The following is a 72,089-nucleotide window of genomic DNA, read 5'->3' on the forward strand; positions in this document are numbered from 1 at the left end:
CTCACACTGAAAGGGGGTGGCGGCAGTGGGACCCTCCGACAGACCTACGCAGATCCCTGGAGAGCCTTTCCCTGGTCTGCACATGCCTGGAGGTGCCGCATAGTAGCCAGGGATGGAGGGGCACATGGACAAACATGCCATTGAAACCCTGACCTGTGCTCCCTCTCCCTGCTCCCATACTCCTCAGTTGTCCTGGAGACAGCTGCTGCTGCAGGGGAGGCGAGTGAGGAAGAAAGAGGGTGGTCTCGTTCCTCGGCCCCCATCCACCCCCACACAGCCCCTTCCCCTTCTATCACACACCTTTCAGTGGTCATCAGGTTTCTAGTCCCAGCTCTGGTGCTGGACTTGTCCCAGTTTTCCCAGAACCATCACAGTTTAATGCCAAAAGTCCTGTGACCCAGGAAACTCCTCAGCCCTTGGTAAACCGGGATGGTTACTCACTCATCCTGGAGGGGAACATGGTTGAGTGTTCGATTGTGCGAGAAGTGACAGAATAATGGGTGCAGAGTCAGAGCAAGCCCTTGAAACCAATTCACAGTCCTCAATTGAAGATCAGAGAAATGAAGCCCAGGGAAGAAGAGCAACTTTCACAAGGTCAGGGCTTGATGTCCAGCCTAGCTCCAGCCCCCCAGATGTCAAAGTGATGTGGCTGATATTTTCCCAGAGGCAGAGGGACAGGTGAATTGAGCTTGCAGGCATCTTCCTGAACCATCAGTCCAGGCTCCCAGGGGAGGGGGCCACTATGTGCCAGGATGATGACTGTCTCACCCAGGCCCAGTATTGGCCCCTTGCAACGACTTTGCTTCCTCTTTTACCTCCAGCCCACCCCCACCTCGTATTACCATGCAAGACACTACTGCCCTAGTTTACAGCTGCCAAGTCTCCAGCATAGCAACCCTTATTCTTAGACGGAGCAAGTGAGCATTGCAAAAACCAAAATCTCTCCCCACCTGCCCGGCTTTTTAAGCATATAATAGGTCACCACTGCACCAAAAGGGCTATAATGTGAGCCACAAGCATGATTTTAAATTTTCTAAAAGCCATATTGAAAAACAATAAAAAGACACAGATGAAATTAATTTTGAAAATTTTTTCTTTAATGCAACATATATAAAATATTGTTGTGTCAAATGTAATCAATATAAAGCATTAGATGAGACACTTTACATTTCTTTTGTCATCCTAGGCATTTGAAATCCAATGTGTATTTGATATATTTACAGCACATCTTAATTCAGACTAACCTCAGGTAAAGTCCTCAGTAGTCACATGTGGCTGATGGCTCCCACGCTGGACGGCACATACTAGAGGCCCAGGAGGTGATGCAAACACTGCTGGCAGGTCACTGCTCACCTTTAATGATCCAACAACTCTCTCTGCTTGGAGGTCAGAGGGAACAGGGCCCATCGAAAATAGGTGATTGCAGCTCAGTGCCTGTGGCTCAAGTGGCTAAGGCGCCAGCCACATGCACCTGAGCTGGCGGGTTCGAATCCAGCCCAGGCCCGCCAAACAACAATGATGGCTGCAACAAAAAAATAGCTGGGCATGGTGGCAAGCGCCTTTAGTCCCAGCTACTTGGGAGGCAGAGGCAGAGACTTGCTTGAGCCCAGGAGTTGGAGGTTGCTGTGAGCTGTGATGCCTCTGCCCTCTACCCAGGGCAACAGCTTGAGGCTCTGTCTCAAAAAAAAAAAAAAAAAAAAGAAAGAAAGAAAAAGAAAAAAAATGTTATTGGTTATGTTTATAGCAAAGAAAAGTCAGGGCCAGGCCAAGAAAAGCAAGTCTCTGCCCCCTGACCCTGGGCTGGTGTCCCCCTCGCTGGCAGCTCACATTTGACCTGTGGCCTAAGGCAGCAGGCTAAGGGGCTACAAGGGGTACGCCCTGGATTGAGAGTCCCTCATGATCAGGAGTTTCCGAAGGAGGCACTGAGAAGGGATGTCACAGGCTATGCAGAGACATGAGGAGGGCCTCACACATGCCCCATCCCCACACAGCCACGGCTGCCCTGACTGACGTCACTGCTGGCCAGAAGTGCCCCTGGAGCACCTCTCTTACAGGGAACATTCCACAGCAGCCAAAGCGGAGATGTTCACTCATGCCAGGCCAGCCTTGTAAGCAAAATCTTTCAGAAGACTTCCAAATGACGGTTCCAGGAAAGGATCAGCAGTTTGGTTTTATTATTTTTTTTAGAGACAGAGTCTCACTTTGTCACCCTTGGTAGAGTGCCGTGGCGTCACAGCTCACAGCAACCTCCAGCTCTTGGACTTAAGCGATTCTCTTGCCTCAGTCTCCTGAGTAGCTGGGACTACAGGCACCTGCCCGGCTAGAAACAAAGAAAAGGAATCCTGGCTCGACTGGGCTATTTGTCATCGTGGGATGGAAGTGGCTTAATAGCTGCTGTGCTGAGTTTTCTAGCACTTTAAAATGCAGGTTTCTTGATAAGCAGTGTGTATTTGGAAGCATTTCTCTCTCTGCAGAAGCATTATTCAAACATACTTTGTACACACACACACACACACAAAAAAAAAAAAACATACACACAAATATATACTCGCCTAATCTTTGGAATCAGTGGTACCCAACGGTATCAAAGAAATCAAAGTAATATGCTTAAATTTAGTAAGAAATGACAGTCTGGTGGCAGGAGGAGGATGCACAGCAATCCTAATTGGCTATATGAATACAACTCATGCTTTTAAATTGTTCTAGAAAGGGCAGGGTAGCATGAGGTACTTGGAGTTCTTCAGGCAGCCTCTAAACCTGCTGTAACAGGCTATCAGCAGAGTTAATAACCCAGCAGCAGAGCCTGGAGACTGAGCTGAATAATGAATGTTCATGTAAGGGAGCCGACCCCCAGTGAAAGGGCTATGTTAAAAAGAATAAGGAAAATTACCAGCCCCTGGGGTGACTACATTCAGGACGGGAAGGAGAGGGTTCTGTTTTGAGGTGACCAGGGATTTCCACACCTCACCACACATCCCCAGCTGAAAACTCCACTTTGCCAAGCCCTGCCTTATGAGAAACCACTTGAGGTGTCTTTGCAAAACCCCACGTGGGATGTGAGATGGAGTTACACCACCCTGCAGGGCCAGACAAGAACTAAAAGGGGAAAGCAGAAGAGAGAACTAGAGGGGACAGGTTTCTCTGTTGTTTGTTTATTGCTTATTTATTTTTAATGATTGTTTTATGCCCATCCATGAAAAGTACTGATAATTGCTTTCATTCGGAGGTGTCCAAACTTTTTCTTTTTTTGCTACATTTTAGAAAAAGAAGAGTTGTCTTGGGCCACACAGTAAATATATAAACACCAAGGAAAACTGATGACCAAAAAGAAAAAAACAAACAACAACAACAAAAAAAAAAAGTCCCTGCCTGGGTGCAGTGGCTCAGGCCTGTAATCTTAGTGCTCTGGGAGGCTTGAGTTCTGGAGTTCTAGACCAGCCCGAGCAAGAGTGTGAATTCATCTCTACTAAAAACAGAAAAAATAGGCTTGGCACCCATAGCACAGTAGTTATTGAGCCAGCCACATACACCGAAGTGGGCAGGTTCGAACCCAGCCCGCGCCAACTAACCAACAATGACAACTGCAACAAAAAATAGCTGGGCATTATGGTGGGCACCTGGAGTCCCAGCTACTTGGGAGGCTGAGGCAAGAGAATTGCTTGAGTCCAAGAGTTTGAGGTTGCTGTGAGCTGTGACACCATGGCACTCTACCAAGGGAGATATAGTGAAACTCTGTCTCAAAAAAACAAACAACAAGAAAAAAAGAAAAAATAGCTGGATGTGGTGTTGCACACTTATAGTCCTAGCAACTTGGGGGACTGAGGCAAGAGGACTGCTCAAGCCCAACACTTTGAAGTTGCTGTGAACTATAATGTCATGGCACTCTACCCAGGGCAACATAGTGAAACTATGTCTCATAAAAAAGGTCCATGCATAATTCTTGTGATACCCTACATCACAGATAAATGAAACATAATCACACATGGCCTGCAGGCCAAAGGTTGGACACCCTTTAACGAACTGCTCTCTTATCAAAGGACTTTGAAAATAGAAGCAGCCCTAAAGCTCAACCCTCTGTCACAGCCTGACTGCCATTTGTTGCACCCTGGGCTTCAGCTCTAGAAGCATTTAGAAACATAGAGGGTAAGATTTGAGTGCTCCTTAGAGAAGGGATGACCCAACTGCACCCCCTCAGACTCCCCCCATCCTATGGCCTGAGAAATGAAGTCACACCACCAGTTGGGGACAGTCTTGCATCAATGCTGGGGAAACCAGAAGTTACAGACTTTGATTTCTCAGGCAGACCTTATTTACTGACATGTAAATCTAAATCAGATTTAATAAAAAGCCTGTGAAACCCAGATTGCTCGGCCAGTCATTACTATTCTAGGGAAAGGTAAGAATGAAGAGGTTAATCAATAATTAGGTATAAACACAGATCCAGGTAAGGCAAAGGCTCTTTGTTTTTCAGGATTGCAGGTGGTACATATGTTTTGTTTCTTGTATAAATTGTATATTTTGTTTCTTGTATAAATTGAGTCAAAATTATAAGTGTGCCCCCCACCCAGCCTGTGTGCACTGTACCCAATAGGGGTGAATTTATCCATCCGCCTAGCTTGATTTTCATTGAGATTTACTTCCAAATGTGCACTTCAGTGTTGGTCAGTCACTTCTAAACCTGGTATTGAGGACAGATGTTTGTTTCTCCACTCCTGCGCTGTTTCACTTAGAACAGTGATTTTCAACCCGTGTTCGACACACTGGTGCGCCATGAGAAGATCTTAGGTGTGCTGCGAAGATTTTTAAAGATCATTAACTAAATTATTTTCAAAAGAAGTTCAAAGCATGGTAAGTATATTCTTTTCTTTACTCTTTTTTTTGATCAACGTAATTTAAGTGTCCCACGGAAGTTTAGCTATAAGTTCAAGTGTGCCATGAGATAAACACTGACTTAGAAGAATGGTCTCCAGTTCCATCCACGTTGTCAAAAACCATAATTAGATCGCCATTTTTATTTATGAGGGCAAAGGTTTTTTAAGGTTAAACACATTTAACTGTACAAATTCCCTTACCTTCAAAATAAAATCCTCTCTCTTTGTTTACTGATAATTAATAGGAGAAACACAGATGTATAAATAAAAATAGTTTAACCAGGCAGTGCCCATAGCTCAGTGGATAGGGTGCCAGCCACAAATGCCAAGGCTGGTGGGTTCAAACCCAAGCCGGCTAAAACAACAATGAGAACTACAACCAAAAAAATAGTTGGGCGTTGTGGCGGGCACCTGTAGTCCCAGCTACTTGGGAGGATGAGCCAAGAGTATCGCTTAAGCCCAAGAGTTGGAGGTTGCTGTGAGCTGTGATGCCACAGCACTCTATCCAGAGTGACAAAGTTAGACTCTGTCTCAAAAAAAAAGAAAGAAAAATAGTTTAACTACCTAAATAAGCAAATTGTGTTCAATGCACAAAATTGTGTTTGTTTTCTTAAGTCATAACATTTTTACATACAAAATGGAATTTGCTCCCTTAAGTTGTAAAATGGGCTCACTAACTTTGAATTAATTTAATTCACAACTCGGCACAGATTTTCTGGCTAATCAGAAAATTACAGATCCATGGGTTTATTCTTTTGGGGTTTTTTTAGGAGCTAGTAAATATACCATCACTCTAACACACTTAAATACAAACATAATAACATTTTTATTTTTCCATAATGAAGCCATCAAGAGTTTTTGATTTAAACTTGATCCTAATACTAGAGTAATCTAAAAGAACACCAGGTTTTCCACAATTTCTGAATGTTACAACAAAGTCTGGGTATAACTGTATTACCCAAAACAAATAGGTGTTGAACTTGTAGATGGATTCCTATTTTACATGTAAAGAGCATCTGATATCTGGGAAAATACACTTATGTAAAATAACGTATCATATCTAATTTTACTATTTTATACTTTTAAGATTTCTTTACATATTAATTATTTATTGCTTTTCTTTTTCTTTCTTTTTTTTTGAGACAGAGTCTCACTTGTCACCTTCTGTAGAGGGCTATGATGTCACAGCTCACAGCAACCTCCAACTCTTGGGCTTAAGCGATTCTCTTGCTTCAGCCTCCCAAGTAGCTGGGACAACGGGTGCCCACCACAATGCCTGGCTATTTTTGTTGTTGTTGTTGTTGTTGTTGCAGTTGTCACTATTGTTTGGCGGGCCCCAGATTTGACTGGATTCGAATCTGCCAGCTCTGGGGTATGTGGCTGGCACCCTAGCCGCTGAGTTACAGGCACCAAGCCTATTTGTTGCTTTTCAATTTGGATCTGTGTTAAAATTCTATTTTTCTTTCCATCCTTTCCTGATCATATAAATAAAAACACTGAATTTGGGGGTAACATCTCAGAGTTTCCACAGACTGTCTCATTTGATCATCAGAGTATCTTATGTGGTAGGTTTGACCCCATTTTTCTGATGAAGAAACTGAGAGTCTAAAAGATTATGTGACTTGCTCGAGATAACCACCTAGTAAGTGGCAAAGTCAGAGTGTAAAGCCGGGTCTTCTGATCCAAATCCAGAGCCCTTCTAGCATGCAGACGTCTCTTTTGAGAACTGAGTTGCCCCTTTGCCTGGCAGGTGGTTGTGTCTGCCGCTGCTGCCAGGCAGGCTTTGGGTCTTCACATTTCGCTGTGGCAGAGGCATGTGCCTCTAGCAGTGTGGCTTAGGGTAGGACATGTCAACTCTCTGATCTACATGTCTGAAAAACATTTTCTTTTTGTGAGGAGACATTTGGGCCATTGCCTGGTCAACATTTGCAAGCTGGTGTAGGAAATTCATTAGCTTGAAAGGAGTATGATTACACCAGTCACACCCGGAAACAGAGGTGGCGCCTTAATTCTTAACAAAAGATTGCCTGAAAGATACTATACAGAATTGCTAACAGAGTTGTTGGGAATATTAGGGTGGAATGAACAGAGCCTATTGAAATCATCTCAAGGTCATAAAAAGGCAATGCTCCTGATCTGAGCACTCCCAGATCAGGTGGGCAGCTTCAAGGAAAAAGAAATAATATCTGGAGAGTTGGTTGAGAGCAGGGAACAAAGTAACTAACATTCCTGAGCAGCTTCTATGTGCCAAGCACTGTGCCAAGTGCTCAGTGTTACCTTATTGAATCTTTGGAGCTCAGCAACTCTGAGTTGGAGAATTATCTCCGTTTCACAGATCCGCGAGCTGAGGCCAGGTGTGCTGACTTGCCCACAGCCACATGGGTGAGCGGCAGAGCCAGCCTCATCCTCCCAGCTGCTCAGCTCTCCCTCTTAAGAGGGCATTTGGAATCATCCCAGGGAATGGTGGATATGAGCAAGGAACTGGAGTGCAAAGTGTTCCAGGCAGTAGAAATTGAGAAAGAGCCACAGGAAATTATAGGTTAGTGTCTATTATAAAAGAATCTTAAAAGTCTGGCTTGGGACTCTGTGCTTAACTTGGCCAGTAGGTGCCTTTGCATAGAAAATCATCTTTCCTTAGTAAATCTGGATGTGTTGAGTTTATCTAGAGCCCAAGGTTTTTCTAAGAACATTTAACACATACATATATACATACCTACTATGGTCAGACAAAATAATCTAAGTTCAGTAACATAAGTAAAGTAATAATCATAAGCCATCTTATTTGTCATCAACAGGTTAAAACAAAAATGTCGCAAAAGGACAAAGCTAAACACATACCACTGAGAGTGAACAATAACCATCCCACACTGTCCAAAGACTATCACTTACATGCATGGGCATTTTTTCTTTATTTCTTTTTTTGTTGTTGTTAAATCATAACACATTAATGTATTTATGACGTACAATGTGCCAATTTTATATATAATTTGGAATGCTTACATCAAACTGGTTAACATAGCCTTCACCTCTCTTACTTAATTGTTGCGTTATGACATTTATACTCTACTCTTTCTAGATTTGCCATGTACCCTTGTACAATTGCATAACACAAGGGTACATGTCAAATCTAGTAAGTGCCGGAGGGAGGGAGGGTGTACGCAAGGGTACATTGTTTTCACATTCTCAGCTTCCATAGAACCACCAAGTAATGTTTATAAAGTGGTAGGACAGAGTAAAAATGTTTCTTCATGATAGGTCTTGGATGGTTTCCACTCAAAATAACACAGATTGATGTTATTTGGATAAATGACTAGTGAGGTTCCCCTGCAGCAGGAAATTACCCCAACTACCACCAGGCTACAAAGCAGTCCTGATTCTGGCACATTTCCCCACCAGCTCTCCATTTACCCAGTCCTGTAGGTGAGAGAATGTTCCTTCTCCGTTTGGAGCCCTAATCCTGACATTCTGATACTGTTTTTGTTAATGCCACGTAGTTGATTTTGCACAACTGCAAGGCAATCATCCTCCCTCCATCCGGCCTCCCCGCACCCCTCCCCTCCCTCTCCTCTTCCTCCCTTCATTTTGGGCTATAGTTGTGTTTTATCATTCGTATGAAAGTGTGGGTGATTATATATTGGTTTCAAAATAGTACTGAGTACATTGGATACTTTTTCTTCCAATCTTTTACTTTACTAAGAAGAATATGTTCCAGCTCCATCCACGTAAACACAAAAGAAATAAAGTCTCCATCTTTTTATGTCTGCATAATATTCCATGGTATACAAATACCACAATTTATTAATCCATTCATGAGTCAATGGGCACTTGGGCTGCTTCCATGACTTGGCAATTATGAAGTGGGCTGTAATAAACATTCTAGTGCAAATATCTTTGTTGCAAAATGATTTTTGGTACATTTTATAGATACCTAATAGAGGAATTGCAGGATCAAACAGCAGGTCTAATTTTAGTTATCTAAGTGTTCTCCAAACTTCTTTCCAAAAGGAAAGTACTGGCTTGCATTCCCACCAGCAGTGCAGAAGTGTTCCCTTCTCTCCACATCCAAAGAATGATGGTTAGATGCCAGGAAGTAGGTGGCAATGCCTTAACCATATGCTGCATTGTCAGGCCCGAGGGCCTCTTCCATCCTTGTCAAGGAGAGTGCTAACCTTCTCTCCTTTCATACGCACCATTTTTTCATTTTTTTAAAAAAAGGTATTTTTGCATGTGTTTTATGATAATAGAAGTAATATATGCTCATTGAAGGAAACTTGAAAAATCCAGAAAAACACAAATATGTGTCTGCCTCATTTAAAACACTGATAGTAACCCTACTCAGCTGTTGTTTCTCTTTCTAAAATACGCTAGTGTTTTCTATAACGTGTGAAACATTCCCCTGACTAATTACTCTATTGACTGGAATTCCACAGGCTTCTGTTCACACTGCTTTGCAGAACTGGCCACACCTGTTAGACCCGCAGCCCTCCCCTTTGCCTGTCTCTTCCTGTCCTCTCTCCCCTCCCTTTAAGAAAGACCCATCTCTCAGGCGCACGCTGAAAGCAGGGGCCAAGTTTTATGTACACCTCTACCTTGAGCACTTAGCATGGTAGCATTTAAACATTCTTCTTTCTTTCCTTCAACTGTTCAATATTTAATGTTGAAAAGACATGTCAAAATATTACCTTTAGGGGTGGCACCTGTGGCTCAAGGAGTAGGGCACCAGCCCCATATACCGGAGGTGGTGGGTTCAAACCCAGCCCCGGACAAAAACTGCATATATATATATATATATATATATATATATAACCTTTAGGTTGGCATTCAAATTAACAGGCATCTTACGGGAAACGGGAAATACATATGTATAAAAGTAACCTACAGATCAGTTATAAGGAATGAAATGATAGCCCTCACTTTGTCAAAATGGGCTTCTCCATAAAAGGAGTAATAGCTTCAGATGACTTTCTGAAGGTGTGCTGACTTGCCCACCGCGACGTGGGTAAGTGGCATCTCTCACTTTCTCCCCGATCAATACTCACTCACTGAGCACCTTCTATGTGCCAAGCACTGTGCTGTGTGCTCAGTGTTACCTTATTGAATTTTTGGAGCTCAGCAACTCAATGCTTTGGATAATTATCTTTGTTACATAGATCAGCAACCTGAGGCCAGATGTGCTGACTTGCTCACTGCCACGTGGGTAAGTGGCACCTCTTACTTTTGAGATCACCTGAGAGAGACAACAATATACAAGATAGGGTCCTGCCTTCGCAGCTTCCATCTAACATGAAGAACAGACATAAGTGAAAAAATCGCAGACACAATCAGATATATTAAGTGGCATAAGACTGCTAGAATGTTTGGAGAATTCAGAGATCTCAAGTCTTCCCATTAACCTCGGCCTTAGAGTCCAGATAGGACCTGCACGTGAAATGTGTGGAGTGGGTGTGAATGTGCGTGGGATTCAAAGCCAACCAAATAGACTGAGCAAAGGTGAGGGAGTAGAAGAGACAGAGAAGTGTTGAGGGAACAGATAGAAGAAAACACTAGAAAGGAAGGGTGTGGCCTTACGGGTCATCAGGTATCCTGAACGGCAAACTTGACTTTGAACTTTATTCCTCCGACAATTGAAATCATTTAGTCATTAAGCAAACGATTCTTAATCATCTGGTGTGTGGCAGGCCCTGTGATAGGTATGGTGAGATACAAAAAGAAAAACATGGTCCTTTGCTCTCACCACTAAGTTTCATAATATAACTTCCTAGAAATATAATTTAAACTCAAAGAGAATGTATTAGGGCAAAACAAAATTGGCCAAAACAACAAAGTTAATAATAAGAAATCTCTTTTGTTCACTTACAACTGTAGGACAAACTACCCCAAAAGTTAATGACTAAAAACAATAAGAATTCCTTGTTCATGAGTCTACGATTGGGATAGGCTGGTTGGAGATGCTCTTTTCCACATGGTATCAGCTGGAGGAGCTTCAACAACTGGGGTCTGGCTAGAGGGACCAATTGGGTCATGCATCTGGGCCTCCAACTTTGCTGCGCATCAGGTTTCTCTGTTTTCCTCCACACTGAGGACTCTCAGCTATTCTCTTTATCATTTTTTTGTCTTCTGAGACTTGCTCTGTCACCCAGGCCTGAGTGCAGTGGTGTCATCGTAGCTCACTAAGCTCAGATGACTCTCCTGCCTCAGCCTCTCAAGTAACTGGGACTATAGGTGCTAACCACACACAGCTAATTTTTCTTTTCTTTCTTTCTTTTTATTTTCTTTGAGACAGTCTCCCTTTGTTGCCCTCAGTAGAGTGCGTGACGTCACAGCTCACAGCAACCTCAAACTCTTAGGCTAAGCGATTCTCTTGCCTCAGCCTCCCAAGTAGCTGGGACTACAGGTGCCCGCCACAGTGCCTGGCTAAGCTAATTTTTCATTTTTAGTACAGACGGGGTCTCATTCTTGCTCGGGCTGATCTTGAAATCCTGAGCTGAAGCCATCCTCCTGCCTTGACTTCTCAGACTACAGGTGTGAGCCTCTATGCCCGGCTAAGGCAAGGCAGAGCCTCTAGGTTCTTGGGAGCGTTGCAGGATAAAGACCGCCTACTCCAAGGTACTGCAACTGAGGAATCCTGGGAACTAAGCACGGAAGAGAAGTGTGGCCCTCACTCCAGTATCCACAGGATATTTATTGAATTTCAAACAAATAGGTACACAAAAAATGTTACAGAGAAAAAGTTACAAAACATGTACATTGTGCAGCCGAGAGTGTTTCTCTGGGCTGACTATCCAGCATGGGAAACACGTGCTTTGACACCTGCTGTTTATTGGTCTAACTAGTATCTGCCTTCTTGTTTCTGCCTAGCTAAGTGATTACTTTGTTGTGCATATGGTTGCAACTGTTGCTGCTGACACACATGCCTTATTTCTCACTGTGCATGTGACTACCACTTTGTCCCAGTTCACATGCCTGGCTAATGTCATAGGTTAGCAACTTTAGCTACTGCCCTGGACATCCTGTTTCCTATGCATCTCCTAAGATGTCTTTGTTCTGGGTTTCACACACCTATAATTTATGACGCAAGCCATCTTTACTACTTTGTTTCAATCACAGGTAGCAAGCACATAAGTATAAGGTTAAGCATATAAAGGGTTATAGTGCCTACACATTTCTCCACAATCATTAATTAACATTATTTCAGAAAGGATAACTGGAATTTTGTTGTCCCACACCTGGCCTCTCTTTCTTACTGGTAGTTCAACTTCTTTTGTGGCAGCTGGCACCCAGCATGCAAAAGAGGAAGCTTCCAGGGCTTCTAGAACTGGCAAAGTGCCACTTTCGTCTCAATCTAGTTGTTAAAGCAGGACAAAGGCCAGCCTAGATTCAAGGGGAAGGAACTACATAAGGACATAAATATCGGCAGGCATGATTCATCTGGGCCACCCAAATCAGACTACCACGGAATCTTAAAGTCAAATAATCCAACAGCAGCTTCCATGATGTTGAGCCACTAAGGGACACTAACTGCGCAGATTTTTTCTACTCTAGGCATATGACCCTACCTGCCTCACCCTATCCACCCCACCCCACCCCCACCTTTTTGAATACAAGCAAGACCCATTTGTTCCTCAGGTGGCTTACTCATCAAGTAAGGGAACCGCTTAGATTCTAAACCAACCCTGAAACAAAATTGCAAATAGGCCAACACAGCTCTGAACCTTCCATCTGCTGCTGAGCCTGGCCCTCCGGAGAGCTCCTGCTGCCCTGCTCCCCAGCTTCAAAATAGAAAGAAACCCATTTCCAGCCTGGCACCTGCTGTCCCCTCAGCCATCTCCCACATGTCCTGCCCAGGACATCCCTCAGCCCACATCTGTGTCGCACTCCCTGTCTCTGGAAGCGTCAGAAAACTGTGTTTCTGGATCTCAGAATGCCGTCTAAGATCCCTCTGTAACTTCTGACCCTTTTGTGTTTTCCATCTTGGTGACTTTCTATTTCCAAGACTGAATACAACACCCCAGGTGTGGACTGGATAACAAGTTCAGTGGGGTTATCAGTATTTCTATGGAAACTTGGGGACCCATCTGGCTGAAGGGAAGGGGGAGCTAAGAGATTGTTCTTGAAACATTTTTACGGGTGATATAACCCACCTCCCCCCCATAACAAGGATTGATCACCAAAAAATTGGCACAATAGCCAAAAGGTGATTAATAAAAATACACACTTAATTCACATAAGTTAAATTAATAAAAATATATAATGAGTACATATAAAGGCAAAAGTTAGTTGGGCTTAATAGAAGAACAGAAGCTGAAGAGTTGTTTTTGTTTGTTTTATTTTGCTTTGTACATTTCTAACCATCCATCAATTATTCCATGAAGAGGCAGGATTGCCTGGTTACAGAGAGTGAGCCCCATTAAGTCCCATTATAGGAGTCTGAATTCTGGCTCCACCATTTACTGAGTTATCTTGGGCAAGTTCCTGAATATCCTGGTACCTTGGTTTTCTCATGTATAAAACAAGGTTAATAACGGTTACCTATCTCATAAGGCTGTTGTAAGTATCGTCTAATACTTTCCAACGGTGCCCATTAACTTGTAAACACTCTCCATCAATGTTATTATTATTCCATAAATTACCTTTAGCCTAGGCGGTACCTGTGGCTCAAGGAGTAGGGCACCAGTCCCATATGCCAGAGGTGGCGGGTTCAAACCCAGCCCCGGCCAAAAACCACAAAAAAAAAAAAAAAATTACCTTTAGCCTGAGGATTTTCAACACATGCTTTATAGATTTTTTCTCTTTATTAATTCTTATTTAGGAGAACCTTAAAAGCAGTGACCGTTTAAAATTATGAGAAGCTAAAGAAACCCCTTCTTGGTATCTTGGCCAACTTTCAATAAGTCTTTGCAACAAGAGGTATCAATAGCAAACAGCAAAATATCCAAAGCAAATATGTTACAAAAAAAAGAAAAACTTGAGATACCAGTTACTTTCCTAAGCCTCAGAAATTAAATATTAAAAATAAAGGATGGGTGACAGAGATGACTTAAAAAGGAAAAGACCAAGACATAAAGCAATGAATCTACAAACACCTGAACTGTTTTAAAGAAAATGTGTATCTTCCCATCACATTTGTATGGGAGGAACATGAGATAAGTGAAAGCAGTTTAGAATTTTACTTTAGATATCATGCCATTCTATAGTTTTTTGTTTGTTTGTTCTTTTCCATTGATGGCTCTCCTAGCAGCCTCTTGTGCGCTCACAAGAAGCAAGCAGAAGAGACGTCCAGTGAGAGAAACCAGGGGAGCTCCAGGTCCTTGGCAATGTGCCCACATGGAACCTCTTCCCTGCTGCTCCCTGTTTACAGAATTTTATTTGCATAGAAGAACTGCAGGAGCTCTGGAGGATAATGGCTCTGAAAGAAAGCAGCAAAGACACGTATAAGGGAGGGATTCAGTAAATCTCCTTGAACACATACCCAGTAGTCAGTGGTCAGGGCAGATGATGAGGACAAGCAGCTGGGAGAGGCAGAGGCCTCATCGCCTGCCTTCTGCTTATGACCAGCACTGGGCCTGCCCGTGCAACCCTCTGTGCATTTTACCATGTACATTGTATGATGGGCCAATTACAATGGAAACATGATTGGTCTGACTCATTGTATGAGGGACAGGTAATTCCTTGGTGTGCTTGGCCATTTTCCAGAAGGGCAGAGACCCTAAGAGAATTCACTTCTGCCTTGGTTCACTCACCAGCTGCCAGGAGAGTTTGGGGTTCCTTTGATCATCTTCATTCTGGAAGCTGTATTCCTTCCTTAGTTTCAGATATGGAGAACAAGCTTGAAGAGTTGTTTTGCAAGCCTGAGGAAAATCATATTACCATCTTATTGTCCAAAATATTAGAGAGTTCTGTAACCCCAAGCAAGGAAGAACATCCCACAGGATCACACCCCATCTGTGGTCAGGGAGCCATTGAGAGTGTAAATGTAACTTCCAGGGGGGTTGAAAATTTGAACCATAAGGGACGTGTGCTTATAAAATGATGTTTTCATTTGGAGGCTGGTGGGAAAGGCATAGATTTTTAGCTGATCACAGCCCTTGTTACTGTCCCATCAAATTTAATATCTCTGTCTCTGTCAACTTAAGAGAAATGAATGGTTTGGTAGAAACCTTTGTTCCCAATGATTTTACACCATTCACCTAGTCCCATTCCAAAGTAGCCCTGAATGCGATCCAACCCTGTTAGACACATTTTCTCCAAAACTAAAATAAAAGTACCATAGGGAATTAAGCAGAGGTGTGGGAGATCCACACCAGCACAGTGACAAAATGGGCACACATCAATATCCTCGTTTTGTGTCGACTGAACACTGATTAAACTCGTACCTCTTTGTGCCCTGCCCCTCACCTGAGCTCATGTGGCCTGGACAGGTGCTGGGCTTGGCCAAGTTGAGCAGAAGCAAGTGGCAAGTCCAGAAAGAGAGCACAGTGAGGAGGCACCCTGTCCAGGACTCACGCAGATATGCTGCTCAGCACCCACAGCTACCCTGAAAGGGCTGCACCCCAACTCCTTTTATGAATAGTGTGGAGATTTCACACAGGTGATCTTACCTTAGCAACCTTGGGGTTTCTATCGTGTAAATGGGTCAGGAGAGTACCTCGGGTCTGCTTAACCTGACTGGTGAAAAATTTCTTCCATTTCCGCCCAGCAGAAGCAGCCAATTGCCCAAACAAAACAAAGGCTGAGTATCTCAGATTGTCATCTTCCTGTGGATCCCATCAACAAAATAACATCAAAGCCAGGTCATTCCCAAAGGCAACTACATCAGAACACATCCCAGCTGTCGCCCTTGAATGTCTATTACAGGGTAGGCCATCAGATCTGTCTAAAGCACCAGCTGAGCAAGTGAGGACAGAGTGGCGGGGGTCAAAGTCTTCAAGGAACCTCTTTTCTAGCAGCGAAGAGGATTAGCTTGGGGGATCACTAGTGCTACTCCCAGCTTCTCAGCTTTTTCACTCATTATTCATGTTTGAGAGAAAGAATACATTTACGTGGTTCAAATTTTTTAAAAAACCCAAAAGGGTCTCCTTCGTACTATTCTCCATCTGCCACTAAATTTTCCTCCCCACAAGGTAACAAAGTTATAAGTTTTGTGTATAGCCCTCCAGAAAATTTAGAAAAGAAAAATGCACATTGCATAGTCCTTTCCCCTTCCCTCTTTTTCGCATAAATGGAAGTGCACCGGGCCACTGTCATGAGGAACCTTGATTTTTCCATCAATCACTCTGGGAGATTTTTCCAGGTCAACATATAAGAGAGTTTTCATTTTTATTTCTTTTGTTTCCTTTTCTTTTTTTCTTTTCCACCTCAAAATTTACCTGACCAGTTCCCTGTTTGTTACTCTAAGCACTGTTGTCAGGTTTCTTCTCTTTACTTTTTTCCCAAGTTTCTGCCCTGGGTACTGGAACTGATAATCAGGGTTCTTCCCCCAACACCCTCCCAGCTCTCCCTGCTTTTAGTCCTATTGGTCAGTTTGTTCCTGAGTGGTGTCAGTGGGTTCAGCTCTCTCTTTCTCTCCAAAGTCAGCTGTTTGGTCTAAATATCCCTCTTTCCAGGTAAGACGACCGAGGCCCCAGGGCATTTCAGCAACTTGTCAGACAGCCTTGAGCCAGTATCATGACCTGATCTGCTGACTCTTGGTGCAGAGGCTTTTACGTCTACATTTTGTGATCCTGTCCAGCTCCAGGAACAGGGCTGGGTGGGCCTCCTCAGCAAGGCAAGAAGCAGCTAGAACTGGGGGTCAAAAAGACTCAGCAAGACTGAGGACCACTAATCATTTTGTGAAGTATTTTAAAATATTCTTTTAGCACATGTGACATATATAGACTTTGCTTCAGGGTTACATTTTTTTCACTGCTCTATCTGTGTGTGTGTGTGTGTGTGTGTGTGTATTTAATTCAATCCAACCAACATTATGGCTGAACACAGTAGCTCTTGCCTGTAATCCTAGCACTTTGGAGGCTGAAATAGAAGGATCACTTGAGGCCAGGGGTTTGAGACCAGCCTGGGCAACATAGGAAGCCCCATCTCTACAAAAATAATAAGAAAAATTAGCCAGGTATGGTGGTGCATGCCTGAAGTTCCAGCAACTTGGGAGGCTGAGACAGGAGGATCATTCCAGCCAGGAGTTTGAGGCTGTAGTGAGCTATAATCGCACCATTGCACTTCAGCCTGGGCAGACCCTGTCTCTTTAAAAAAAATTTTTTTAATTAAAAGAAAAACTAACATTTATGGAAAATTTGCTCCACCCAAAGCCCTACACTAATGTTATGAGATGTGTAGAGATTCATCTGTCCCCTCAGGAGTCTTGACAACCATCTAATGCGGAACACAGGCAAGCAGAGTGTAGGGCAGACAGTGAAGAAAGCGGTCTATAAGGGATGTCAACTGTCAGCAGACAGCTCTGTACAAGAACTTCCATATTCCACACAACGAGCTGTCTAATCAAAAGTCACAGAAGGTCTTGGCTTAAAGACAAGTTGAATGGCAAGCAGGTCCTGGATGTTCTCTCCAGAGAGATTTGGAACCATGAGACCACGAGACATTTGCTCACATTCTAGGGTGATGAAGTCCCTCTCCCCACCCCAGAGAGAACTGGCTCGCACTCTAGAGCAAAACTCTGTGTGTGTCTCTCTGAAGGCAGGAGGGACAATGTGCCAGCAGTTCCTGAATAAGCTCCATGTGTCCCGATGTCAAGGCTTCTCTTCCTCCCGGTGGTGCAACATCTGGCTCTATGTTGCTCCATGGAAAATGGGAGTCTGGGAATGAGTCAATGGGTGAGGAAGGGCTGTTCTTTGTTCCATAGGGCTTGTCCTTCAGAGGGCAAGCAACGGTGGCTGGCTAGATCATTAGCTTGTGAGTTGAGCCCCTCAGGCTCCTCATGGTTGAAGACTGAGCCATGTTCCAGGGCACTTCCTGTTAGCCTGTCTTACCTCCTGGTGTCATAGTGAAGAGTGCCGGCCCCACAGTCAGGGGACCTGGTTTCAAGTCCACCTACTGACTCTGTGAACCTTAGGCAGGTTCTAACCTCTCTGGGCCTTCATTGCCTCATCTATAAAGTGAAGATAAGTACAGTGCCTGCCTCGTTGGGGTTATTACAAAGATTATACAAGAAAGTCCATGTAAATTGCCCTCCACTGTGCCTGGCACACAGTAAGGGCTCGCTAAATGCTAACTGTTACTCTTGTTGCATTTATAGGAGAGCATCGACCATGAATTGGCGTCAGTCATCATTAGTGTACATGTATTCACTTCTCTATTGAGATGAAAACTCCTTGAGGGGTAGTGATGGAATCCTATACACCATATATGTCCTCCATAAGCCCTGGCACAGTACTGTTCTCTCAGTAAGATTCATTAATAAAGACGTGACTAACAGAGACCCAGTTCCCTGAGCGACACCCCACCCAGGGCTCACATTTCTGATCCCACTTTGATTCCAATAACCCAGAATTGTTCTGAGTGTCTCACTTACGTCATCTAATAAAGTCCGGGTCTGAAGGGTGATGTCTATGAAGAAGGACCCCAGATCTTTGCCCTGGATCTTGCCCAGAATAATGGTCAGAGTCTTCATACTCTCCTGGATGACTTCAGAACTCACAGGATCATACAGTCCATGCACCAGCAGGCCCAGGACAATTTTCTTATACTTTCTCACCTGTTTTCAAGGGTTGAAAAGCATTAATATCACAGGAATTGTTCCCCATGAGTTGAAAGGGAATTCCACTTTCAATTTACCCATAACCTAGGACTTGGACTAAGAGACCATAGCTTTCTGCAAGAACAGTCATAAAAATACAGATGTTTCCGCTAACTCAACCCAAGCACCTGGTCTTGGAAGAAGACGAGAAAGAGTGGTCTGGAGTGTGGCCATTGCGCAGGCAAGGCTGGTGAGGGCACTTCAAGGAGTGTGGAGGCCCTGCATAATGTAGGCCAGAGGTATTCAACCTTTTTTTAATCTGAGGCACACCGGAAGAAGAAGAGTTGTCTTGAGCCACATAATAAATACACAAACACTAACAAAAGCTTATTAGCAAAAAAAGGTCTGAGCATACTTTTTGTGATATCTAACACCACAAATAAGCAAAAAGGTTTCTCAAAAAATCAGCATGCAGCCCACAGCCCATAGGTTGGACACTCCTAATGTGGGCCCTAGACCAGTGATTTTAAACCGGTGTGCGTGAGAGGATCTCAGGTGTGCCACGAAACTTTTTAACAATAATTAAATTATTTTTAAAATAAGTTCAAAGCACAGTAAATATATATATTTTTTGGGGGGGGTCAACATAATTTAAATGTGTCAGGGAAGTTTAACTATAGGATCCAAGTGTGCTATGAGATTAAAAAAGGTTGAAAAACACTGCTCCAGACTCTAGGGGCTGGGAGTACTAGGCACTTTCACAGTGGGAGGAGAGAAATGGTCATTGAAGTTAGCAAATGCTAAAGGAGGAGGCGGGAACATTTACCAAACAAACATAAATTATTAGAAAATACTGACATTCACCAAGGAGGGTGGTGTCCACTGTGCGTAAACCCTACCTGCATCTCTGATTCCTGCGGCTGATAATGCCGAGGTGTGGTGACCCGCCCCCCCACCCCCATGCCATCACCTTCTCTCCATTGTGGAAGGCGGCTGCAACTTGCTTCTAGCCAGTAGGACAGATGCCATGAATGTGACAGGTGCCCCTCCTGTGGTTACTTTACATGACAGGAGACTGTCTTAGTAGATAGGAGTAGGTGACACTCTCCTGCTGGCCTTAAAGAAGGGAGCAGCTGTGTTGTGACAGGGGGCTGCTTGGTACTGAGACTGGGCTCCAATGCACAGCTGGCAAAGAAAACAGAAACCCTCGTCCTGCAGCTGGAAGGAACTGAATCCCACCAACAGCACATAAGGCTGGAAGAGGATCCTGAGCTTCAGAAAGGAACACAGCCTGGACGACACCTGACTGCAGCCTTGTGACAGCCTGAGCAGAGGACCCAGCTAAGTGTACCTGGACTCCTGACCCATGGAAACCATGACAGAATGAACGTGTGTTTCTGGAAGCTGCTAAGTCTGCAGTGATCCCGTCCCGCAGAAACAAAGAGACCACACCCCAGCCCTGGGGAAAGTCTGGAGGGCTGGCTGAGCCCTACCTTCCCCCCTACCTTGCTGGGGCCTTCACAAGCCATGGTTCCCAGGCCTCTCATTGCCATGTGACGCTTTTTAGCACTGGGGTTTTGGGCTCTTTCTGCCAAGATGAGAAACACATTCTTCAGAGGGTCCCTCTTCTGGAACCTCAGTTTCCAGAAGACCTGGATGATGGGTCAAAAATGGGTTCATTTGAGAGTGCTCAGAGTCACAGCCAACCCCAACCCAACTGTTCCGTCTAAAGAAAAGCCCGTGACTGCCCGGTCACTTTTACCCCTTCTTTCTCCATCTGAAGGATGCCTGCTTTTTGTTGGAAGACACAGAATACAGACATGCATGTGAGAGTTAGGGTCAAAGCAGTGAAAGACACAGACAAGATCAAAGACAAAAGCCAGGCCAGGTGTGGCGGCTCCTGCCTGTAATCCTAACACTCTGGGAAGCTGAGGCAAGAGGATCTCTTTGCGCTCAGGAGTTCAAGACCAGCTGGAGCAAGAGTGAGACCCCCATGTCTCCTAAAAATAGAAAACCTAGTTGGGTGTTGGGATGGGCACCTGTAATCCTAGCTGCTGGGGAAGCTGAGGCAGGAGGGTTGCTCAAACCCAAGAGTTTGAGGTTGCTTTGAGCTATGACGCCACAGCACTCTACCCAGGACAACAGAGTGAGACTCTATAGTGCTACTCAGGAGACTGAGGCAGGAGGATCACTTGAACCCAGGAATTCAAGGTTGCTGTGAGCTAGGCAGAGGCCACGGCACTCTAGCCTAAAACAAAAGAGTGAGACTCTGTCTCAAGACAAAAGCCATCTCCCTGCCCATTATCCTTGGAAAGGAAGATGGGAGGAGACTGGATCCAGATACAGCGTCTCCTTAGCACAATGAATGAAATTTGGCCATTTCCACGCCTCATTATTACTTCTGAACATTCACCACAATTCATTGTATACATTTATTATCACATTGGTAGCAAGTTAGATTCTTCTCAGCTCATCTTCTTGCCATCCTCTAAACATTCCTTTCGTATTATCAAAGAGCTGTCACCAAACTTTTCTAGAAGGAAGGAACCTGATGGAGCGGGCCTGACTAACTGCAGACCAGACAAGCACATATCCTACAGAGCAGACACTGGGAAGGGACATTTGTTCCTAACATTCTGTGTCAGACCTTGGAAAAGAAAGATGTTCTTTTCTTCTTGGGTGGGGAAGGCAGGATGGAGGGGCGCTGACCCAGGATTCTTCTCTGTATTTGGTCCATGAGCCTTAAAAAGAAAAACCATCGTGAGTCACAAACACTCATTATCGCCCAACACTGCTACACACAGACCCGCACCAGGTAAGAATAGAAAGTGACAACAACCCTAACGCCTGTCTCCAGGAGCCTTTCACCCTGGGGAGAAGAAAGAACCATTGCATGAAAAGATAAACAGCAATCTGAGCAGTGCATAAAGAACAGGAGCTTAGCAGCAAGCGGGGGAGCCCTGTGGTTCCCCACTGCATTCTTCAGACTTCTGTTGTCCCACCATCACCAAAGAAGTAACATACAGATTCTCAGGCCCCACCATAGAGTCCTCATGAACTGGAATAAAGAGTAGCCTCACATTTTGTGTTTTTTTAAAGCTCTCTGAGAATGTAAATTGGTAATAATTTTCAGAGGGGATTTTGGTACTATTATATCTTTTACCATTTTAAAAGACATATACTCTTTCACATAGCAATTTGTTAATCCTACAGACCTCATCTGTTCAAAGACATGCAGGAAGGACAGCCACCACAGCATTGTCATGAACAGCACAATGTTCTTCAACGGTTGTAATAAAAATAAATTACATGTATATTACAACTGTACAACCATAGGACTGTGCACATACTACACAGTGAGCAGATCAACATGTGTTAAAATGGCCTCTAGAATGAGTGTGAGGCCAACATGGACAACACAGTGAAACCCCATCTCAAAAAAAAATTGAAAAGAAAAATGGAGAGAAAGAAATGCATATATACATATATGTTCATACATGCACAAAACAGGGGAAATACTAAAACTATGAGAAACTGAGGTGGGAGAGAGACTGTTTTCACCCTTTTTACTCATATACAGCTTGTAATTTTACAATGTGTGTGTGTCACTCAAAGTACGTATTATAAATGAAGCTTGCCAAGTGATTCTGATCCAAGCCTGATCCGGGGCCACCAGTATAAACCTAATGTGCACATCTGAGGTCTGGTTCAAACACAGGCTCTGACTCGGTGGGTGTGAGGTGGGCCTCCAGAGTCTGCCTTTTTTCCAGCTCCCAGGGATGCCAGTGCTGCTGGCCCAGAGCTCACACTTGGACTGCTGAGGGCACAAAGAAGACTGTGGGCTGGAACCGCTGGTGGAGACCTCCCTGGGCACCTTGGTGAGCTTGGAAGCAGAGGCAGAGCATATATGGCCCAATGGGATTCCACACAGTTATCACCATGGTAGTAGTAGTAATAATGATTAAAATAGTAGGAGAGAGGTAGAAGATGGGCGGCAGGAGGTAGCCATAGGCCAGCTGTACAGGGCTTGGCTGCTAAAAAGCTTCATCGCAATTGTATTTCATTGATTTGAGTGAACTGTGGGTTTTTTTTGATTGCGGGGAAATCCATGCAACACTGGGTCACCCTGGGTAGAGTACTGTGGTGTCATAGCTCACAGCAACCTCAAACTTTTGGGCACAAGAGATCCTCTTGCCTCAGCCTCCCACATAGGGGATTTTAAAAGTCACATGGAGCCAAAAAACGTGCTTGGTTACTTCCTTCTAGGGCTTTTCTTCCCACAACCTTGTTTCAATAGAACCTGCGGCTTTCAGAATGCTCTGGATCAGAGTTGACAGGTATTTGACAATGGGTACAGGTAGCTTAAAAGAAGCAAAACTTGAGCTGAGGGCCTGCTCACCAAGCAGGGCACAGTCCTCATTATAAAACAGCTGGTGTGTTCCATTCCAAGACATAAGGAAATCAGGCCTGAAGCTTCTCTCCACTGGGAAGGAAAGCAAACCTTCTACCCTGTTCTTTCTGCTTGACTTCCCTTGGATTAGCCTTAGCCATCCAAGGCAGCTCCCCCAGCCTTCAGAAATCAAGCAGCCAGCCTGGTCTTCACAGGCATGAGTGGAATCTAAAGTCGTGGAAGTCTCTCAAGCAGGGCAAAGACAATGCAGGCTGAGTGGCTCTGCGTGGAAGATTCAGGATGTGGTTAGAGACACACACAGAGTTCCATCTCAAGCTCACCACATCTAGAAAACTTGTCCCTACCTCCCTATTACAAGGTAAAACTGGGATCTCACAAGTTTAATCTCACAAGTCGTCAGGGCTCCTCTTGATTTTTGATACAGGAGAGGCAACGTATTTCCCACAATGTTACCTGCACCTAAACATGAGAACCTCCTGGGGCACTTGTATTCAACACCAGCCCACCCTAGAATTACTGGATCTGAATCCCAGGCGGGGTGCATTTTGTGTACAGGCCGACCCAGTGATGCTACACGTACACTGCGATATAAGAAATTAAATAATCCCCAAATTGGCATCCGTGAAACCAGGTGTCAGGAGCTGGAGGGGTGAGGGAGGAAGAGATGGCAATGTCTGCAAACAAGGAATGGATGCCTTGTGTTTGTGAAGCATTTTGAATTTCACTTTCAAAAAAAAAAAAAATTTAATCATAGCAAACTATGTCTATGACTTCTGCACTTTTCTGGGATGCTTTAAATTTCTATTTTCTTCAAAGAAATGTGGTTTCTTTTAAAAAATAAAGCAAATTAGGAATTATATGTTACAGTGTTCCTCACCTGGAGCTTTGTGTCTTCAGCTTACGCTTCTTAAGGTACTCCCACCACCCAGGGGGCCTCCCTCCTGCCGGCAGGGCCTCCAACCCCCTTCCAATCAAAAGCAAAGGATCATTTCCACCTGCTGCAACACCTCCAGGAAGCAAACAAGCAGGTGGAAACTATCCACCCTTCAGTCCCAAATCTATATACTCTCCTCAGTCTCCACCCTCCAGAATTCCAGGTGTTCACCATCCTGGATCTAAAGGATGCCGCCTTCTCCATCTCGCTGGCCCCGACCAGCCAGCTGACCTTCGCCTTCGAGTGGACAGATCCTGAGACTGGAACGACTAGCCAACTCATGTGGACAAGACTTCCCCAGGGCTTTAAGAATTCCCTCACACTGTTCGAGGAGGCCCTGGGTAAAGACCTAATGATTTTCAAAGATAAGTATACGTACTATGTTCTCTTATAGCAACAACCAACTACTATGACTGTCTGGAGTGCACCCAAGACCTCCCGTGGTATCTCCAGGAACTGGGGTACTGGGTGTCAGCTAAGAAAGCTCAACTTTGCTTAACTGAAGTGACATACCTTGGGTACCACTTGTCAAGAGGTCAACATACCTTGACTAGTGAGAGAAAGTGAGCGATTCTCCAGATCCCAACCCCAAAATGCAAGTCTGGGAATTCCTGGGGGCAGCTGTTTATAGGTTCAGGGCTTTGCCGAGATTACAAAGTCCTTGTATGCTGCCATGGCCAGTGACGGGCCCTAATTTGGACTAACAGAAGATCAGTCTGTTAAAGACTTAAGGCAGGCTCTTGTCACAGCACCAGCACTAGGACTCCCAAATATCACAAAGCCATTCCACCTATTTGTTCATGATGTGAAAGGAACAGCTAAAGGAGTGCTGACCCAAACTCTGAGACCCTGGAAACATCCAGTAGCCTATTTGTCTAAAAGGCTAGACCCAGTGGCAGCTGGATGGCTAGGCCGTTTTCAGGCCATCGCTGCTACAGCCCTGCTGGTGTGAGAGGCAGACAAGCTGACCTGAGGGCAAGACTTGACTCTAACAGCCACACATGCTGTAGAAACTCTCCTCAGAGGACCCAGCAGCCAGTGGATGTGGACCACCAGACTCATGCAGTAGCAGAGCCTACTTTTAGACCAGCCATGCCTGAAGTTCAGCCCCACTCAGAGTCTGAATCCAACACTCTAATGCCAGATGATGACCCACAGAGCCCGTCCGTGACTGTGAAGATGTGCTATACCTCTGCCAAAAAGGGCACACAGACTAGCTGGACATCCCCTTCCCGAACAGTGATGCCACAGTGTACACCATGGAAGCAGCTACATCTGAGAAAGAATCCCACTGAGGGTGCCACTGTGACCACCCAAGATGAAGTAATCTGGGCACAGTCCCTGCCAGGTATAACTTCAATCTAAAGAGCCAAATTCATTACACTAACTCAAGCCCTCCGATAGAGAAAAGATAAAACAATCAACATATATACCAATAGCCTGTACACGTAAATGGAAAAATCTACAAAGCATGGGGATTCATCACCTCGGCAGGGAAAACCATCAAAAACCATCCTGAAATTCTGAATCTACTGCAAGCCCTCTGGCTTCCCAAGAAAGTGGCCTTTAGTCATTGCCCAGGGACAACAGAAGTTGGATACTCCAAAAGCAGGTGGCAACCACCTGGTGGACAAAACAGCCAGAGAGGTAGCTCGCCTCTCTGGCTGATTCTTAATACGGCCCCTTGACATCCTGTCCAATTCCCTGCCCCTAGTCTTGCCACTGCCCCCGTCTACTCAGAAAAAAGAAAACATACAAAAGATCTAGACGCAAAAAAAAAAACAGCAGGAGGGTGCTTGCAACTTCCAGATGGCCAGATCTGCTTATTAGACCCCATAAGACGAGAGTTATTACAACCACGACACTCAGCAACTCAGTTAGGAGGCAAGAAAATGCAAGAACTCTTGTGACCAAGGTACCTTTTTAAAGGTATGGCAGAAGCCACCCGGTCAACTGCTGCTCAGTGTGCAGCATGTGAGAAGGTGAATGCCAAAGCCGGATGGAGGCTTCCGCTAGACATCCGCCTCAGAGGACATATGCCAGGACAAAGTTGAGAAGTCGACTTCATTGAAATCCAGCCAGCCAGCAAAGAGTATGAATATCTTCTTGTGTCAGTAGACACATTCTCAGGCCTTCCCCACCAGAAATGAAACTGCTTTAACTAGTGCCAAAAAACTCTTAAATGAAATCATTCCCAGCTATGGATTGCCCCTTTCTTTTTTTTTTTTTTTTTTTGAGACAGAGCCTCAAGCTGTCGCCCTGGGTAGAGTGCAGAGGCATCACAGCTCTCAGCAACCTCCAACTCCTGGGCTTAAGCGATTCTCTTGCCTCAGCCTCCCAAGTAGCTGGGACTACAGGCACCCACCACAATGCCTGGCTATTTTTTTTTTTTCCTTTGGTTGCAGCCGTCATTGTTGTTTGGTGGGCCCAGGCTGGATTCGAACCTGCCAGCTCAGGTGTATGTGGCTCGTGCCTTAGCCGCTTGAGCCACAGGCATTGAGCCTGGATTGCCCTTTTCTATTGGCTTCAATAATGGGCCGGCTTTCATTTCTGCCATAACCCAGGCAATTAGTAAAGCTTTAGAAATTCAGTAGAAACTCCACGGTGCCTATCCGCCCCAATTCAGGCCAGGTAGAAAGAATGAATCAGACCCTAAAGAAACTTTAACCAAACGATTGAAGAGGCCGGTGAATAGTAGACTCTATTCACTCCCCACTGCAGTCCTACAGGCTGGTACATCCCTCCCGGGCAGGTTTTACTCCCCATGAGATCATGCAAGGTAGGGTCCTCCTTTGCTTCCCCACATCATGATCCCCAGACAGCAGAAAGAACTAATCACTCACTTTGAAGTATCTCCAGTCTCCTTCCCAGGTCCTGAAAGATCTTCACCCCTCGCCAGATTTCCAGACTTATCCAGATCCTAAGACTACTGGTGAGGAACCCGAAACTGCTTTCCAGCCTGGTGACCGCATCTATATCAAGTCCTTCCAGAAGGAAGAACTGACCCCACAGTGGAAAGGACCATTTGCTGTCATCCTTGCCACCCCAACCGCTGTGAAAGTCCACGGCCTGATGGCATGGATCCACCACCCCCAAGTGAAAAAAAGCAGAAGTAGACATCGGAGTCTCTGGACTGTGGTGCCTAGAGAAGTTTCTCTCAAACTAAGACTGTTAAAATCTTGATTTCCTTTCTATGTTCTGTCAGTTTTAAAATTCCTTCCCCCTACCCTCACTTCCACCTCCTCATACTTTGTACTGTCAGATGAGAGAGGGAAAGTAGTAACAAATGTATCCTGGGGAAAAAATGTTAAAATCAAGGACCCTCAGGCCTCCTCTTCCACACTGACCTAAGCAGGTTGTTCCGCCCACACCAAGACTCCCACACAAGGAGCTGGTGTTACATGTCTTGTGGCAACAGGTGCCAAAAACACAGGTGTAACACAACACAACTTGAGCTAAGATTACAAATCAGTGGCTTCAATCTTAATAATACCAAGAATGGCACTGCTTAAAAAAACAAAAACTTGTGATTGGCTTGCTGGCTGTTAAGCCTGTCACACAACTGGAACATGTAATCCCATTTCAATCCAGGTACAAAAACCCAATAAACAAATCTAAAAAAAAAAAAAAGACAAACAATATTGTACCCCATGATTGCATCAATGTACACAGCTATGATTTAATTAAAAAAAAAAAGACAAACATAGAAAATCCAACTAGACACATGTGTTCCTTAGGGAATGCAGTTCACAATTCAATGGGTTACCCCACCCTGGGATTCCGTAAGACTAGTGGGGCCATTGCCAGACTGAGAGACCCAATGTTTGATTCTTTCAATGCAGATCCTCAGAACTTGAGACTAGACTGAGCAAGAGCAAGACCCTCTTCTACTAAAAATAGAAAATTAGCTGAGCGCAGAGGCACACTCCTGTAGACCCAGCTAACTAGGAGGCTGAGGCAGGAGGATTGCTTGAGCCCAGGAGATGGAGGTTGCAGTGAGCTAGGCTGACGCTGCTGCACTCTATACAGGGTGATAGAGTAAGCCTCTGTCTCAAAAAATAATTGCTGTCTGATTAGGTGTGTGAACCACAGAAGTTTCACAAAGTCTTGATAATCTGAAATGATTTGGGGAATTGGAATGATTCTACAGAAAGTGACTTTACAAAGGTCTTCCCCTGCATTTAAAGAAACCCAAATTAGAATTGACAGGTAAAATATTATGTATGGTTTATTGGAGAAAGACAACTCAAAAAAATGCCAACTAGTGGATCCATATTAAAAAAAAAAAAAAAGACCATGCTCCCACATTTAAGATTAAGACATTTTATATTTTAAGGTAAAATATTCGAGGTGTGTGTCATGAATTTTGATTCTCTGCTTTAACCTACTTCATTAACTCTCTAAAATCCAGTATCAATCTCTCACAGGACTGCGTTTTTACAGTATTTCGTTTAATCTTCACAATGACCTTCGTTGGCAGGTTTAACGGCCCTCATTTTAGAGAAAGGAAAAATGGGGCTGAGTAATGTTAGACAGGTCACCCCAAATCCAACAGCAGTGGCAGAGTGGATTTCGAGACTCCCAGGGCTGTACTCCTAACCACCCCCTTGTAAGCCCACACTCGGCTCCCAGACGGGGTTGGGGGACGGACTGTGAGACACTGAAGTGTGAAGCATCAACATTTTCTCTTCGGTCCTTCCCATCTCAAAGCTCTTTGCTGACAATACAATGATCTATAACCCATCTATTGATCATTTAACATAGTTTGTGAAAACAAAACTGGCTTCATGGTCAGCATTAACCACATCAGTTTTAGGCAAAGAACATCGCTAGATAGCTGCATCGCCGACTTGGCCCGCGCGGTCGGGCTGTCGCGGCCCGCGCCGTGTCCCCTACCTGTGGCTCCCGCGGTGGCCGTCACGTGACGAACCGCTGCGGTGGCGCTGCAGCCCGGAGCTGCCTCCCGAGTGGCAGCCGAGAGTGATGACGCGGCTAAATGCTCCCAGCTTGGAATTCCTAACAACGGAGAATAATTGGTAGAGATGAAGCAGGTCTGTTCAGGACAACGGGTCCGCACAGCGAGTTGGAAACTGAGAACCAAACCCGGGCCGGGAGAGGGGGAGGGAGGGGATCAAAGTTTATAGGTTTAGGGTGGGGGAGGGAATTGCCCTGGAATGGCATCGACAAGGTTGCTGTAGGCGGGCCCAAGCATCACTAGTGCCCTTTGCATCCCCTCACTGTGCCAAGGTGTTTTTCCTTCTCCCCCTTGCGGTGGTCTGTCCTTACTCTTCCCTCGGGTCCAGCGTCGCCCACACTTTCTACAGGGAGGGCCGCTGTCCCCGGCACCGCTCGGAACTGCTCTGCCCGGCCCCGTTCCCGCTGCTGCCGCTAGATGGCGCCATAGCCCAATGGACGGGCAGCTGGGCGGCGTCCTTCCCTGCACCAGCCTGTTAGAGCGCCTTTAATCCGCGGGTGGGACGCTGGACTCCTGTCCAAGCAGCCTCGTTGTGATTGATCATTGCACCAACAACTAGAGCTTTAACCGTTGATACCCCCTTCACGCTCAACAAACACCGAAAGTCCAGAAAGAAGTGAATCAAACCCTCAAAATTTTAACTGATTTATTGATAGAAACGAAACAAAATATAATAAAAACTTGGGTATTATAGCACCAGCAGAATTTAGGAGCCTCCCTCAGCCCATCATTCCTTCTTCCCTGGGCTCTACAATCATGTACATAAACCTATTTATCAATAACTATTTATTATCTGGCCTTGTGTTGGGTAATGTACGCAATATGTCTCAAAAGGAGGAAAAAGTTGTTTTCAAAGATCTAGGAGCTTACTGTTATGCTGATAGCATTTAATGAAAAATTATATGTGCTGTATATTGCTGTAAATATTATACAGACTATATCGTTCAATTCTTACAACAAATCTGAGGTAAATACTATAGTCCCTATTTTAAGGCTGGGGAAACTGAGGCACAGAGTGATTACCTTTGCAAAGGTCGCACAGTCAATTAGTGGCAGGGTTAGAATCCAACCACAGGCAGGCTAATGTCAGACCATGGACTCTTCACCATGAAGCTGCAAGCAGTGATCAGTTTGGAAAAGCCAATTAGGAGATAGGTGGACAAATATAAACCAGAGAACCACATCAGAGTGGAGGATGAAAGAAAAAAATGGAAGGAAAAAAATCAATGCTTCTGAGGAAATAAGAAGAATGAGACTAAAACAAAAATCCTCTTCAGATTGGGCTACAAGGGCACCACTGTTGACTTTTGAGGACACAATTTCAATAGAATGATGGAGAGAGGAACCTGGATTGTAAAACTAAGGGGCCATGAGGAAAGAGAAAATTGAGATGTCTGGTTGCTGCAAAAGGAAAGCAATAAATAGACTAGAAAAGGTCAAGCAAAGGCATTTTGGTTTTCTTGGGCACTTTTGAAAATAGAATAAAGCCTGGGCATATTTGCCAGCAGTTGAGAGGGAGCCCTAAGATGTGGGTGGTACCAAGTAGTGGCAGTAAATAGAAAGAAGTGGAGGGGAAGGTCAAAGGCACTGGGGCAGGGTTAGCTCTGGAGAGGAGAGAGATGCCCGTCTTTGCATCTTGGGGATAGCCACAGACATGGCGATGTGTTGGCATGAAAATGAGAGGGTAATCCTAGCCCTCTGGGAGACCAAGGCAGGTGGATTGCTTGAGCTTAAGAGTTTGAGACCAGCCTGAGCAAAAGTGAGACCCTGTCTCTACTAAAAATAGAAAACTAGCCAGGCATGATGGTCGGCACCTGTGGTCCCAGCTGCGTGGGAGGCTGAGGCAAGAGGATCGCTCAAGCCAAAGAGTTTGAGGCTGCTGTGAGCTATGATGACACCAGGGTACTTAAGGTGATAGAATGACACTCTGTCTAAAAAAAAGAAAAAGAAAAATAATCGTGGGCAGAACCAGAACTGGCACCCGCAGCCTTCCTGGTAGTTGCAGTGGTCTGACTTCAGCTCTATTCAAAGCTTCTCACCAAGGCCATGGGCACAGCTAATGGCCCCAGAGAGTCCCAGACACAGACACAGCACAGCCCACGGGAATCCAAAATTTTCCGTATGTGGCCTGAGACCACAGCCAGCATAGTTCTGGGAATTAGAGGGAAAGGTTCTTTGATAATTTGATTGCAATATGTTGATAAACTGATGACAGGATGTCCTTACAATAACATACTATAATTATTTAAGAGTTTAACAATTCTATTTTCCTTATTGCCAGAAATACAAAAGGGCTAAGACAACTAGAAAAAGCAAAAAGTGTGATTATTTAGCCTGCATTACTGATGTAAAGGGCCACAGGCAAACTAAAGCAAATCAACAATTCGTATTCCGGTTAGACTTAGAAAATGAGGACAAGAAAGTCCCCAAAGAGGTTCCTCTTTCATTCCAGGATCTTCAGAAGCACCTCCCGGTGTGAGCGTGCCCTAATAGGAATTGTCAGAATTTACATTTCCTTCCTCTCATTTTTCAGGAAATACCTCCAAGCTAGGCTGAACCCTCTCTTGATTTTCTAAAAAAAAAAAAAAAAATTCCAGCTACGGATTGGAAACATCAACTTCTCATTCTTTCGTTGTTCATTCTTTAAATTTTTATTGCGATCCTATTTCCAGGGAGGGAAGCTGAGTGCCCAGCAGGTAGGACCAATACCCAGACTCTGCCTTCAAAAAGAACTGAGCAGTTGTGGATTTGCGACTGGGCCTCCTGGGTCCACTTGGCCAGGCAGGAGTTGGTAAGTGCCACAGAGAGGAGTCGGGAAAGAGCCCCGAGAGTCGAAGGGCAGTCACCCAGGAAATTCTTTGCAAGGGAAGGAACATCTGCGCCTGGGCTTGCATGGAGAGACAGGGGAGCTGTCCCTGGCTGAGCCACATAGCCTGATGCTCCCCAAACTCCTCTGCAATCCACCTGCACCGAAGGCAAAGCAGGGGTAAGCAGACATCTGGGGAGGCTCTTCTCAACTTCCTGCCTCATTTGCTTCCCACCGCTCTGTGTGTGTTTGTTCTAATATAAAAGCAATGCTCTTTTTGCTTTGAATGTTTGAATGAAATAGATGCTGCAGGAGGAAGCACCGGGTTTATCTCTCAGCTTCCAATATGCTGGGGAGTTGGGGGGGAGCAGGAGCCCCCTGCCGCCTTGGTCTCCTCATGCCCAGAGGCAGTTACACAACTCTCTAAGCAGAAGGCTGCTCTCAGCGGTTTCCTTGTCTGACCCCCCACCTGGCTGTCCTGCCTTCCCTTTCCCTGACTCTATTGCTTGACTGTCATTATTAGCTCCAGAATGCAAGAAAAAGCTAAAGCTCTCCCTGTGGCCTCTTGACCAGAGATGATCTCTAAAAATGGTTGGCTACTTACTCGACCCAGAAAAAGCCCTGAAAATCATGGAAATCAAGAGTCTTCTTGCTCCTTTTAAGAACACCTGTGAAACTGCCCAGGCCATCAAGTTATGCTTATCCAAAAAGCCACCAAGTATCTGAATGATGTCACTTTATAGAAGCAGCGTGTGTCATTCCATCATCATTACCACAGCAGAGTTGGAAGGTGTGCCCGGGCCAGACAGTGGGGCTGGACACAGGGTTGGTGGCCTAAAAAGAATGCAGAATTTTTTTGGCACATGCTTAAAAACACAGAGAATGATGCTGAACTTAAAGATTTTGATCACTGAGCATATCCAGGGGAACAAAGTCCCCAAGATGTGCCCCGTACTTCCAGAGCTCGTGAGCAGATTAATCTACACTGAAGTTCTCCCTGCCACATTCAAATGATACTGAAAAGGAACAAACTCCTATCCTAAACTCAAAGATATCCTAGAGGAAACTGAAGAAGCAACAATTTATGGCCCAGGAATAAATTCAGTATAAAATAAATGCGAGTAAGTTGAAGCCGCCCAAGACATTAATTACCCTCATATCATCACATAAGCCCCTTATGTAAACGTCTCCAGATGGACTGATTAAATCTAGAGCAATCAGTCAACTGTGTTGAACTTCAGTGTGTAACAGAATCAGTGAAACCTTGGCATGTTCCAGGTGGTCTTACCTGAGCTTCTCTCTTGGTGCTGGTCCTGATAAAAGGCAAATGTAAGTAAGTTTAGGAATGTCTCTGTCCTTTAAACAAGCTTGTAGTTGACAAGAGTTACATTTTGTCCTTGAAGATGAAACATAGAACAGATCAGAGTTCTGTCACACGAAATAAATAATAAGTCCTTTTCAGGCTATCTGTCCCTGATAACTGCTAGTGATACATAATACAAGTCATGAAGTTTTGCAAACTTTTAAGATTCTCACGTTACATTTCCTACTTCTGCAAGTGCCTAGTGAGAAAGCGAAGCGGGCTTTATTATGGGAAAGAATTGTATCAAGGCACCATGAGAGGCCAAATCAATTCCACAGACATCACTGCATACATAATGTTGTTTCTGTGTTTAAAAACGTTCTAACACTATTTGTCATTTTGTCCCCTCAACCTTCGGAGGGAGTCCTTCTCATGTTTCTTTGACGAATGGTGAAACTGAGGGGCCAGGGTGAGCGGGAAACTTACCTCAAGTCTCAAAGCTAGTCAGTGCACTGCGATCTAAATGTTTCGCTTCCTTTCCTGCTTTATGAGCCGAGTCATTCTGTGACTCCGCCGTTGGCCTCTGAGGATGCCTCTCTGACTCTCAGGGCCTGCCTTCTTCCCAGGCCTTTACCTTTTCTAACTCGGTTTCTTCTCCTCCCTCTCCCCGACCTGCCTGCTTCCATTTTAATTTTTTTTTTTTAGAGACAGAGTCTCACTTTATTGCCCTTGGTGGTGTGCTGTTGCATCACAGCTCACAGCAACCTCCAGCTCTTGGGCTTAGGCAATTTTCTTACCTCAGCCTCCTGAGTAGCTGGGACTACAGGCGCCCGCCACAATGCCCGGCTATTTTTTGGTTGCAGTTTGGCCAGGGCTGGGTTTGAACCCGCCACCCTCAGTATATGGGGCTGGCACCCTACTCACTGAGCCACAAGCGCTGCCCTTAAATTTGTTTTGAACATTGCTTAACACGTTCCTTCCTCTTACACCAGCCACAGTCTCAGCCTTGCATTTGCTCTGCCTTCAATTGCACATTCACAGTGGAATCCAGTAGACTCCCACAGAGGGACAAATGTGTAGGCATTTTATGACAATGAGAGCGACGTCAGGCACACTATGACCCACAGAAAAATAAACCCAGGACCAAAAGTGCTTTACGATGCGTGCTGCTGTCATTAAATTGTCTACTGCTGGACTCTTCTGTGCGAGAATGTCCTCTAACAGTGGAACATTCTTTTCTTTTCTTTTTTTTTTTTTTTGTAGAGACAGAGTTTCACTTTATTGCCCTCGGTAGAGTGCCGTGGCCTCATACAGCTCACGCAACCTCCAACTCCTGGGCTTAGGCGATTCTCCTGCCTCAGCCTCCCGAGTAGCTGGGACTACAGGCGCCCGCCACAACGCCCGGCTATTTTTTGGTTGCAGTTTGGCCGGGGCTGGGTTTGAACCCGCCACCCTTGGCATATGGGGCCGGCGCCCTGCTCACTGAGCCACAGGTGCCGCCCGGAACATTCTTTTCTATACGGAACAGCAGATGAATCATGATGACTCTATTTTTGACTCCATAATACTAGCTTCCCACCACTCCATCACAGTCTTACTGCACCTTTCCCAAGATTGTTTATCTAATTCCTCCAGAAAAGAACATAAGAAGACATTCGAATATGTGTGGTTGGGAACCAACTATACAGGTTTTAGATGCCATGGATTAGAGCAGGCTTTTTCTCTGCTGTTGGTGTCCATTCCTTCAGAGGGCTGTGCATCAGATGATCCCCAGAAAGAAAGGGAAACAGGCTCGGTGCCTGTAGCACAGTGGTTATGGCACTGGCCACATACATCAAAGGTGGCAGGCTCAAACCCAGCCTGGACCCGCTAAACACTGCAACAAAAAAATAGCCTGGCGTTGTGGTGGGCGCCTATAGTCCCAGCTACTTGGGAGGCTGAGGCAAGAGAATGGCTTAAGCCCAAGAGTTTGAGGTTGCTGTGAGCTGTGACACAATGGCACTCTACCAAGGGCATCATAGTGAGACTCTGTCTCAAAAAAAAAAAGAAAAAGATAAAGAAAAAAGAAAGAGAAACAGGTAACGTGCAAACTGCCTGAATGCCCTTTGATTCAGTTGTTCTGTTAATAGTAATTTACTGAGGGCCATGATGATTTTGTGCAATTTAGAATAAGGAAACCCTTGGCCAAAATATTTTATGTCTATCTGCCAGAAAATTATCATAATAAGCACTTAAAGTTATGACGTCTGCAAAGCTCATTGTGCCCGCATAGATGAGACATTTTGTGCAGTGTACAACTTAGACAACTGTATGAATTGGCCCAGGTTACCTTGTGAACACATATGAAAGACGATGTCAAGATACATGAAAGGGTATTCATTGAAGAGTATTCATTGTAATAGTAAAAAATTGTTGCAAATGTATATCTGTGGGGGACAGTTTAAATAAATAGATTAGAGCACCTTTATTTAATGTTATGCCGGGAAACATTATAAAGATAATACGGTACGGCTGTACTGCATGTTCTGATTTGAAGATATGTCCAAGTTATATAATTAAGTGAAAAAGCAATGTGGAGAAGAGAATGTACTATAATTCAAATTGTGTACATTTTTAAAAAGAGATACATGCTGGCATATATAGCCTTTTTTTTTTTAAGACACTTACGAAATCATTAACAGAACCTTCCTAGAAACAAAGTAATTGGGTGAAGAAGGAAACTTTTAGTTCAAATGTATACTTTTCTATCTGATTTGAATCTTCTTACTAAAAGAATTTATTATTTTCAATTTAAATAAATCAACAGAAAAAAGAAAAAAAGAAAAAAGAAATAAATCAACAGGGATTCTTTCTTTCAATTAGAAAAAAAAAAGATAATAGATCTTTTTAAAAAATATATTTTAGGCATTAAAAAAAGAATCTAAGAGGTGCTTAATTTCTAGGTACTTTCCCCAACAGAATACATTTAAAAATAGACTACAAGGGTTTTTTTTTTTTGGGGGGGGGGAGGGTTGTTTGTTTAATAGCAATGGAGCCAGGCAGGGAAGGAGGATGGAGGCAGGTGGTGAAGGCTGAGTGCTGAGCCAGGAGGCAGACCTCTGTGCCTCTGTTCTAAGGCAGCATTTCCACTTTTCAATTCTTCTGAAAACTAACAAATATTATATTTATTTATCTATGAGACGGTTAATGCATTTAATCATAGAAAAGGAATATAATTACGCTCACTTTCTTTTTTTTTTTTTTTTGTAGAGACAGAGTCTCACTTTATGGCCCTCGGTAGAGTGCCGTGGCCTCACACAGCTCTCAGCAACCTCCAACTCCTGGGCTTAAGCGATTCTCTTGCCTCAGCCTCCCGAGTAGCTGGGACTATAGGCGCCCACCACAACGCCCGGCTATTTTTTGGTTGCAGTTCAGCCGGGGCCAAGCCTGAACCCGCCACCCTTGGTACACGGGGCCGGCGCAGCACCGACCGAGCCACAGGCGCCGCCCTACGCTCACTTTCTTTTATCCATTCAGTTCTGGTTAAATCTAATGCAGTGTGTGCAGGCTTGCCCTTCACTTAGCACCCCAGGGGGGGTTCATTTCACCATACTGAGTAGGTGAATAAGAATGAAATTAACTGTCTTTCTCTCTTTGATTTCAGTCCCTAGAGAAAAGAGAATTCTAGCTTTTCTATTTTTTCCTGAAATTTAAACCATTAGAATAAAAGCAAAGCTAAATTCATTATTGCAGATTTTATGTGACGACTTCATTCCCCCCAAAGAATATTCATTTACACTATACATATATTATTCCAGAAAAAGAGAACAAAAAGAGTGATTAATTTTTTGGATGAGCAGAAATTACATTTAATGTAATTAAGTAACATAGCAAACCCCATCCTAGCAAGACAGTGACATCTATGTCTTTACTTTTAGGATGAAGTATTTGTATTAAACGACATTTTAAAAAATTCCCTTCAGTAACAGATGTGAGAGGAAAGCACTTTGAATGTTGTAAATTTAATAGAATATTTTTCTACTTTGAAGTTTCGCCTTTTTGAATCATGTGTTTGTTCCAGTATCAAGGCTTCTAACCTTGATTTTAACTACAAGTTATACACATTTTGATCAAAAGTTACCCACATTCCATTCTTCTACACATTGGAAAGTAGGTTTTAAATACTGAACTCATTCTAGGGCAAGATCTTCTCTGGACACAATAGTGCAACAAATGCTTTCCTGGCTGAATTTCTATTTGGATTCTGATTATTTAGTGCCCCAGTATTCATTCGCCTATCACGTTTGCTTTCATTGTTCTGCATCATAGAACAAGTATTTATTCATTCGATAAACATGTATTGAGAATCTTCTAGGCCCCAGGTTCCCTGCCCAACACTGGAGTGCAGGAAATATAAATATCAGATTAAAAACCATATGATCCTTGCCCTTAAAGAGACTACAGACAGGCAGGCCACCACACTTCTGACCAAGGTTCATTCTGATGTTCGTTCTCTACAATCAGGCCCAGGCTACGGTGAGGCAAAAGGGACACTTAGGACTAACATTTAGCAGGTGTTCACTCTCAGGGTTGCATAGTCAGGCACCTGACAGTGAAGACCTCTGAGTTCTGAGCTCCACAGCTCCTAATTTTTTTTTTTTTTTTTTGAGACTGAGTCTCACTTTGTCACCCTCAGTAGAGTACTGTGACGTCATAGCTCACAGCAATCTTAAACTCTGGGCTCAAGCGATTCTCTTGTCTCAGACTCCTACATAGCTGGGACAACAGATGCCCACCACAACACCAGACTATTTTTAGAGACAAGGTCTCTAACCTGTGAGCTCAGGCAACCCACCTGCCTCAGCCTCCTGAAGTGCTAGGATTACAGGCAGGAGCCACTGTGCCTGGCCCTGGCCCTGGCCCCAGAGCTCCTAATTTCACTTTATTGTGGCCCCAAATGCAACAGCTTTCATTGACATGCAAAGCAGGATTATTTACTGTCACTTTTTGTATGACAAAACAGGCTCAGAAGGGCCTGGAGTGTTGGCTCACACCTATAATCCTAGCACTCTGGGAGGCAGGTGGATTGCCTGAGCCAGAGTGAGACTCTAGGAGATGGAGGTTGCTGTGAGCTGTGACACCACAACACTCTAGTGAGGGTGATAAAATGAGACTCTGTCTCTAAAAAAAATTATAAATAGCCACGGGTTGTGGCGGGCACCTGTAGTCCCAGCTACTTGGGAGGCTGAGACAAGAGAATCACTTGAGCCCAAGACTTTGAGGTTGCTGTGAGCTATGATGTCACAGCAGTCTACTGAGGGTGACAAAGTCACAAAAAACAGATTAGAGAAGTCAAGATTAGGACAACATGGACATTACATGCCAGAAATCTGGCTCCCAGCTAAGATAAATTAGCCAAGGCTCTTCAGAGAAACAAAACCAACAGAATGGGGTGGAGGGGAGAGAGGAGAGAGAGAGATTTATTTTAAGGAATTGGCTCATGCAATTGTGGAGACTTGGTGAGCCCAGAATCAGATGGGGTAAGTGGGCCGGCTGGAGGCTCAGGAGAGTTGCAATTTGCTTCAAAGACAGTCGGCTGACAGAATTCCTTCTTACTCAGGGAGTCACTCTTTGTTGTATTAAGGCTTTTGACTGATTGGATAAGGCCCGCTCATGTTGTGGAGAGTAATCTGCTTTACTCAAAATCCACCAATTTAAATCTTAATCTCATCCAAACAACAACTTCACAGAAGCATCCTGAAAAGTGTTTGACCAAACATCTGGGCACAGTAGCCCAGCCCAGGTGACCCATCAAGTTAACTATCCCAATGCAGTAAACATCTACATCCTGTATTTGAGGACAGTCATTCTTAATTGCTGTCTTTGCACATTGATTTTAACTCTTTCTCTTCCATGGTGATTTAAATCTGCTTTTCTCCCTACCACCCACTGCCCTAGCTCAGGCCCTTTTGAAGATCCCTGCAGAAGCTTTCTAACTGATTTCCTTGACTCTTTCCCTGTCCAATCAACACTTTGCTTCTGGAGTCACCTTCCAGGAATATGAGGCTATTGTACCACCTCGGGGTCTTCTCCTTACCAATAGAATTGTTGTCCTCTCGGTCAGTGTTCCAGGCCTGCCAGTGTCCTGACCCCACCATCTGGCTATTGACCTCTTGCACCAGCCCCACTTCCCCTCTGCTGTCCTTACAGCTCAGAGACCTCTCAGACTCACATTTCCATCAAAGACAATGCCTTTCATTTCTTTGAAAATATCTATACTTTGTGTCTATTTGTCACATCTAGCAGTTGTCACTTATGCTATCCTCCCTATAACCACCCCCATGTAAGCCATTTCTTCCAGGCCTTATTTAAACCCTTGAAAGGCCTCCCTAGCCTGATCAATCTCTCCCCATGCTCTTTGCCCTGCTACGAAGGCCTCTACCTTTAACCAATTTGTATTTAAATTACTACATGGGTTGTGAGGCTGTGGAAAACGAGGCCTGTGTGCCAGCCTTTGGCGGACCTCACCCCAAACCCACGGCCCCCAGCACAATCCTGGGTACACAGTGGACTTTTAACAAATGTTTCCTTCATTTATGTGAATCTTTATAATCATCAGGCCATTTTTAGAGTTTCTTTACACTTTCATGGAAGCAAACATTAGTTTAAGGGATTCATAGCAATTGGATTTAATTCTGCAGAAGTGCAATAGGAATTATAATGAGTTAGCTTGCTAAAAAAATGCGTTTTCTCATTTCCTAGAAACTAATTAAATGCAATAGTAGCATAAGTAATTGGACATTTTGTTTTATAATGTATCACTAGCAGTTGTTTAGTACTAATATCATTTGTGTTGCAAGGGTGTTAACTTGTTTATGAAAATACGCTTTCTCGGGCGGCGCCTGTGGCTCAGTGAGTAGGGCGCCAGCCCCATATGCTGAGGGTGGTGGGTTCAAACCCAGCCCCGGCCAAACTGCAACCAAAAAATAGCCGGGCGTTGTGGCGGGCGCCTGTAGTCCCAGCTGCTCCGGAGGCTGAGGCAAGAGAATCGCGTAAGCCCAAGAGTTAGAGGTTGCTGTGAGCTGAGTGACGCCACGGCACTCTACCCGAGGGCGGTACAGTGAGACTCTGTCTCTACAAAAAAAAAAAAAAGAAAAAAGAAAATACGCTTTCTCTTTATTGTATAAAGGATGTTCAGTAGGCCACTGGGTAAAGGTCTCCACAGCCACTTACTGGGGTGACACCATTATCAAATGGGTTCTATATGGAATTACCCTGATGACCGTAAATAATCCCATTTGTTAGGATTGCTTAACAGTCTTTAATTCAGCTTACCCCCCACCTGCTGTATAAAATAGATCCTGAGATTTCTAAATAGGTGTCCAGAAAAAAAAAGAAAAAAGATTCCAAAAGGGTGAGGTATAATGGATCATCGGCAAACAAAGCCTTCTGATGCTTATCATAATAGCTTCAGGAACACCAGCCCTGTCTTGGTCCAAGCCCCTCCTTCCATCATCAGAGTAGGTGGGCACTGTGACCTTTGTCCCAGTATGGGCAATGGCACAAGTCCCGCTCCCATGGTTCCTTGTTCAGACCTTGGGCGCTGAGTACTTATCTTATCTGAGTCAGTGCTAATCCCCCAACCCCCAGCCAAGCCAGCAGTGCCACCACTGGCAGCTTTGTCTTCCCTGGAGGCCACATTCTCATTGCCTTTCAGCAGACACAGCTCCTCACTGCTCAGAAACATCAGAGTGGTCAGTGCCCAGGGTGTGCCCTGAGGGTCTCCTGGCCAGATCCAGGCCAATCCCACAGCTGCCCCCACCATCTCTTCCATCTCTCTTGTCTGCATGCAGAGGACCCTCCTACGGATTCCAGAGCCCTCTGCCTACCGTGGGTGAGGGGCCCCAGGTCGGGGAGGAGCCTCAGGGGAAGACACAGTGATGATGACTTGTCTCTGACCTGCTTGCAGCCTTGTCCATGACGCCCCCCAGATCTATTGGGGTTGGGAAAGACTCTCTGAGGCCCCCTTCTCTCACCATCCCTACTTTAAAAGAGATGGTGCACCTGTCCCATTAGCAGGGAACCTGTCCCATTAGCTCTAAGGTGTTTATAACCTTCACCACAGCATGTGTTTCCTGGAGCGGGGCTAATCACTCCCTGTCCTCCCTCCTGAAGGTCAGGCATAGTCCTGTAATCTAAGCTCTGTAGACTCCAAGCCACCCTTGTGGAAGACCAGCCTGGGTCAGTTAAACACAGGGAGAACACTTCCATAGAAAGAAAATGACTTTCCTAAAGTTGTCTTTTCCTGTCCTGGACTAGATCTCCCTTACACTGAAGCTGATTTACCTTACACTTAGTGGATTTGTGGGTGTTTCTCAGCCCACAACCAAAGCCTTGACCATGGGCTTATTCTCCTTCGTCCTCTGCCCAAAATTTCCCAGGCCTCAGGAGCCCTGGGAGCTAGGGCCATCCCTCACCCCAGGGTAAGGAAAAAAGCATCACAGTCAGCAGGTAGACAGGGTTGAACTGAGGAAGGAAGCACAATTGGCCCTCTTTCCCATCCCTTCCAAGGCCTCTCCAGTGCTTTGTCATTAGGGATGCCGCCTGGCTTGTCTTGAAGAGAGTCTGGCCCTCCAAGGAGCCTCCAGATTCCTGCAGGGCGAGTTGGAGAGAGGAGAGCACCAATAGCTTGGGTGGATGGAGCACCAGAGCCCTCTCCCCCAACAAAATCTGCAAAGGGCCCCATTTGGTTCCAAATCCAGATATCACCCACCAGTATCTGTCTCTTAGAGCAACCCAGAGGGAGTTCCAGAGCCTCAATGTGGACAACTCAGGACTAGAGCAGCACAAAAAATATTCTAGATGAAATAGAATCACTGAAACTCCCCTAAGGAGAGCCTCTTCAGGGGCTGAAGAGAAATTCTCAGTCTTGTGATCAGGAAGATCAGTTATTTTCCAGTATTTTCTTCTAATTAAAAAAGCAAGCAGCTGGCAGTGAGTTTTTAGGCTGTCAGTTTTCTGGTTTGGGGTACATGGGTCATTATGAAAGTTTTGTGATACAAAAATCAAGAAGCATAAAATCTGTGCAGATAGAAACAAGTGGAGCCCTCCCAGCAACACTGATAAGCCCAGCAAACTGAAACCTGCCCGGGTGAATCAGAAAAGACGCTGTTGACTGTGTTTCTTGGAAGCAAAACCATGGACCATAACACAGTCTGTCTTAAAACTTTTGTAGTGACTGGGTATGCTCCTGCTAAATGATTAAAACCTTGTTCTTGGAGTCAGATCTGGGATTAAATCCTAGCTTTGCTACTAAGCAGCACATAACTGGACTCTCGAAGCCTCAGTTTTCCTGTCTATGTAGGGACAATATTAGAGCCCCTCATGAGGCTGTGATGTGACTGATTAACAGAACCTGTTTAACACCAGGTATGGTGTCCTGCACACAGGAGACACTCAATGAATGTTAGCTATTATTGTCACTACTGTTATTGGCAATTATGAGGATTAGTGAAAGGTGGGATAAGGTAATTGAAACTGAGACAAATGATATAGTGTCCATAGAGCTAGGCCCTTACTTCAAAGTAAACATGACATTGATATTTCAGTGTATTCTACCTGTTTTCTTGTCCACTTGGCAATGCTCTAGACACACAGACATAAAATAGTGGAAAGAATATGGACTTTGGTGTCAAAATTAATTGGGCTCAAGTCCTTTTCTTCTACTCTTGGAAGAAAACTCAGTTTACTCATCTATAAAAAGGGAATAACAATAATTAACTTGCATGGCTTGGTGCCTATAGCTCAGGGGCTAGGGCACCAGCCACATATACCGGAGCTGGCAGATTCAAATACAGCCAGGCCTGCCAAACAACAATGAAAACTACAACCAAAGAATTGTCCAGGCGTTGGGGCAGGCACCTGTGGTCCCAGTTACTTGGGAAGCTGAAGCAAAAGAATCACTTAAGTCCAAGAGTTTGAGGTTGCTGTGAGCTGTGATGCGACAGCACTCTATCAAGGGCGACATAGTGAGACTTTGTCTCAAAAAAAAAAAAAAAATTAACTTGCAGGATTATCCTGAGGATTAAAAAAGCCTCTCTTCCCACCCCATACCCTGCTGGCTGGCTGCCCCTCCCATGTGCCCAAATAACTCTTGGCTCACTCCATGGCTGTACACCGCTCAACACACATGAGTCTGTCTGTCTTTCCATCTCTGACATCTACTGCAGCCTTTGGACACAGCAGGTGCTCATAAAAGCTCGCCAGCTGATTGAATGAAAGAATAACTGAAAATAGCAAAAACATAGAGTTGGTAGGAAAATAAAATTCCTTTATTACACATATTCTAGGAAACAAAGTTAGCAGCACAATCATATCACTGTTTCATGTTGAGATTTCTTCTCATGGTAGGAGGTATAATTTGGCGGATACACCATCCAAATCTTCACAATAAGTGGTGTTAAAACACATCCCACAATATTCCCATGTCCTCTGGGCTCTGTATTATCTAACCTTGCTTCTAAACATCCTCTGGATGGACATCTTTTCTTAGATTACCCTTACACAAAGAACCCATGGTGACAAAAATCACAAGTACAGATAAACTAAAATAAAAATAAACCTTAAAAATTCTGCCATCAAATAGGTACTGTTAATAATTTGGATGTAGCCTTTTAAGTTTTTTTAACAGCCTTACTGAGATGTAATTCACATACTGTACCAGTTGGCTAGGGCTGTGTATTAGTCAGGGTTATCCAGAGTGATAGAACTAACAAGATGTGAACAGAGAGAGAGGAGAGGAGAAAGAGAGAGATCTTTTTCAAGAAATTAGCTCACATGATTTTGGATATGTAAGTCCAAAAATCTGCTGCGAGACTGGAGTTCCAGGGAAGAGCCAGAGTCCAAGTGCAGTCCACTGGCAGAATTCCTGCTTGTTCAGGAGAAGTCAAGCTTCGCTCTTTTAAGTCCTTCAACTGATTGGATGAGGTTCAACCACATAATAGAGGGGCATCTACTTTACTCAAAGTCCAGCAATTAAAAGTTAATCTTACTCCAAAAACATCTCCACCGAAACATCCTGAGTAATGTTTGGCCAAATACCTGGACTGTGTTTCAGCCAGGTTGGTATTGTTACGTAAAATGAATCACCACAGGCTACCAAAACAAAGTACCACAGCCTTGATTGCTTAAACAACAGAAATTTATTTTTTTAAAATTGGAGGCTAGAGGCTTGGCACCTGTGGCTCAAGCAGCTAAGGCGCCAGCCACATACACCTGAGCTGGCGGGTTCCAATCCAGCCCTGGCCCACCAAACAATGATGGCTGCAACCAAAAAATATCTGGGCGTTGTGGCAGGTGCCTGTGGTCCCAGCTACTTGGGAGGCTGAGGCAGGAGAATCGCTTGAGACCAGGAGCCACGGCACTCTACCCAGGGTGACAGCTTGAGGCTCTGTTTCAAAAAAAAAAAAAGAAATTGGAGGCTAGATATCTGAGATGGAGGAACTGGCAGGATTGATTTCTTCTGGGGCCTCTCCCTTTGGCTGGAAGTTGACAGTCTCCCTCTGTGGGACCATGTCCTAATCTTCTCTTCTTACAAAGATACCAGTCAGATTAGATTAGGGCCTAAAATGACATAAAGCTCCTATCTCCAAATACAGTCAGATTTTGAAGTACTTGGAGTTAGGGCTTCAACATATGATCTTGGGAGAACACATTTTGGCCCATAACACTTAACCATACCATTTGTTCACTTAAAGTGTATATTCAGTGTTTTTAACATTAAAGAGGAAAGAGCTACACTACAGCTCTAGTTATAATTGGGGAACCTGAGGTCCAAAGATTAGTCCAAGGATATGTAGCTAGAGTCCAGCAAAGAAAAACCATATGGCTCCCTTCAAGGAGAAATTCGTGATATTGCTAGATAGTCACTTGCTTAATCGTACTTTTTTTTTTAAGTGTCAGGATAAGAATTAATATCACCAGGAATTTTTCCAGCTGCACAAAATAAATTATCCTTGTATAACTTTTCCATGGCATATCCCATAGGTATCCCAGCTGCATGACTGTGGTGCTAGGTTCGCAGCGTGCACTCTTACACTAGCTCATCACATGTTCCAGTCTATACTGAAGTGGTCTATTCATTTTCCCTGGGTTGTTTGTAAAAGCATCCTTCTCAGGTAGTGGAAAAATATCCAAATCAAAAGCCTGAGCTTAGGCGACACCTGTGGCTCAAAGGAGTAGGGCATCAGCCCCATATGTCAGAGGTGGTGAGTTCAAACCCAGCCCTGGCCAAAAACTGCGGGAAAAAAAAAAAAAGCCTTAGCTTTTCACCCACACACCTAATGTTTAGCTCATAACAAGAATGTCAGGAAAGAACCATGATGTTAATGGTACAGAAATGCTCACTTAGAAGAGACAAACCAATTTACATTATTTAGAAAGAACATAGTGAAATAACAAGATAAATTACAGTAGAACCTCCACAGTTACCCCTCCCTACCTTAAGCACCTCTTCAAGTTGACCTGTTTTCATAGACCAGACATGCACCATATGTACGTATCAGCACAGTAGGCCCCGTTCCTTATATTGACCACCTCTGTATGTTGACTAGTTTGTTACAGTCTCTTGGGTGGTCAACTTCCAGAGCTTCTATGGTATACAGGGTGTCCACGATGTTCATGTGCAATTTAAAATTGCACACTGTTTGAAATTACACACAAACTTTACGGCCACTCTGTATAACAGGCTATGTGGTTTTGAGATTAAAAAACAACAAACAAGAAAAGAGGATTTCTTTTCTAGTTCTGTGCATACCTACTGATAAGACTTTTTACTTTTAGTTACTTATTAAAGTGACTTCAAGCAAAGCATTCAGCAGTCACCCTCAAACTTCTAGTCCCAGAGTTTTTAAAGAATGTTGCTGTGCATTTTAAAGATGCCCACCTAGTAAGTCTACTACTACACATATTTTTCACACATTTCATCTTTTTTTATACCCACTACTGTATAAATGAGGAACCAAGTGTATTTTAATAAAACAAATATGGCTACTAAGAACCAGATGGAAAAAATAAATAAATACAAAGTTATTCTTGGATGGTGGAGTTTCCTGTGAAAGAAAGCAATATAGGAGTCATAAAATACAAGGAGGGATCAAGAACACTATTCACAGGGAGGTCCCTGTGGCTCAAGGAGTATGGCGCCAGCCCCATATGCCGGGGGTAGTGGGTTGAAGCCCGGCCCCAGCCAAAAAACTGAAAAAAAAAAAAAAAAAAAAAAAAAAGAATACTATTCACAGTCTGGTATGGCAGGGTAGATGCTGGGAAAGTAAAAGCAGGCAGATTTCAGTAGAACCTAGCTTACTAGATTTAAGGGCCTCAAAAATTATGAATAATATATTCTGCACTGTTACAAATGTAGAAATGTGCTGCTAGTCCTCTCTGTAACTGTACCAGAACAGCCTTAACATCAAAGGGCTGCAGAATTACGAGGGAGCCCAGAATAGCCTGTGGTTTGGATGCTGAATAGAGCACAATTACCCGGTCAAGTACCTACTGCTGAGATGGGTTCACAGCCACACTTTGGCTTTACTTAGTGGTTCTAGGGTATTCTAGGCCTAAAAGCTAGGAGCAGGCCACATTGTTGTTATAGTCCTGTCCCAGTTTGTTCCCCTTCTAGTTTGGCAAGCCAGTCTACACTCAAATTTCCAGCTCCTTAGGTCCAAGAATAGACCAGAGTTATAAACCACCCACATTCTAAAAAAAGACATGGATGCTACAAAGGCAGACACCCCAGTTTCTGTGCCTCCCCAAACAGAAACACAAGGCTTGTCAATTCCTCACATACACAGCTAAAAAGAATCATCCAGGCCAATTACAGATTGTTTTTGCTGACCTATGATGTAATTATCAATTAATAATAAAAATAAGAAACTATCTGTGTCTGTATCTATCTGTAATCATTATTCTCCAGAGATACAGACCCAATAAGAAAGATTCTTTCCATCTCCTTTTTTTCTCTTTCCTTTCCTTTCTCTTGTTTTCTTTCTTCCTTAGCATTGGTTCGTGCAGCTATGGAAGCTGAGAAATCCCACAATCTGCCATCTGCAAGCTGGTGACCCAGGAAAGGCAGAGGTATAGTCACCTTGAAGGCCTCAGAGTCAGAATCTACAGTGTAGATTCCAGTCTGGGTCTGAGGGTGGAAGAACCAGGAGCATGGAGGACAAGAGATCAATGTCCCAGATTGAGGCAGAGTTAATTCAACCTTTCTCTGCCTTTTTTCTCTATTTCAGGTCCTCCTAGGGGAATGAGGCCCAGGTACAACTTTGGGGAGGGCCATCTGCTTCACTCAATCCACCAATACAAACACTAATCTCTTCCAGGAACACCTCCACAAATATTCCCAGGAACAACATTTGATCAATTATCTAGGCATCCTGTTGCCCTGTCAAGACAGAAACAAAAAATCTGCCATCACACTATGATTAACAGCACGAATGGGTTTTCAGATTAACTCCTTAAAATGTAGAATCCTGCAAGTTCAGGACACATTTTTATCAATAAAGAGATGCAAGAGGTACTGGAGGCCAAACAGCTCAGTGTCGAGGCTTCCTTCCCAACCCTCCGTCTTTGCCTGATGCCGTCATCAATTTCTCAATCAGCCAAGCTCAAAATTCTAAAACTTGGAATAATTTTTGGCTTACTCTTTTTTATTTCTCTTCTACCATTGGGCATCAATTTCTAGGCATTTCTTCTTTGAAAAAAAAAAAACTATGTTCTTTCCTCTTCTATTCTCAGCCAGGGCAAATCCTTGGTAACCATTCACTGCTGAGAACGTCTCTTACTCTGGGTTCCCGCAAATCACATCTGCCCAGAGCATCCTGGCTAGGTGTCCCTGAAATACCATCTTCATTGAATCATTCTTTAGTGCAAACAACTAGAATGATAATTCCCTGGCACCTCCACATCAGCCTGAAAAGATGACCTTGCAGAAAATACTAGGAAAATGGCCAATCCCACTATTTCCTGGTAGCAGTTAAAGATAAATCCTATGAGTTCTCTTGTTAACAGGCACCCCATGGAAGTTGTGTTTTGTACAACTCCTGAAAAGAGCTACACAAACAGAAAAGAGATGTCAAGGTTTCTCTTTTAAAATTGCTTTTGAGAACATGCTTTTACAGAGATTCTGAGTGAATAGCAGAGCTATAAACTTCAGGCCTCAGCCATATCTTTTTCTTTTTATTATTATTAAATCATAGCTAGCCATATCTTGAGGGCAGAGTCACATTTCCTGCGATAATCTCATCTCCGAAGAAAGGTGGGGAAGCCAGTTCTTGGACTCTGACTTCCTGCTGCCACTTGCTTCTGTTATCTGCATGAACATGTCACAGTTTCACTGTATCTGTTAATTTGGTCATTAACCTTCACCACCCCCAAATAAAAAGCCTGAGTACCTGGTTCTCCCTGCCAACACTATCTCCCTCTCTTTCACCATGTTAGTCCTTTTCCCAGTTGGCAAAAGTAAAATAAACTTCATCATTCTACCTTGTTTTGTAAGCCTGAACAGTGTAGAACGCAGAGTAGGCAGGGAGTGAATCCCAAACAAATGAACCAAAAAACCTGGGAGCCCATTAAACAGGTCCTGTCTCCCATTGGATTCTAAGTACTGGGGCAGAGAGGTTAGCGATTTGTATGGATGTTTTGCTTTAGTACAGAAAAGCACAGAAAGGGCATTTTGACAGGTACATAATCTTGTAAGTTCTTAAGATCCTTCTTGGATACAAAACAATAAAACACAATTATTTCAGGCCGTGGAAATTCCACCTATTTCTTTATAGGTGGAATCCTCTGCAGTAGCTACCTCATGGTCCCTTGGCGGGGTTGTTCTGGACTGGTTCTTCATGTTGCCTGGAGTTTTCTGCTGATTCTTCCTCATGAGTGACTTCTTTTATCTGTTTCCTTGCCCTAATTTTCCTTTTACTTCCTCTTGTTCTTTAAGTTCTCGTGCCTGTGGACTAAGGGTTCGATGAGTCTTTTTGGTACAGGACCAGAAGGATGAGAAGGTTGACGAGCAAGAAAGGGATGAAAGAAAGGAGGACCAAGTGATAAGAAAAAAAAAAATAGAGAAAGGAGAGGGGGTGGGTAAAAGGAATATTGACAAAAAGAAGAGAGGCACAGAAAGAGGGAGACAGAGCAATATAGGTGTACAGTAGGGTACTTTGACACAACCTTAAAAAAAACCCACCTTCTGGGGGTGCCCAGTTGGGTGGTTCCCTTGAGGTCAGCAGCTCTTTGCTAACCTGATCAGACACAGTACCCCACCTCCACCAAGTAGAGAGGAAAGACAAAAATGCTATAAATCAAACCAAAACAAGCAAACAGAAAACTTTACAGGATAAAATTGGGTGAAAAACCAAATAATATCGGTAGAAACACTAGCAAAAATGAAGTTCTAGTTATTGAAAAAGGCAGCAATGGGAAATTATAATTAAACTAGAAAAATTGAGAAAGGAAAAAGATCTGTATGGAAAAGGTTGAAATTAAAAAACAAAACAACATCAACAACATCACAATAAATAAACAAACAAAAAACAACCCTCCCCCCCCAAAAAAAAAAACACAACCAAAAACAAAGCAGTATGTATATGTTGTTGAATATTGTCTGGGCAACACGTGGTCTTCTAGCGTATGAGATCTTAATCACAGTTCTGATACGACTGGAGGCTGCTGATTTCTCAAACCCCAGCAGGTAGACACCCTAAATCTCTCTTTGGCCCACTTAAAAGGCACTTTGAACTTGTAAACTTGCTGAGCAGAAGCTTTCCCAAGAAAGTGCTTGTCGCTGGAATCACTGCTGAAGTGGCTATCCACTTACCCAGTGTGCCAAAACCCGTCTCACTCTGCCCCTGAGGGTTAGGGCTGTAAGGCGCCTCAGACCCCACCCTTAGGCTACTCAGTTGCTAGGTTACCGGCTCCCACCCAATTCTAGCTCTGCGACCCTGAGGGCGGAGCTTGCTGGGGCAGATCACTCACAATGGCTCCCTGTTGCCCACAGCCAAACACTATAGCTCCGTCTGGCTCAGCGGCTCAGACTGGGGCCCTAGACAACGGCCAAAGTTCTCCGCACTCCCGCTCAGGCTCTCCCCAAGGCAGTTCAACTGAGTGCCAAGTCCAAAGACACCAAAACAGTTCACAGGTAAGGCCTTTCCGGTTTGCAGTCTCGCTGCTACTGAACTTACAGTTGCGGGTGGGTTTAGACCCATTGAACACACGCGACCACTTGCCATTTTTCCACTGTTTTAGTCCTCCTCTTGGGATCCAGAAGTCTCTCGCTGACTCCTTGTATCCTCACAGGGGTGATGATAGGCAGATCCCACCAGCCAGAGATGCCTGGAGTCCTATCTCCCCAGACTCACAGTGCCCAGATGCAAGGAAGCTGTTACTCAGCCGCCATCTTGCTCTCTTCCCCTGATGATGAAATTCTATCTGCGTCTACTGTGTAGCAACCTTCTCCATCAAAGAAAAAGAAAGTGACAAAAATTGCTCACAAATGGAACTGCACAGCATGGCAAGTAGAGTTACAGAACTGCCAGATGATTTCTTCACTGAAATGAGAACACCCACAGAAATCCTTGAACATTTTCTTGATGACAAGGTTGTTGAACTCATTGCCAGGAACTCCAACTTACATGCTGCAAGTACAGGTGTAAATCTTGGCCTCAGCTCCAAACTCAAACATTTTCTGGGAAATATTTTCCTGAGTGGTTACATTTTGGTTTCTAGAAGGCATATGTCCTTGGAACAAAGAGATGTGCGTAATGTATTTGTGAGACATGCCATGAGACGTGACTGCTTTGAAACTATATTTTCTAATTTGTGCATTACTGACAATGCAAATTTGGACCCAGTGGCCAACTTTTCCAAGTTGTGACCTCTTATAAGCACATTCACTGAGAGGTGTATGAAACTTGTTCTAAATGAAACACATTTCAGCTTTGATGAATGCATGGTTCCTTATTTTGGTCATCATGGGTGCAAACAATTTATTAGAAAAAGGGCATTTGGTTAAGTTATAAGTTTTGGGGTGGTGCAACACGTCTGGGCAACATTAGCTGGTTTCAGCTGTATCAGGATAAAAGCCAAATACTAAACACAAGGTACCAGGTGTCGGCGCATCAGTCGTCCTTCGGTTTAGTGAGGCACTTACAGAGACACACCCTGACAATACCATTTTCTATCTGATAACTTTTACACCATTATTGCACTTCTTTCCTTTTTTTTTTTTTTTTTTTGAGATAGAGTCTTGCTATGTCACCCTGGGTAGAGTGCCATGGTGTCACAGCTCACAGCAACCTCCAACTCTTGGGCTTAAGCAATTCTCTTGCTTCAGCCTCCCAAGTAGCTGGGACTACAAGCGCCTGCTACAACACCCAGCTAGTTATTGTTGCATTTGTCATTGTTGTTTAGCTGGCCCAGACTGGGCTCCAACCTGCCAGCCTTGGTGCATGTGGCTGGTGCCATAACCATGTGCTACAGGCGCCAAGCCAGTATTGCACTTCTTTTCTTTTTTTTTTTTTGCAGTTTTTGGCCAGGGCTGGGTTTGAACCCACCACTTTTGGCATATGGGGCCAGTGCTCTACTCCTTTGAGCGACAGGTGCTACCCCAGTATTGCACTTCTTTTTTTTTTTTTTTTGTAGAAACAGAGTCTCACTGTACGGCCCTCAGTAGAGTGCCGTGGCGTCACACGGCTCACAGCAACCTCTAACTCTTGGGCTTACACAATTCTTTTGCCTCAGCCTCCAGAGCAGCTGGGACTACAGGCGCCCGCCACAACGCCTGGCTATTTTTTTTTGTTCTTGTTGCAGTTTGGCCGGGGCTGGGTTTGAGCCCGCCACCCTCGGCATGTGGGGCCGGCGCCCTACTCACTGAGCCACAGGCACCGCCCTGCACTTCTTTTTTTTTGAGACAGAGCCTCAAACTGTCACCCTGGGTAGAGTGCTGTGGCATCACAGCTCACAGCAACCTCCAACTCCTGGCCTCAGGCAATTCTCCTGCCTCCGCCTCCCAAGTATCTGGGATTATAGGCACTTGCCCCAACACCCGGCTATTTTTTGGTTGCAGCCATCATTGTTGTTTGGCTGGCCTGGGCTGGATTCGAACCCGCCAGCTCAGGTGTATGTGGCTGGCGTCTCAACTGCTTGAGCCACAGGTGCCGAGCTATATTGCACTTCTTGATAAACTCAGTTCAGTGGAACATCAAGCAACGGGTACAGTGAGAAAGGATTGCATTGACAAAGTTCCATTGGAATCAGATGTAGTGCTAAGAAAAGAGAACGAGGCACATTTGATTGTTGAATTGATGGCAAAGCAATATTGTCTGCAGATGGAATGATAATGGCATCGTCACTGTTGCCTCATCTGGTGCTGGTATTGATCCCCTGTGTCTTGTCAATAGTTATTCCAGAAACTGAAAAAGATTCAAGTTCAGCAACCAAACAGGATCCAAGTGTATAACTATTTCATGGGAGGCATAGACAGAGCTGATGGCAACATCAATAGGTATCAGTCCATCAATTCATAGGAATAAATAGTATTCAAGCACTCTTTTGTTCTTTTTTGAATTAGTCTTACAAATGCTTGTCAACTACATAAAATATATGATGAGAAGCCAGTGGATTTTCTGGAGTTTTATTGAAATGTGGTATGCCATTATCTGGAAACCCTTGGTCATCCTCTAGATACAGCAGTTCTCAACCTGTGGGTCGTGACCCCTTTTTAACAATGAAAATACATTGCAGCATTAGGAAGGTTGAGAACCACTGCTCTAGAACCTGGCTGAAGAGAAAAGATCTTAGAAGCATCACACTGACTCACATTATAATGGCATGAACCACGTGATAGTCAAGTGGGGGTAGCAAAGGCAGTGTGCTGAATGTCACAAGAACACTGCTTTCCGATGTGAAAAATGTGATGTTGCCTTACATGAGAAGTGTTCTGTTGAATATCACACTGAATAGCAGGTGTCACCACCTCCTGAGATAAGAAACATGAATTTATACAGTATGTACCATGTAGTAGAAGTTTTGCTTAGTCTTCTATTTTTGGAATCCCCCATAATTCAACAATGGATTATAATAGAATTTTTTCCTCTTCAAATTCTTGTTCCTTGAATTTTTCTAGGTAACATATATGAAGCAAAAAACTCAAAAATTTCAGCCTCCAGCCTAAATGGATTAATTCCTTCCCTAGAAGTTAGGTTCTGTGTATTGCAGCCATCAGTTGGCTCAGTCAGAAATCTCTCCCCACTGCAAATATACAGGTTCATTCCTATGACTAAGTCACTGGGACATCTTGTTCAGTCAAATCATTTCTTCTTTAAGGAAACCTTATACCACTGTTGACAATGAGAGCCTGTTTGTCCATGACCTAGAACATTGTGTCATCACGGAAATATAAGCGGAGTCTTCTGATTGGATTAGAGGTTTCAGCACTACCTGCCTATCAGACCAGCCTTCCCAATTTAGATCTTGTTTCCAGTTGAAGCAATTTGGCTTCAAACCAATAAGCCCTATCAGTCTACGTCTGGCTTCCTGCGGGTCTGTCTGTCTCAATAACACCAGCATCTCAAATTGAACTTGTCTAAAACAGAACCTTCACCTTTCCACATGCCAAGGCCGCTTTTCTTTTTTGCTTCTAAATCCTGGATAAGCACATCTGTTTCCCAGGTCAGGAAGCCTCAGGACCTTTCTATCACCCAACCCTAAAGCCATTTCCTTTCCTGGGCCTTCTCAGATGCCAGGATCTCCTCCCATGTTTGCTGCAACCTCTAAGGTAGGTACCAGGTCCCCTCCTCATCCAAGGTTATTACTAAAGACAAAGTCAGGTCAAAGAAAAGAATTAAAATCTCTTTTCTTTTTTTTTTTTTATTTGTAGAGACAGAGTCTCACTTTATGGCCCTCAGTAGAGTGCCATAGCATCACACAGCTCACAGCAACCTCCAGCTCCTGGGCTTAGGTGATTCTCTTGCCTCAGCCTCCTGAGTAGCTGGGACCACATGGTGCCTGCCAGAACACCCGACTATTTTTTGTTGCAGTTTGGCGGGGGCCGGGTTTGAACTCACCACCCTCAGTATATGGGGCCCGTGCCCTACCAACTGAGCCACAGGCACCACCCTAAAATCTATTTTCTTAAAAAGCATTTTATAACCACTCTCATGGCACAGAGAACAACAGTTAACTATAAAGAAACTTGCAGTTTGCTTCTCTTTCCAAAGAGGAATCTTGCCAAACCACTGGCTTCCTTTTAGCCTGACCTTCAACCTAGGACAGCATGATGCTTGCTGAGCACTTGGCTGCCTTTTATCAAGCAACCTGTTTGCTCCTTCCTTCCTTCCTTCCTTCCTTCCTTCCTTCCTTCCTTCCTTCCTTCCTTCCTTCCTTCCTTCCTTCCTTCCTTCCTTCCTTCCTTCTTTCTTTCTTGCCTTTCTTTCTTTTTTAGACAGTCTCACTTTGTCACCCTCAGTAGAGTGCAGTGGCATTGCAGCTCACAGCAACCTCAAACTCTTGGGCTCAAGCAGTCCTCTTGCCTCAGCCTCCCCAGAAACTGGGACTACAGGCACTCACAACACCTGGCTATTTTTTAGAGATGGGCTTTCACTCTTGCTCAGAACTCCTGGGCTCAAACAATCCACCACCTAAGGCTCCCAGAATGTGTGAGTCACTGCACCGGGCCTCCTGTTTGCATTGCTAAGACTCTCTGATATAGACAGAGATTCTTCCTGACCAAAGAATGATTACCATTTTCTCACATCTTTTTAACAAACTAGTCTTAAAACCTTAGAAAAACTACTCCTTTTCCCTCACAAACTTACAAGCTCTATTCCCTGTTCTTCCCCTTCCGTTCCTCTGCTTCAGGCCCTCTTAGTGGTTTAACTAGTCTAGGTTTTGCTCTACTCCTCCCCGTCACCTGATTTCTCTTTTTTTTTTTTTTTTTTGAGACAGAGTTTCACTATGTTGCCCTCAGTAGAGTGCCGTGGCGTCACAGCTCACAGCAACCTCAAACTCTTGGGCTTAAGCGATTCTCTTGCCTCAGCCTCCCAAGTAGCTGGGACTACAGGTGCCACCACAACGCCCAGCTATTTTTTGTTGCACTTGCCATTGTTGTTTAGCTGGCCCAGGCTAGGTTGGAACCTGCCAGCCTCAGTGTATGTGACTGGCGCCATAACCACTGCTACGGTGCCAAGCCAGGTCACCTGATTTCTGATATCACTCCAGAATGATACTTCTAAAGTATATTTTGATAATGTCACTACTGTCACCCCATCTCCTCACACCCCCTCAAAACCTTTCACTGACTCTCCATTGCTTACAATACCAAATGACTTACCATGATATTCAACAAGGCTTCTGCATTTGAGCCCCAACCTATCGGTCTGGTCTTACTTACATTCTCATAGCCTAAATTCCTGTTAATGAAGCAAGCGCTAAGATTTCACTTCTACTTCTCAATCTGAAATTCATTTCTATCAGAACCTACCTATCCTTCCAGGCACATATGAAATGGCACCTGTTACACAAGCCTTCCTTGATTTTCCCACCTGAAATGCTTTCTCCCTACTCATGACACTTCCATGAACCTCCCAACACTTGTTGCTTTTTACTTTTATTACAGTAACTTGTGTACGTACTCTAGCTCTTCCAGACTGCAAACTCCATGGTCAAGGACAGTGTCATTAAATTTTATAGCCCTTTCAATGCCTAGTATATTCCCTTACCTAAAGTTACTTAATAAAGTTATTTGTTACATTCGTTAATCCACCAGGGGTGAGTTTAGTCAACAATTTTTGCTTTTAATTAAATAACTTCAACCTTTTTTAATTTGGGTACATTTTAACCAGAAATTGTTATTCATTTCTCATGCATTCATTCTCACAGTGCAAATGCACAATGCATTCATTTATCACATCTATGCAGAAAAGGGCTGTCCTTATAAATTTAATGAGTTATATTTCAGATAACTGTGTCGTGACTACTTGGCACTTTTCATAAGATCCAATTCTTTTGTATTCCCTGTGAGTCAGGGGGAGGAGAGGAAACCAGAAGGGTAAGGAACAGATTCAAGGTCCCTAGCAAATGAGGACAGAGATTAGATTTAGAACCTCACAGGGCTGAAGGAAGGTTTGTGCTGAGATCCCCAGAGCCTCATTCTCGGAGAAGCTGATCAGTCATCTGCAAGGGTGCTAACTAATAAAGAGTGAAATTTGACCAGGACACTGAAGGAAGGTATTTTATAGAAAGATGACCACCCTAACAGTGTGGTTAGTGAAAAGGGTGAGTTCTGGCCTGTCGGTCTGGCCCTTTCCTGCTGTGGGTCCTAAGGGGACTTGATCACTCACCTGTCCAAGCCTCAGCTGCACCTTCCCAGAAGAAAAAATGTTGGACTTGGGGAACCAATAGAACCTTTCTAGCTCTTAAACTGTGACCTGGAGGCTCTATTCACTCAGTAAAATTCTGAGTGAGTGCCTTTGTTATATCCTTGGGAAATGCAAAAACATGTAAGCACAATCGGGGAGGGCAAAACTAACATACCTGAAAAGAAACTAACAACTAAGTGGGGGGTAGAAAAGGGTAAGGATAACGTGGGGGGAACTCCCAAGGAGTGTGGAGGGGCAAGTTGTGAAATCTGACTTTGACACAGGAAAAGGAAGGAGAGAGGAAGGGGTGTAGGGTGAGAGGGAAGGGAGTGGCCCAAAGGAGGGGAAACAGTGGACTTTAGACTTTTTTTTTATTAAATCATAACTGTGTACATTAATGCAATCATGGGGTACAATGTGCTGGTTTTATATACCATTTGAAATATTTTCATCAAACTGGTTAACACAGCCTTCACCGCAGTTTCTTACTTATTGTGTTCAAACGTTTATACTCTACACTTAGTAAATTTAGCATGTACCCTTGTAAAATGCACCGTAGGTGTGATCTCACCAACTACCCTCCCTCCACCCATTTTTTCCCCTCCTCCCTTTCCTCTTTTCCCTTCTTCTTGGGCTATAGTTTGGACTTCAGACTTTGAACAGAACATCCCTCATCTCATTTGAGCCTCACGTGTGGTAGGAGTTGTGTGAGATACAGGAATGGCAATCAGGTTAAACATACTGGTGAATAAGGTATTTTAGGCCCCTGATAATAATGCCCTGTGTAAATATCTTGACAGAGGATTAATTCCAGGTCTTCTTCTGGACCATCAAGCTCTAGTAATTTGTACTGGCTTCTCACAAGTATTAGCTTCATATCATACCTCTCCAGACTCCTGGAAGATGAAGAACGTAAAATGGGAGAAATGAAAATTTTATCCAAACTTCTGATGTAAAATTCAGGGCCGCTTTTCACTACCTAGCTTCATATGATAAAAGTGTTGTTTGTGAAAGGTAAGTTAAGCAGCCATTTGTAAGACAGACAAGCCCTGGAAGAGGAGGGGGACAGAAATGTTACCAGTTAGGAGGTGTGGCCATTAATGAGGGCTGGGGAAGGCAATGTAAAGAGCAGGAAGTGGGTCATGGTGATGAATTCATTGTAGTAGGTGAAGGAAAAATCATTTTCAGATTCCACTGATATCTGTTGAGCACTTGTTCTGTTTCCAGTTATACACTTAGGCACTTTCATATGTCTATTTACTGTGGTCTTCAGAATGACCCCTAAGAGAGAAATAAGTCTTATAACACATGTTGAGAGAATAGCCATGGTCTGTGGCTAGCAAGCAGCAGGGCAGAATTGGAATCCAAGGGTCTTACTCCAAGTCCCACGATCTTTTCATGACATTATGGATCCAGAGAAATGATACTTACAGGAATGGCACAGTTGGGAAGGGTGGCCCATGGAGGGGAAATATGGCCTTGATCTTGGCTGTATGGATATGAGCTATGGTGGGACACCCGGTTGCAGGTGTCCTGGACTGACCAGGCTCACATCTTGCTTTCTATCCTGACTACACGAAAGCCATGACCTCCACTGCATTACTCCCCTAGATCATACTGGATTCCACCCACCATTGCAGGCTCCACCTAATACCTCCCTTTACATCTATCACTCTCTTAGCCCATCTGAGTCGCTATATAGGAATAACCCGAGTTTGGGTAATTTATAAAGAAGAGGTTGGTTTGACTCACAGCCCTGTAGGGTGTAGAAGGAACAGGGTGCCATCATTTTCATATGGTGAGGGCTTCGGTATGCTTCTACTCATGGCAAAAAGGGAAGGGGAGAGGTGTACAGTGATAACATGGGGAGAGAAAGAGAAGGGGAAGATGCCAGGCCCTTTTTAACAACCAGTTCTCGGGGGAATTGTAACTAAAACTAACAGAGTTGAGAACCCGGAAGATGGTGCCAAGCCATTCATGAGGGATCAAACTTCTGATCCAGACACCTCCCATTAGGCTCCACCTTCAACATTAGGAATCAAATTTCAAGTTCAGACTTGGTGGAGGCAAACAAACCATATTCAAACTACAGCCTTCTCGCTCCTCAAATCTGGCTATCCCTGGCTCCTCAAATCTCATGTCCTTCTCACTTCACAAAACAATTACTCCATCCCAATTGACTCCGAAGTCTTAAGTTGTTCCAGCATTTTGTTCCAGCATTAATTTGAAAGTCCAAAGTCTTGATCTCATCTGAGACTGAAGGCAAATTCCTCCTAACCACGAACCTGTATAATTAAAAAGTTATTTACTTCGAAGAAATAATGGGATAAAAGGCATTGGGTAAACATCCCTATTTCAAGAAGGAAGAATAGGCCATAATAGCCAGCCGCAATGGCTCACAACTGTAGTCCCAGCACTTGGGAGGCTGAGGCAGGTGGATTGCCTGAGCTCACAGGTTCAAGACCAGCCTGAGCCAGAGCAAGACCCCATCTCTAAAAAAAATAACCAGGTCTTGTGGCAGGTATCTGTAGTTACAGTTACTTGGGAAGCTGAAGCAAGAGAATTACTTGAGCCCAAGAGTTGGAGGTTGCTGTGAGCTATGATGCCACATCCTCTACTAAGGATGACAAAGTGAGAGACTCTGTCTCAAAAAAAGAAAGAAAGAAAGAAAGGAGCCACAAGAAAAGGATAAGAGGCCCCACATAAGTCTGAAACCCAGCAGGGAAGATATCAAAACTTAGCGCTCCAGATAATCTCTCTTGACTCTGTGTCCTACATCCTAGATACACTGGTGTGAAAGGTAGGCTCCCAATACCATGGGTGTGGGGCTGAGCATAGCCTACATGGCTAATCCCGTGGTCTGGAGTCAAAGGCTTGTAGCTTTTCCAGGCTGCAGTTGCAAGCTGCTAGTAGATGTGTAATTCTGGGGTCTGGACAGTGGCCCTGATCTCACAGCTCTACTAGGCACTGCCCTGGCAGAAGCCCTCTGCAGTGGCTCTGATCTGGAGCAGGTTTCTGCCCAGGCATCCAGGCTTTTTAATATACCCTCTGAAATCCAGGTGAAAGTTGCCAAGCCCCCACTGTTCCCGAGTGTGGCACCCCAACAGACTTAACACCATGTGGAAGCTGCCGAGACTCACTGCTTCCACCCTTCAGAGCTGGACCTGGGGTCATTTTAGCTGAGGATTCAGGGATACAGAAGAAGCATCCTACGGTGGGGCAGGTCAGCGGGCCTCCAAAACTGTTCGGTCTCCCTATGCCTCTGGCTCTGTGATGGCAAGGGCCCCATAGACTTCTGACAGGCCTTTGAGGCTTTTGTCCCATTGCTCTGGTTATTAGCACCTTGCTCCCTTATATCTACATTAATCTCTCTAGCAAGTAAAAAACACCTTTGGATTCCTCCCCTGAAATGCTCTTCCTTTCTTTACCACATGGCCAGGCTTCAAATTTTCCAAATATTTAGTCTCTGCTTCCCCTTTAATTCTCAATTCCAACTTTAGGTCATTCCTTTGCTCCTATATCTGATCATAAGCTGTTAAAAGCAGCCATGCCGCTTCTTAAATGCTTTGCTGTTTAGAAACTTCTTCCACCAGATACCATAGATCATCACTCTTAAGGTCAGTCTTCTACCGAATCCTGGGGCATGGACACAATGTAGCCACGTTTTTTGCTGTGGCACAAACAAGGACGATGTTTATTGATCCGGTTCCCAGATAAATTCCTTATTTCCATCTGCAACCTCAACTGTATGGCCTTCACTCTCTCTGTCAGCATTTTGGCCACAACCACTTAACCAATCTCTAAGGAGTTCAAACTTACCCTTGTCTTTCAGTCTTCTACTAAGCCCTCCAAACTCTTCCAATCTCTATTCATTACCCAGTTCCAAAGCTGCTTCCACATTTTTAGGAATCTTTATTGCAACAACCCACTCCTCAGGACCAATTTTCTATCTCAGTCCATTTGTGTTGCTATAAAGGAGTACTCGAAGCTGGGTAATTTACAAAGAAAAGAGGTTTATTTGGCTCACAGTTTTGCAGGCTGTACAAGAAGCATGGTGCCAGGATTTGGCTCTGGTGAGGGTCTCAGGCTGCTTCCATGCATGGTGGAAGGGGAAGTGGAGCTGGTGTGTGCAAAGATCACTTGGAGAGAGACAGAGAGAATGCACTAGAGGCAGGGGGGAAGGTGCTAGAATCTTTTTAGCAACCAGCTCTGGGGAAATTTTTGCAGAAACTAACAGAGCAAGAAATCAATAATTGTCATGAGGAGGGCACTGAGCCATTCATGAAGGATGTAGCCTCATGATTCAGACACCTCCCATGAGGCCCCACCTGCAACAGGAGACCTGGTTGGGGGCCAAACAAACCAAACTAAAACTTTCCAGGCTTCCGGGTTTCCAGTTTTCTCATTCCCATTACAAACACCTTTGACTTTTTGGAAAGGTCAATCCCTTTATCTTTCTACTTTCTCTCAATCTTTTCTTAGTTCCTCCAGGTTTCTCCATCTCCCCAGATGACTCTAGATGCCTTAGCTCTTCATCCAAATTCTGCTCTTGCCTTTGATTCCCCAGCACCCCATACCTGCATAACACATCTCAAACAACACCCCAAGTCTGGCTTGCTGTTGTAATCAGCCTTCACCTTTACTTGGTTGCCAGAGAAAACATTCTCTGTCTTGCAGAGAATATTCACAGATCCGTGATCTCCATCCTCGGCTGAGCCCTGAGCACCGCTCAATTCTTCTGCCAAGCATCTCTCTCTCATTGCCTCCTATTTCACAGAGAAATCCCAAGATCTTCACACCAGCTCTCTCCATCACTCTCCTGCATCCACATTTTCCCTCTTTGTTTTCCCTGCCCCAGCATAGAAGCAACTGCCCTTCTAGCCCAAGGCCAGGCTCCACCCTCGCTGCTGCCCTCTGGCCTCTGCTCCTGCACACTGCTCTGTGTCATTTCTCTTCCTCTGCTGGCCCCTTCTTTCAGCTTCCCAGCGTGCTCCAACCTCTCCTCCTTCACTTCCCCTTTTCCCCTGCTTCTCCATACTCCTCAAAAGCATCAGCCTTGGCGGCACCTGTGGCTCAAGGAGTAGGGCACTGGTCCCATATGCCGGAGGTGGCAGGTTCAAACCCAGCCCCGGCCAAAAATCACAAAAAAAAAAAAAGAAAAGAAAAGAAAAAAGCGTCAGCCTCGACTTCTTCACCTCACACTTGTTTCTCAGCCTGCTGCAGTCTTTTTGAGAAGTTTTACTTGTAATGAGCTTTCTTTTTGAGAAGTTTTACTTGTAATGAGCTTTTCAAATTATCCCCAAAGATCAAATATGCCGTCCTAATTGACACACTTAATTTTTATCTTTCTGGACCTCTCTGCTCCTTTTATTTTTATATTACCTAAAATTGACGTGTGAACCATTTTTTAAGTGTACAATACAGTAGTGTTGAATATATTCACATGGTTGTGCAAGCATCTTCCCAAACTGAAACTCTGTGCGCATTCAACACTCCCCTTGCCCCAGGCCCCGCCAACCACCATTCTGCTTTCTGTCTCTATGAACTTGACTACTCTAGACACCTCACGTGAGCGGAATCATACAACATTTATCTTTTTATATCTGGCTTGTTTCACTCAGCAATAATATCCTCCCGTTTCATCCATGTTGAGGCATGCATTAGACTTTCCTTCCCTTTTTTTTTTCTTATTCTTTTTTTACTTTCTCCATGTGTCCAAGACACAAACAAGGCATGGGCACAGACCAAAAGCCAACCCAGGATAAACAAGGGCTGGCTTTGTCCCTGGCTAATATAAGTTGAGCGCCATTCCTTCCTTTTTAAGGCTGAATAATATCCCATTGGATGGACTGGCCATATTTTGTTCATTTGTTCATCTATTGACAACATGTGGTTTGCTTCCACCTGTTGGCTATTTTGAATAATGGAGTGATAAACATTGGGTGTACCACTATTTCTTCAGGACTCTGCTTTCGATTCTTTTGGGTATATATCCGAAAGAGGTATTGCTGGATGATATGGTCTGTTCCATTTTTTTAAAGGCTCATTATTTCCTCCTTCCTGTAACAGCTGTCTGTTACACCGTCTCCAAGACACACAGACTTCATTCTCACCCACTTCTCTGAGTATCCTTCTTATCCTTCTATCTCTTTGTAGGCACTTCCTCTGCCTGCCCTAGGAGTTTGAGTCAGTCAAGTTTCAATCAGAAAAACAGAATTACTGTTTTGCTGGTAAAGAGAGGGTATTCAGTACAGGGAAATGGTTATAGACATCGGAGAGCTGAAAAACTGTACAAGTGAATGTTAAGGTATCCCAGATAAATAGCAGCAGGAATCCTCTCCTACCTTTGGGTCTGGGAAACAAAGAGATGACGTTCATCCCCACTTCCAAGAAGTAACTAGAAGCTCTCAGAGACATCCTTCCCATTATTGCACGGCTGGACCTTGGACGTTGCACTAGTCAATATTCCCCAGAGAAGCAGAACTAATAGGACAGACATAAGTAGATGCATACAATGAGACTTATTCTCTCATAAGATGATGGAGGCAGAGAACTCCTATAATGTACCACCTGCAAGCCAGGGAGCCAGGAAAATCAGTCATATTAATTCAGTCTGAGGCCAAAGTCCTGAGAAGCAGGGACAGTGAGCCCTGGGGAGCTGGCATAAGTCTCAGAGTCTGAAGGCCCAAGGTTCACAAACTCCAATGAGAACAGAAGATGGACATCCAAGAGCAGGAGAAGATGGATGTCCCAACTCAAGTAGAGAACAAATTTGCCCTTCCTCTCCAATTTTGCTCAATGGATTGAACGACGCCTGTCCACAGTGGTGAGAGCCTATTTTCTTTACTGAACCTACTGACTCAATGCTAATATTTTTTCTGGAAACACCCTCACAGACACACTCAGAAATAATGGGAGACAGTTTGTATAGCCTCAAAGAGCAAAGTCTAAAGAGGGTGGACTTGGAGCCGAGAGGCAATACATAGATGACCAGCCTGGGGCTTTGTCCCAGGTCCACCATTCTTCTCACCAAATTCACTTCCTAGAAGGGAGTCTCAGTTTTTTCAGGTGAAAAACTGAGACTAGGTGAAAACTATCAAGATTCCGACCACTACCTTTTTGTGCCTGTAACTCCAAATTCACCTATCCCATGCAGACCTCTACTGAACATCAGACATATTTTTCCCCAGTTGTCCACTAGGAATGTCCACTCTGATGGCCCTGGACTTGTCATCTTTCCTTCTCAATCTGCTTCCACACCTCTGTTCTCTGTCTCAGCTGGTGCAATCACCAAACCAGAAGCTAGAATCCGGGGTCCTCCTCAACCTCGCTGGCTCCTTTGCTCCCCACATCTCTCTCTAATCCCTTCCTGTGCTCTATCACTGCACCACTGTCTCAGTTCAGGACCTCATTTGGTTCACTGTGGGTTAGGAATTCCCACAAACTCCTAAATGTCCCTTTGACCCTCTCTTCTTGCTCCCACTAAGCTCACGCAGCTGCCCAAGTGCTTGGTCTGAAATCCAAAAATGTCCATGCCTCTCCCTATGGCCCTACTCTTATCTGGCCCTCACCTCCTCTCTAGCACCACCTTTTGCTTTTCTATCCTGTCCTTTCTTCGGAAATTCTGAATCAAGAATTCTGAAATTCTTGAGCAAGACTATTTCTCATATTCTGTTCCTACTACCTGGAAAAGCTTTCCTCCTCCAAACTCCCTCTAAGCTCATCCTATTCATTCTTTAAAACTCAGGTCAGATGCCCCCAGAAAATCTTCCCCAGCACTCAGAGGGAGGATACTCAAGTCACGAGGAGCTATAAGGAGCAGAGTGCTGTCTGTGCGCTGCAAACACAGGTCTCCGCACTGTTCCCCACCGTGGCCACAGCCCTGGCCACCACTGGGCTCCCTGATGGCCCATTCTTGTAGCCTGACCCCATCCCACGACCCCCACCCACACAACATCCCAGCACTTTGGGGCCATTGTCCTCCACCTTCATATACAAGCAGCTTTTCCTATGAGGTTTCATATCTACTCCTATCCCCTACCCCAACCTCTAATCACTAGGCCCTCTAGTTTCTCAAATCTATCCACTTCTTCCCATCTCCACTGCTGCACCCCAAACTTTTTATTTGATGTACTATAAAGCAGCATATGTATCATTATTCCACAAACTGGGCATTCAAAAATTATTTTGGTAACTTTATTTCATTCCAACTGAATTCTACAGTTATTCTGTGTATTTTCTAAATTTATGCATTTAGAAAACCATTCTGAGGAGCCTGTCGGCTTCACCAGACTGCCAATGGTGTCCATTGCACGCACACAAAAATGTTAACAACTCGTGATCTGGTACTTTATGAACAAAGCTTATGGTTCATCACTTTCAGTTGCAGACACAAAGATATGATTCTATCTGCACCATTTAGTGGCCTTAGTAAGTTGGAATATCCTTTTTGCAAAGTAGTGTTATTTAGCAAAATTAGTTAGTTCATGTTCTTCTATGCAGCCTAAGTATAATTGTGGTTCACTTTTGGTTTTGCAATCTAAGTACAATTTTGGTTTTGGAATTTTGGGGTTTTTTCCAGACATCATTCAGAGACGTTACCTCCATCCTATCTAGTGCAAATTTTCTACCTGGTATCCTGCTCGTTACTACACGTCTAATGAATAGTATAATACTATTGTAACATGTGAGTAGTTGAAATGCAAGGAAGGAAAGATATTCAACTTCCCTTTAGATGCCTGTTAATCCACAGTGCTCCCAGGTAGTTGCTAGGGCTAGTGCACACCCCCATACGACCACAAACCACTGGAATTGAGTAAAACCTCCAGGGAGGTCCTGGGGTCCTCCAGGCATTCCTAAGATAATGGATGGCCATGGAAAGAACATCTGGAAGAACTCTCAGTGCAGGAGTACAGTTTGGTGTAGGAGGTAATTCAATTCAGAAAGCATTTTACAGTGCTAACGGGACTAAAATCAGGAACTACTGGAAGGGTAGCCACACCTAGCACATTTCTTTTGTGGTTAGAACACATCTTCTTAATGTAAAATATATGAACTATTCAATGTACAATGTAAAAACTGTTTCTAGGGTTCTGATATCCCATGTACCAAAGAACTCACCATTTGTTACTTAGTAGGAGAAAATGTTGGATAATCAAACCCAATTTATCCATTTTGGTGCCCTTAAATTACTATTATCTATTGTAGCTGCTGTCTTGGCCAGAAGGATCTAAAACTTTTTTTGAGACAGACTCTTACTCTGTCCCCCTGAGTAGAGTGCCATGGAATCATAGCTCCCAGCAACCTTAAACTCTTTAGGGCTTGAGCAATCCTCTGGCCTCAGCCTTCTGAGTAGCTGGGAATACAGGCATGTGCCACTATGCCCAGCTAATTTTTCTGTTTTTTTGTAGAGACAGGGTCTTACTCTTGCTCAGGCTGGTCTCCAACTCCAGAGCTCAAGCAATCCACATCCCCTGCTCCCCACCCAGGTCCCCAGAATGCTAGGATTACAAGCATGAGCCACTGCACCGGGCCAGAATCTTGAACATTTTATAGAAAAATGTCCCTGTACTGCCCCCAAGAGATAGAATGGCAGAGGTAGCTTTTCAAACTCATGTAGTTGAAGAGCTATGAAGCCTTGAGGGTCTATTAAAAACATGTATGTAGAGATATGTTCAAGATACCAGGGACACTGATTGGATAATAAATGCAAACATTCCTGTGACTTTTTTCTCACAGACATCAGCTAGAGACTGTGTCCATCCTATTTGGAGCAAGCTGTTTACCTGGTACTTAATTCATGACTAGAGATCAAGGTGATGAATGATAAAGTTTTTAAATTTATTATTTAATAAATAATAAAAATTATTATTAAATTGTATTTATTTTATAAATAATAAAATTGTTAAATTTATTATTCATGTTCATGGTGTAAGAATAGTGTACTCATAGAACTTCAGAGGTCCTGTGTGCCTCTCCAATGTTACTGTGACCTGGGCATGTCGTTACAGTGCACATTATGATGCAGTAAGTCTGGGGTGGGTTTTTCTGACAAGCTCCCTAGTCATGCCCAAATTGCTGCTCCTGGATTCCTCTTGTAAAGACTTATAGGTAATGACAGAGCCAGCACTAGGATTTAAAATAAGTTAATACCAAGCATCCTATGGCTCAGGAAGATCTTTAGGAGCAGCTTCAGCAAGATTGAATCACTTTTATAAAAGAAAGAGGATATTTCCACAATACTATGATGCCAGTCAACTTTTGCTTTACTTCCCCCAGGTTACCTAAAGTTTTAGGAGAAAAAATAAGATGTGGTACAATATTATCCACCAACATCAATGTGCAATTTTTCTTTTTCTTTTTTTTGAGACAGAGTCTTACTATGTCACCCTCGGTAGAGTACTGTGGCATCACCGCTCACAGCAACCTCAAACTCTTGGGCTTAAGCGATTCTTTTGCCTCAGCCTCCCAAGTAGCTGGGACTACATGCGCCTGCCACAATGTCCAACTATTTTTTGGTTGCGGTTGTCCATTTGTTGTTTACCTGGCCCGGGCCAGGTTCGAACCTGCCAGCCTGGGTGTTTGTGGCTGGCACCATAACCACTATACTGTGGGTGCCAAGCTACAATTTTTCCTTAAGTTAATAAGCACATGATGTTAACTTCTTCCCAAAGATTGCTAGAACTCCTTAAAATATTTTGATAATAAAGATAATAAAGCCTATTATGGTATTAGTTTACCCTTTAGACAGTCCGAAAAGTTATATTTATTTTAATTAGTACTTTTTGGGAGGTAATTACCACCATTAGCACTTCACTGTATTTTGAGAAAACATTATTTTATCTTAATGATAGTACTTACCTACACCAAATGCTTTTATGTCTTACTTCCTGACTGACAGGAGGTTTGTTTCTGCAGTGCCTGGCAAATGTGCCCTCAGATATACTGATTACTTTCTCTGGTATTTTTAAAGAATTCGTATTTTTAATGATCCTAATTTATTAGAGGATAATTCCCAGTGGTATAGTCAATATTCATTATGAACCTTTTCTATTCTAAAGCAGATGCAGTTATATAAATCCAAAGACATGATTATCACAGTCTGTCTGTTTTTACTGTAGATGTGTCAGCCTAAAACGTACATACTCTCAGTACAAAGAGAATGATCTTCCATAACTCTCTGAAACCTCAATAATGTGGATTTTCCTTAAGGAAACACATTGTGGTATTAGGATGAAATAAAGCTATTCTATTTTCATACAAAGGGTTTTCCTTTAATTTTGAGAAATATTGATAAATATGCATCCATCTTGAGGTAACTGGCATACAGACCACTTTCAACTCTGCCAGTTGAAAAGTTTTACAGGAAAGTCACATGGCCAGGTGTGCACCTGTAGATTGCTGCTTTAAGACTCAACACACTTCACAGGTAAATAGGCCAAATTGAAGACAAAGCCCAAAATAGCAGCTTCAACTCCTAACAGTGCAGAACTCACACAAACTGATCTACCCCCTCATCTTTCCCTGTTCGGTGACCAAACCCAACACCTATTTCCTCCTTCTGGCTTCCTGTCTTGCGATCCATCCTTCTTCTAAGAAGAGCTTGTGTCTTCTTTCTGGGCTTACCATTGTTTGTGTTGTATGCAAGGCTATTTGACAGCTCTGACAAAGTCTGGTGAGCTACATTTGGGCAACCAAGAATGTGCCAAGAATAGCCCTTTTCTTTTTTTTTTTTGAATGGTCCAGTGTAGGACACCAAGAAGGAAGAGTTTAAATTCACAACAGAGTTCCATGGGCAATGACTCCAAAAGAAACAGCAATGTGCAATGCAAATTGTTCATTTTGTTTACTTTTGCAGTAGATATACAATTCATGCAGTGAGGGCTGGTGTGGCGGCTCATGCCTATAATCCTAGCACTCTAGGAGGCCAAGGTGGTAAGATTGTTTGAGCTCAGGAGTTCAAGACCAGCCTGAGCAAGAGCAAGATCCAGACTCTAATAAAAGTAAAAAAATTAGCTGGTATCATGGCAGGTGTGTGTAGTCCCAGCTACTCAGGGGGCTGAGGCAGAAGGATTGCTTGAACCCAGGAGTTTGAGGTTATTGTGAGCTAGGCTGTCACCAAGGCACTCTAGCCTGAAGCAACAGAGTGAGACTCTGTCTCAAACAAACAAACAAAAAAATTCGTACACTGAGGTGTGCCCATGAGCACAATTAATTTTTACATATTTACATACTTTTATATCCAGTACCCAGACAGAGATAGATATAGAACATTTTCAGCCCCCAGAAGTCTCCTTTACGTCTCTTTTCAGCCAGCCCTCTTAAATATAACTACTTTACTACTTTTATCATCACAAAGATTTCTTCAAAAGCCAGGTTCTTAAAACTCATTGAATCAGTTGTTTCTATGCGCACAGCAACAAGTAAAACGTCATAATGATCGCTTCTCATTCAAGTCTTGTAATAAGCAGTATTTAAATAATAAATTGTCTGCTTACTCCCAGGAAAATTGAAATTAAGAACTACACATAGCCTATCCCTAATTTCCAATACCATAAGAAGGGTTGACATTTTGATCATACAAATGACCTTGTATGATCAGACCCTTGGAAATAGGTATGTCTCCTTCTGAATTTAGAAACTTGTGGATTTGGGCAAACTTATAAAGAGCATATCCTGTTATATAATATCCAAAGTGGGATCTGGGGCTAAGCCTCATAAATATATTTACATTTCTGAAGAGAAATAAATAAGCAATTACAGTATGTTGGGGAAGTAAAAACTATAGATAGCCTTGTGACAAATTCTCATTTGTCACCAAATAAGCTCTGATGCCACCAAACTTACAAAAATTTTTAAAATATTTTGAATTTTGGAATTATGAATAACACTTTGTGAACCTGTAGTAGATAATCATATTTAAGGAACTTTTCTATGTAAGTCAAGGCCCACTCTTATGTCATGTTCTCCATAACATTTTCTAAAGCAATTCAAGTTTAAGAAGTGACGCTGCTTTTGAATTGCTACAGCATTTTGAGCTTATTCTTCACATATTGGCTTTAAGAAAAACTCTTTAACAGTGAAATGTTCAATTAAATACCAAAGTAAAAACTGTAGTATTAGAAACCCCTATAAAGGCATCATTCATAACAATCTTATTTGAAACATCATGATCACTTCACTTCACCTGCAAATATTTAGCAACACACTATTTTTTTTTTTTTGCAGTTTTTGGCTGGGGCTGGGTTTGAACCCGCCACCTCCAGTATATGGGGCTGGCACCCTACTCCTTTGAGCCACAGGCGCCACCCAACACACTACTTTTTATTATGCTTACATGAGTAAATGCTTCATTTCCATATTATAATGTAGACTCTGTGAGGACAAATGTTGTATCTTTTTCATTCCTATTTCCCAATTAGCTCTTCACAGCAGGAAATTTTATACAGAAAATAAATCATGTCCTGAGGATTGCTTGATCAATGCTTGGCATCAGACAGTGCTTTTTAAACTGGAGTGTGTCTCCAAATACCTGGAGGGCTTGTTAAAAGGAAAATGGTTAGCTACATGTGATGGCTCACATCTATAATCTCAGCTTTTTGGGAGGCTGAAGCAAGAGGATCCCTTGAGTCCAGATGTTGGAGACCATCCTATGCAACAGATCCTATCTCTACAAAAAAATTTAAAAATAGGGTGGCCATAGTGGCACACAAACTGTGCCACTACTCAGGAGGCTGAGGCAGGAGGATCACTTGAGCCCAGGGGTTCAAGGATTCAGTGAATTATGATTGAGGCCACTGGACAGAGCAAGATTCTGTCTCAAAAAAATTAAAAATAAAAAGGAAGATTGTTGGCTCCCACCCACCGAGTTCCTTAACCACTGGGTTTAGGGTAGGGTGTGAGATTTTGCATTGCCAAAAATGGTCATGGTGATGTGGTGATGATGGTCCAGTACCACACTGCTAGAACTCCTGCATTAGATATCGACACTTACTCAACTACTCAAATGAAACAGATGCTCTTGACATTTAATTAAATGTCAACAACATGTGAGTATTTGGGAGGAATACAGGAAGAAATAATAATAATTTTTTTTTTTTTTGAGAAAGAGTCTCACTATGTCGCTCTTGGTAAAGTGCTGTGGCATCACAGCTCACAGCAACCTCAAACTCTTGGGCTTAAGAGATTCTCTTGCCTCAGCCTCCCAAGTAGCTGGGACTACAGGCGCCTGCCACAACACCTGGCTATTTTAGGTTGTAGTTGTCTTGTTGTTTGGCAGGTCCAGGCTGAGTTCAAAACCACCAGCTCCAGTGTATTTGGCTGGAGCCCTAGCCACTGAGCTACAGGCATCAAGCCAAGAAGAAATAATTTTTATGAATCTGTGCTTCATGGCATTTATAAGATACTATATAAGAAGTATATAAAAACAAATACATGAGAACTGGTAAGAAGTACAGATGCTTGAGTCCCACATCAGAACATTCTCATTGGGTGGTGACTGTGGCTCAGTGGGTAGGGTGCTGGCCCCATATACCAAGGGTGGCGGGTTCGAACCCAGGCCCCAGCCAAACTGCAACAAACAAACAAAAAGAACATTCTCATTTAATTAGTATAGAGTAGGCCTCCTTTTTTTTTTAAAGTGCCCTGGTGATTCCAATGTGCACTTACATACTATATTACTCCAGGGTCTACTGAAGAGGTGAGACTAGAATTTTTCCTTGAGTTATTATGGGAATTTAACTGACAGTTTACAGTGTGGAGGGCCTTCCAAAGTTGGAGAATCGGGTAACATAAGGCTCCAAATTCTGTTTCAGGTCTTTCTAAGGCACTGAATGGTACATGAAAATATTTTAAAATATTCAGAGTTTGTACAGCATAGTTGTATTTTTTTCCCAATTGTTAGTGATACCCTTGGACAAATCAAATTCTATGATCTCAGTTTTCCCACATGTAAGATGGGGATAATAATTATACCTACCTCACAGTGTCTTTAAGACAAGTAAATGACTTTAACATATACAGGAGGAGCCTTAGAGCAATGTTTAGTAATGGTAATTATTATTCATTATTATACATCATCTACAAGTCAGGCAGGGATCCTGAATTAGATCCTTTTTAACTTCACAAAACCATTGTATATTTTTTGCCTCTTTTTGAGGTAGGTAGGGAAAGTTTTGAGATAGGGAGTTTAACCATCCACCTGACAAGGGAAAAAGGCATCGAGTGCCTTATAAAACAGTGGGAAAGAGAGCACCAGAACTCAAGTATTCCAAACTCCCCAAGTGTGTTCTTTCTTTCAAAGTAAATAAGCAAGCAAACCAACAAAAAACAAAGCAAAAAATTGTCAAGGAATTAAAGCAATTGTCCTTATTATTTGCAAATACAGGGTGGACATAAAGTTTGTGTGCAATTTAAAATAGTTTAACATAGTAAATCGGACCCAAACTTCATGAACACTCTGTACCTCCCTCCCTTCCATGAAGATACACACACACACCCAGGAATCAAATTGACCTTCCTTCTATCATTCCCTGATTATCCACAAATGGGATGTCTAATTTGTGAACAACCTACACTCTTCCTGGAGGTATATTACTTGTTCAGCTATATTTTTAGTCAAGGATTGTCAATTTCTATCTCATTTACGGGGGAGATCCTTCATTTGGGAGAGATTCTTTCATTCTATCAAGGAAAATCTAAAAAGTGAGGAGGC

The 72,089-nt window shown here is 43.8% G+C and overlaps 1 protein-coding gene, 1 non-coding gene and 1 pseudogene across 6 annotated transcripts; all 3 read right to left on the bottom strand.

The window, feature by feature from the left end:
- Positions 1-8,935: 8,935 nt before the first annotated feature.
- Positions 8,936-9,061, bottom strand: LOC128572215 (U6atac minor spliceosomal RNA). Its single transcript, XR_008376120.1, has one exon. It is a non-coding gene; the product is annotated as a U6atac minor spliceosomal RNA (small nuclear RNA).
- A 4,119-nt stretch (positions 9,062-13,180) lies between these two features.
- On the bottom strand, positions 13,181-43,948 carry MRO (maestro). Of its 5 annotated transcripts, none has more exons than XM_053571852.1 (9): positions 43,803-43,948; positions 28,800-28,919; positions 21,206-21,299; positions 20,064-20,210; positions 18,394-18,576; positions 15,470-15,625; positions 14,612-14,719; positions 13,617-14,277; positions 13,181-13,501 (listed from the first exon to the last, which is right to left on the bottom strand). In XM_053571852.1, coding segments are annotated over exons 1-8 (864 nt in total). In that variant the 5' UTR covers positions 43,805-43,948; the 3' UTR covers positions 13,181-13,501; positions 13,617-14,223. The 5 variants fall into 5 exon arrangements, with proteins under 5 accessions (XP_053427827.1, XP_053427829.1, XP_053427830.1 ...); XM_053571854.1 differs by lacking the exon at positions 43,803-43,948 and adding an exon at positions 29,902-29,920; XM_053571855.1 differs by lacking the exon at positions 43,803-43,948 and adding an exon at positions 29,190-29,841.
- Positions 43,949-62,084: 18,136 nt separating this feature from the next.
- On the bottom strand, positions 62,085-62,210 carry LOC128572211 (uncharacterized; annotated as a pseudogene).
- Between the last annotated feature and the right edge of the window lie 9,879 nt (positions 62,211-72,089).

This window comes from Nycticebus coucang, chromosome 19 (assembly GCF_027406575.1).
Source record: "Nycticebus coucang isolate mNycCou1 chromosome 19, mNycCou1.pri, whole genome shotgun sequence".
Classification (NCBI taxonomy): domain Eukaryota; kingdom Metazoa; phylum Chordata; class Mammalia; order Primates; family Lorisidae; genus Nycticebus; species Nycticebus coucang.

Bases quoted from the DNA above. Each gene is read 5' to 3' on its own strand.
- MRO (XM_053571852.1), bottom strand. The intron at 21,300-28,799 runs GTAGGGGACACG...TTTCTTTTTAAG, and splicing joins GGCCACCGCGGGAGCCACAG to GCTCATGGACCAAATACAGA. The intron at 20,211-21,205 runs GTCTGACACAGA...CCCATCATCCAG, and splicing joins GAACATCTTTCTTTTCCAAG to GTCTTCTGGAAACTGAGGTT.